The 72089-nt window shown below is 39.4% G+C and overlaps 2 protein-coding genes across 2 annotated transcripts; both read left to right on the top strand.

Annotated features, from left to right (window-relative positions):
* Positions 1–18185: 18185 nt before the first annotated feature.
* On the top strand, positions 18186–25860 carry LOC140117491 (gap junction beta-2 protein-like). Its single transcript, XM_072134272.1, has 2 exons — positions 18186–18344; positions 23468–25860. The coding sequence occupies exon 2, from the start codon at positions 23486–23488 to the stop codon at positions 24230–24232; it is 747 nt and encodes a 248-aa protein (XP_071990373.1). The 5' UTR covers positions 18186–18344; positions 23468–23485; the 3' UTR covers positions 24233–25860.
* Positions 25861–29015: 3155 nt separating this feature from the next.
* On the top strand, positions 29016–53879 carry GJA3 (gap junction protein alpha 3). Its single transcript, XM_072134270.1, has 3 exons — positions 29016–29260; positions 47117–47165; positions 48959–53879. The coding sequence occupies exon 3, from the start codon at positions 48976–48978 to the stop codon at positions 50239–50241; it is 1266 nt and encodes a 421-aa protein (XP_071990371.1). The 5' UTR covers positions 29016–29260; positions 47117–47165; positions 48959–48975; the 3' UTR covers positions 50242–53879.
* The last annotated feature ends 18210 nt before the right edge of the window (positions 53880–72089 follow it).

Here is a 72089-nt window from a genome sequence, read left to right as displayed (position 1 = left end):
TTATGAATAGTCACCACATTTCACTGTCCTCGTGCAGGCAGAATAGGTGGCAGACACTCCTTGTCCGGGCTATACCCTCATTGTAACGGAGCAAGGTGCAGGGGAACAGCAGCAGTATAAGGATTTTTAAACGGACCATTTGGTTACAGACCTAACACCACTCCAGTGATGCAAGTCCAAGCATCATCCGTACCTAGATGATGCAAGGAGTCCCTACATAATTGCAGGATCAACATACTACCCTATAATCATGTTGTTCCACAGGTATGTAGGGAATCTTGTGTTATATAAAACCTCAGAGAAGTTTATTGGGCCATGTGTGCTTACCTCAGACAGACAGAACTATTTTGTTCCGACTGACATAATAATAATTCCTTTATATAGCGTTTATATAGAGCCTCAATAGACCCCTTTGCTTTGAACTCACGTGGCAGCATTCAAAATTCAGAAACTAAAAAAGTCTCCTGTTCTAATATATACCCTAGTTCAGTGATGGCGAACCTTTTAGAGACTGAGTGCCCAAACTACAACCGAAAGCCACATATTTTTCACAAAGTGCCAAATGCCAATTTAAAGTAACTTATTGCTCCCTGCTGTGTCACAGATCCGAACGTATTGGAGCCCTGATGACACTAATACAGTAGAATGATGGAGAAATTCGGATTATTCTTGTAGCTTCCCTATAAGGTCCCCTTAACAGGATGAATCGCAGGCCCTGAGAAGGGGCTTCAATGATAATCCAGCTCTACCCAAACCTCCTTGCTCCTCCCTTACTCTTCAAGTCACTTTAAAATAGTGCTGAACATGGCACGTTCTGGGCTGCCTGTGCCTGCAGGAGGAGGAGTCCTGAATGGTGACCTTTGTGCTGGTTGATGGCTTGAGTGCCCACAGAGAGGGCTCCGAGTGCCACCTCTGGCACCCGTGCCATAGGTTCGCCATCACTGCCCTAGTTTATCAGACCAAACAGCTCCCTCGTGGTTATTTTACACACAGCCCCCTCATTATTATTTTATAGAAGCCTCCCTCATACCCTATGGATTGATCAGATATAGCCCCCTCTCCCCCATGGATTCCTTATGTACAGCCTTATGTGGGCCCCCCCAGGCAGCTCTGGGCCCTGGCACTTGCCCAGGAATGCCTAGTGCTGGTGCCGGCCCTGAGGGAAACTATGAGGGACTTTGAAATCCATAATCCTGATGATGATTTTTGGTCTTCCCAATACTTTTTGAACCAGATTCAATGACATTTGCAAATATGTATTCATGTGTGTATCAAGAATGTGTATCTGCATAGTATTTAGTACGGTGTGTAAATGAAATTGGGCCTACTCATTGCATCATTCACTTGGACATCTAGTTACTCATTGCATCATTCATCATTCTCCAGGACGAGTAGCTACTAAATGCATCATTACTACATTGTGTGACGCAGACAATAGATTGGGCTGTACCAGAATGATAAACCCGATCCATTGAAGGCACGTAGAATAAGGAGAGAGGTGTGTCCAAGTCACCAAGCCAAGCTGAAGAAAGAAATGGGATAGAATTAATTCATGTTTGCATGGAGATGACTCAAGATGTCATCCAGTGCACGGCCTGCTATTCCCTGCCCTTTGTCTTCAGTGCACACATGTGCTGCCAAAAAACAGGCATTGCATAGTATAGTATTACAGCAAAAATTATATAAACCAAGTGAAAAGATTTGATGCTTCTGATGTTTATAGCTATAGTGTATATGAGCTCCGTGTCTTATTATAGGAAATTATTACACCCATGGGTCAGTTAGAATCATTTTTTTAGCTTGTCTTTTTTTTTTAATTACTTGAGGAGCTTTTTTTCTCATTAGAAAACATCTCGCTGCTTGGAAAAGAACTACACAACTGTTCCAGGCACTTGTTTTCATTGATTAAATTGACCCCCGCCATAAGGGGCTATGCTGTCTACCTCAACTGTTTATATGGCCAGAGTGGACCAAATAATACATAATAAGATAACTTACAACTAGATGGGTTCTCCAGAATAAAAGAAAGTGTAGATCTTTGTCCAACTTGTATGTCTTATTAGTACATCTGCTCCAGCTTATTTCGGTCCATGCATTGTATATAAACTCATTAATATGAATGGATGCTGTTGCCTGCAATGTCCTCACACTAGGCACTCAAGGCACTACCTTTTCTATACAGTGTGCTGTTGAGCCTACCCTTGCATACACACATAGACTACTGTTGAGGCTACCCTTACATATACTGACTAATGTTAAACCTACCCTTACATATACAGACTACTGTCAAGTCTACCCTAGGGCTACATTCACACGAACGTATGGGGGACGTATATACGGCCGACGTATATACGGCCGATATACGTCCCCCATACACTCCTATGGGCGCACGGCACCCTACGGGAGCGGTACGGTGCAGCACACGTGCGGCACCGTACCGTTCCGTACCCGGGAAAAAGATAGGACCTGTCCTATCTTTTCCCGTAATACGGGGCCGTGCGCCATAGGTTGCTATGGAGAGGGGCGGGGGTGAGCTGCGCTCACCTCCTCCTCCTCTCCCTGTACACTGCCGTTGCCCGCTACGGTACGGTACGGGCGGGCAACGGCAGTGTGAATATAGCCTTACATATACTAACTACTGTTGAGCCTACCCTTACATATACAGACTACTGTCAAGTCTACCCTTACATATACAGGCTACTGTTGAGGCCACCCGTGCATATACAAGGGACTACTTTTCAACCCACCTTTAATGGAAATCAACCACTGAAAACAACAAAAAAAACCCTACAAATACTGACTTCTGCTCCTCTTCATCTTGATCCTGGCGCTCACCGTCACTCGTCTTTACATGCTGGGATGACCTAGAAAAGAAACTTATAATTAGCGCCACGGAGCGCGGGGGCAGGATGTCCGGTGCTCCGGTCTGCTAATTATGCACGCCCCTACACCTCCCTCACCACACCTCTTCCATGATGTCACCTTGTTCTCCCATGCTCCCCGTATGGGAGAGGGAGGTGTGGGGGTGTGCATAATTAGCAGCCGGACATCTTGTCCTCCCGCTCTGTGCTTCTCATTATTTCTTTTCTAGATGGTCAAGGCGAGTGACAGACAGTTCCGGGATCAAGTTAAAGTGGAACGGAGGTGAGTAATTGTAGATTTATTTTCTTATTTTCAGTGCTTGATTTCCTTTAAGATACTGGACAGTTACACAGACAACTTTAGAGCCAGAGGTTTTTTTTTTTTCCTGACAATAAAAATCAAAAACACAACCTGAAACATATCTGAAACATATCAGGGTTTTCAATTCCAGTGCTCAGTGTAACCAGTGATGTTATATATGAAAACCAGGTTGATACAATGTAATATTTGCAAAGAAATTCAACTCACAGGAAAATAATCCCTTTGTCAACTTTATAACCATAACCTTGATGCACATTATGTTCAGCTGTTATACAAATAATCCTCCTTCTATAGTCACATTCACCAGACGGAGGCAGCCAACACTTGTAAAATCAGCATGAGGATATATAGCCCATGTGGCTGAACTTTATGTCTGCTTTCTTTGCTTTTCTTTCTAATTTTAGCACAATTGTGGGGTTTGGAATATTTGAACCAATTATAGTCAAGAACATAGGAATTCTTCATTCTTTTCTTGGTGTATAATTTTTAATTGTGGCGGGTGGGTTGGTAGGACTGGTAGTGGCTAGGTAAGGTAGTACTTCTGTAATACAAACCAAAAAAAGCAACAGTGGTGAACCCTGTACCTGCAGGGCATAATCCTGGTGTACACATGGACACTAAATAGTCTCCCTGTGTTATCTGGATAGATACAGGTCCACATGGAATAGCAAAACCAGTATATTAACTAAAACAGACAAGACAGAAGAATTCAAGATTCTTTTGTCCTTTTTAAAAACCTTTTTGAACTTCAAAACTGTAATATTTTTATATGCTTAAGACTAATAAAACCACCACTGGGAGCATATACCACTGCCACACGCCTCTGCATACAAAACAGGGGGCATTATGCAACCATCAATGATTGGGGGTGTTAATCCCATTGGGTCATTCAGTGTCGGACTGGGTTTCCTTAGGCTCTCCAGAGAAAATCAATCTGGGGGCCCACTCTTCCTTATCCCCCTGGGAAACTCAAATTGTTTTCTGATGGACCTCTGGGGTTCAGTATTGGGTTGAGCCAGGGCCCACCGGAGGAATCTCTGGTACTCTGGTGGGCCAGTCCAACAATGGGGTCATGGGAGGCAGCAATTACTATGTCAGCTGGGTCTCTAGAGATATCTGAAGTAGACCACTTTGGAGGTAGTAAAATCAGTTTTAACACCTTGGGGGCCTAAAAGATAAAAAATAAACAAAATAAAAAGTAAAAAAAATGCCAAAATTATCCCACTTTCCCTGTAACTAAAATAGAAATAAACAACATTTTACATAAACCTTTTTTATATCCTCGCGTCCCAAAATGGTGATCTATAAAAAGTTATAAGATAGTTTTCCCTGTGGTAAACCCTGTAAAAAAAACAAAAAGCCAGATGTGCGTATCCTAACCCACTCTTTTGCCATTTCACCTCGCATAACAATTTTTTTTTTAAAAAGTGATCAAAACATTGTACAGTCCCCAAAATGGTGTCAATGAAAATGTTAGCTCAACCGGCAAAAAATTACACCTTACACAGCTCCATACATAGAAGTATGAAAAAGTTATGGCCATAAAGTTATGGAGGAGTATTTTGAAAAAAAATTTAAAAAAAATTGTACAAAACATTTACATTTTTATAAATATATTAAAGCATAATAAACCTAAATACATTTTTATATCTCTGTTATTGTACTGACCCAAAGATAAAAGAGGAGGTGTCATTTAGACCGTACAGTGAAAGTTGTAAAAACAGAGTCCACAAGAAATTACGTACTTCATCGTATTTGGTTTGAAACCCAACTACGTCACTGGTATGGAGGGGAAGATTTTGGGAGATGATGCATGGTACAGACATATCCCATTGTATGCTTATATAGTTGGACATGACAAATGATGCCACTCCATCCCTCCACTCTCATTGTGGGTGGAGGATTGAATGTTGGCATCAGCCAGTGATTGGCTGCTGTGGATATTTGGGGTGTCACTGTCCTTATACCACTAGTGAACCTCCCCTGCAGTTCTACTGCATCCAGCCCTTAGACTTCAATGGCCTCTGCTGAGCCTACATGTTGCTCACCTGGAGACAGGTTTTTCCTCGATGGAAAATCATAGCTTGCACAGTATAAGGCTACACAATGGGCACACGGCAGTGCCGGGGAGAGAAGGAGGGGGCGCTGTATTCCAGAGAAAGATAGACATGTCCTATCTTTCTATGGGGTATAGATAGGTACGGTGCCGCACGCGTGCAGCACCGTAACGCTCCCGTTGGGCGCCGTGAGTCCATTGCGATGTATGGTGGACGTATATCGGCCGTATATATCTCCTCCATATGTTCATGTGCATATAGCCTAAGATGTAGGCTAAGCATATACGTATACGAGTTTTACTGGCATATACATAAAACATGGTGTGAACCTAGCAGTAGTGGATTATAATACAGGTGGTGTGGGCTGGGCACAAGCCTTCTAAATGGCCCATGACCACCCAAACCACCCACCATATTTTATACTGAGAAGGACCCTCACCTATGAAGTAATCTTACATCTGTTCCTGCTCTCAATATACATTTACGCAAGAGTTATTGGACCTAAGGTCCTGAATTGAAAGCAGGGAGAAGGGACACATCCTCCGTTCCCCAAGAAGCTGATTCTAGTATCAGATGTAGGAAGTGATTCCAGAGTTGTAGGGGCTATAATATTCATACAGCCCAGGGCCCATCGCAGCCTTAATTCTCTCCTGGAATCTAGCCTTATATTACAAGACCATCAACAACTTCCTGAAAGTCAGGTATTGATGTAGAGAGGGCTGGCTTATTTAAGATTGCAGTTTACTGTAGTATCAGCAGAAAAACAAGAAATCCAATATCCTGCAGTATATCTCACACTCCGCTATCAGTACCAGGCAGTGATAAGCACCTATTTTATTGACTATTCAGTCTTTGTCCTGACGACAAGGAGCGTAATATACATACAACTCGCTCACACCCAAATCACAGATCATGTCACTTTCTCCTGGAAACTGAGAGTTTTTAAAATATTTTTATTTTGTTTTCTGCATTAACGAACACTTGACAACATATTTGGCTCGCAGGTCCATTACATACAATACACATACACAGAGATTGACTGAGCGCCTATAATCATGAAGCTGGAAAACAAGTAGTGATCCTGAGTAAAGGTCGATATCAGGAATGTAACACATCCCTAGATATTTCACTGGAGAACTAAAACGCCATCCTCTTCCTCCTTTCCTCACTTCAGATGAAAGTAGAACAAGACCAATCCCTCTCCCTTTCTCTCTGTATTCCACTCCCCATCCCGATAGGGTGGTATTTAATTGTTCCAGCAAATACCATTAGGTAAGAGTAAATGGCTGCATGAAGGCCTCTCACTTCTCCTAAATGGCGTACAAAAAAAGCATGTCCATTTCTGGAACAACTTAGCTGTAAGTGAAGACTTCCTGAATTCTGCATCAAGCCTTTCTAATTGGAACAGGTTTTTAATTTGTGCCAATATCGAGTGCGGTGTTGGTATGCAGGGCTCCAGCCAGTGGCTCAGGAGACACAGCTTGGCTACCAGACATAGGGCATGAAACAGTTTTGGGAGCCCCCGGTTTGCCGACTCCTCCTCCTTATCTCATAAAGGAAAACCAGAGTTTAATGGTTTTCTATATTATTTTGTTATTGGTCCAAACCATTACAGAGTTAAATTCAGAGGCTTAGGTAGCACTTGTGTAGTAAACCTTGACATTCTGTACATCTATTTCTGCCGACTTCTTACATGGCAGCCTTAATTGGCAGTCTCCGTATGGAGAACTTTTACTTCCCAACCCTAGTCACAAGTCTTTCACTCAGCCAAACCAGTTCCATACGCTGTACTGAGAAAACCCAATCAGATTGAAACATTGTACAGCGCTGTCTACAGTTCGGAGTCTGTTCCTTTTGGAATAGATATACTGGTTTGGTCTTAATCCCACATCATGTCACAAGGCTTCTAGTAGGTCATGCTTGATGTCAAGGGAGCTGCCTTACAAGGTAGCTAAGAGGCATGGTTTTCCTTATTCCATCCTGGAAAACTTTGCATATTTTCCCAGTCTCCCTTACACACATGCATTCCTGGCTCAGCTTAGAAGTTCATAAATTGGGACTGAGCCATCGCAGGCATCTCTCACATAACTAAAGGATTGGATGTTGAATTCAAATGTAGAACTACTCTTGACACATGTTGTCATTAGATGATCAACCAATCAAACAACAAGCTATTTTTTTCTCTATCCTACATGTATCTTATTTTTTCATTCTCTTGTCTATATGTATCATGATTTGAAAATAAAAAAAATTTAAAAAAACTATAAAAAAAAACCAAATCGACCAAAGTGGCAGATTCCGCCATTATAAATGTATACATCCATTGTTATATCTAAACAAAACTAAAGATGGAAAAATGGAAAACCCCTGGGCTCCCTCCCAGAGCCCCCTAAAGAGATTCTGTTCATTTTATTTTCATTTTTCAAGAGATTTTGAAGAAAGGTTCATATTACTCTATTGAGAACCTAAACATTTGCTTCTTTTTTTTAAATCCAGCATAAATTAATAAAAAAACATCAGGACCAGTATAGTATATATATAACCATATAAAGTATATAGTATATACTATAACCATGGGACCAGTGTTAATTACCATCACATTGTCACTTACTCATTTACACCCTATTGTATCGTCATTTAACTTCTGTCTACTAATTGTAGGGATCAATGGCCAAATGACAAACGTGACCAAGGTTATATGCACCTTGCAATTCAACCCCACGAATTTCTGACAAATCAAGTGTTATTGTGTTTTTACTGTTGACTTCTATTGTCTCTCACTAATCCTCGCATACAGAAGTCTCTTAGATCTCTGGATTCTCTATATCTGATTTGTTGGCCTGCTTACCTAGCAATGCATGTAAATAGCTGAAACCCAATTTCCTGAATATGTATAGAAAAAAGCTATTGTGGAAGAGACGTTATCACTATTTGTAGATATTTGATAACCAAGATCCTTTAAGATACTCTTCTAACTGCAAATCATCACTTGAGACACCACAACAACCTGTAAATAGTATGAAAAGTATGAAATGCACCTTAGAGGATTTAAAAACGGTATTGTGTAGGACAGTTATACAGTTTTTAAGACGCGTGTTTCTCAGTAATTCGTTTATTTTAATAGGGGATGTCTATCATTGTGTAAATGTGTGTGGTCATTTCTGTTGTGAGGACTATATAATACTTAGGAGCACAGTGTGGTCAATATTGTTATCCTGGTTACACTATACTGTAAGTGACTGTGGTATCTTTAGTGTGGAGCTGCTGCACGGGGCTGAAGACCTCTTTCGTTCAATAGAGCAGCGATAAGTTATGGTCAGGAGTAACCAAGATGTTTCATACTCAAATGTCACCTGCAAGTTTCTAGATGCTTGTGTCTGATCAGCCCTGTAGTCAATGACTACACCTCTTGTATGTGATACAACCTTCAGCAGTTTATTGTCACAGAATTTTAGTGAGTATATCTTCCAAGTGCGGGCCGGCCACAATGTTGTCAGTATTTATTGATCAGGATATGGACGTGTTTTATAGATTTTCCTGGTTCATGATAAAGCAGTGGAATCAGGGCTAGGCCATATATTTATGTATGTAGCACTGAGAACCAGAACCATCATGTGTACATTTGTATTTAGAGCAGCGACATGTATGAGGTTTATTTGGCTGAAGGTCCTTCTCAGTATAAAATTTGGTGGGTGGGGCCCCCTAGAAGTCTTGGGCCCTGGGCAACTGCCCGTACCGCATATATTTTATCCACTACTACAATCTATATTCAGTCCTGGGCTCATGGTAGCCTTAAACTGCCAACGCCTGGTTGTCAGTCACCCTGTTCTGTTTGTCTGGCATGGGTGCATTTTATTTGTTATTGAGCCAATATGTGCCTAGTATTATACAAAAAAAACATAGCAAGCCCACAAAAAACAGGCCTGTAGAACCACAAATGGTCAGGTGCTCATGGCTGATGATCCCACAGCACTGATCCAATAGTAAAGTAAAAAGCAGGAGCCCTCCTCAATATGTGAAGAAAAACTCTTAGGTTCTTTATTCACTTAGCATCATAGCAACATTTCAACTCTAGTTGATTCTCACACTTGGCAAAGGCTCTACCATAGTGGAAACATTTCTATGATGCTGAGTGAATGAAGAACCAAGGAGTTTTTCTTCTCTTATTCAGGAGTGCTACTGCTACTTTCTTTACTAATGTGACTATCATGTGCGGTAGGTCACACTAAACCAAAAAGCTTTTAAAGCCTTACATTAACAAAACCACTAATATTTACACCTCTCCAATATTAGATGGACCGAGCCAAGCCCTGTGTTCCAGCTTAGGACCACCCATCTAACAGTACAAGAGACTAATCAGCATAGAGTTATGTTAGATCAGTAATAGGCTCTCGATTGTCTGATGGCTGGTCCTTGGTTGGAGCGGACATAATGGCTCCTCCCATCTGACATTAGAGGTCAAAATATAATTACATTAATGACTCAGAATGGATGAATGGAATGGATGGGTCTACAGAGAAAATTCCAACGCATGAATAAACAATTTTTGTAGATATCAGCAGGCCACTGTGTGTACATGAGGAGTAACGCTGCCTCTGGTCATTACATGACTGGTAGTCTTCATTTTCGTTTGCTCAACTACTGTGAGCAAAACTACCCCCTCCTCTCGATTCACACTATGCATGTTCACCCATAGAGAAGCAATCAATCGGCGCCGTAACATAGCGAAATACCGGAGATATCAATAGGCTTCAATAGGGACCGATTTCCATCTACAAATGGTGCAGCCTGACATCGGTCCACATTACGGCCATGTGAATGAGCCCTAAAGCGTCTATGTCATCTGACACCTCAGCAAGCTCAAGTCTCATTGCTTCCATGAATGACATCAATGGCTTCCACGGACGTGAAAAACAACGGCAATGTGAAAGAGCCCTAATACTGGTCTATGCCTTTTTATTTATATAGCGCACATAGATTATGCAGCGCTGCACAGAGTTTGCCAAATCAGTCCCTGTGTCAAATGGGGCTCACAATCTAATCAACCTACCAGTATGTTTTGGAGTGTGGGAGGAAACCAGAGGAAACCCACGCAAACACGGAGAGAACATACGGTGGTTACCTCTCTGCTGTTTGGCATCAATCATGTCATCATATCTGAATGTTCAAGTACATCCAGCTGCTACTCATGCAATTAATGAATTACCACTAATTATTACTTTTACTGGTAAATATGCTAGCACATAATTGTAGTTGCACATGCCATGACATTGGCACAATGTTCTGGGATAAAATATGAATGAAAGCCAAGATACATAAGTGAACAAGCCTAAACTGAGTTATAAATGTGGCAAATGTGTCTTTTTTGGGTCCCATTTGGTTTGACTGCTTCTTCTGTAGTTCCTATAACTACGCCGCTAGGACTCCCTGTCTATCACTAGATGTTGACTGTAAATCTGCAGCACAGAGGAACTCTAGGAACCGTCCCAGTAGCCTTTCGAGCTCATTAGCATAATTTTAAATGTTGATTTTAGAAGGAAGAAGGTCATGGATAAGAAATATAAGCAGATTACCACAGTCACAGTGTCTGGATCTATGAGTAAGTGTCCCTGGTTTTTCATGATGGATTTCCTTTAAAGTCACCAGATTTTACCATATTAATCTACTGGCTCTCTCAGGTGGGATATGCAGTGTCCTTTGCAATTTCATCTTTTAAGTGAAATCCCATTCATTTACCTAAAATAAAAATCTCTAATGTTGTACAAATTAGGTATTTTTCCTGAGATGAGTCAAGCGTAGAGGCTACAGGGTACAGGGTAGTGTCACTTCATAGGCCCCTCTCTTTGGTTTTATAGCACTTACAAACTTGGTGTCAGGCTAAAGATAGGAATCTATCAGATCGGATTAGACTTGTGATTTAGTGACTAACAGTACCAGGCAGTTAAAAAAAATCAGACAGGATATGAATTTTTATCTGCAGCTTACATTTCCAGCTATGTCTGGTTCTGTAGCCCGCATGACCACAAACATGAAATATGAGATTCTTATCTTTAATATGGCAAAAAAAAAACATTTCTCCAAATATAGGGGCCTTTGAATTGACATTTCATCTATAGTCATGAAACTTGACTCAGTTAAGGCAAAATATGACTCTTCTCATCTCATTGTCACATGACTTTTGAGATTTTTTTTACAGGTGTAACAGATGAGGTTTTAGATAAAAGAGTGAATTCTAGATAGGTCATTGTATACCCTACCTGAGGGGGCTATTAGTTTAACGGGGTAAAATCTGGCGGCAGGTTCATTTTAAGAGGTCGGATCACATACCAATTTGTAGTGGTTGTGGCTGATGTTTTTGTTACAGAAGTAGTTCTAGGAAATTTTGTCTGCATAGGGTTTTACCCAACTCAAGTCAATGGAAAGAAACCACAGCCAAACCACAACAGATAGGGTGCGCTGCTATTTTACAAAAACATAGCTAGTTCTAAGAATGTTAAAGGGAATCTGTCAGCAGTTTTGAGCATACAAAAATGCAGCCAATGTTATGGTACAGCCGTGGAGATCTGTGGAATCATAATAATAATAATAATAATAATCTTTATATATAAAATGTATATACCATCAAATTCCATAGCACATTACAGATTCTGCAGAACATATACAAATAAAATAATAACAGTCATATGAAAGAATAAAAATGGGGTCCCTACTCACAAGAGCTTACAATCTATGAATCATACTTTTGTGTATGTTGTTAGTGCTGACGGGACTATAAAAAGTGAAATTATAATCTAGCTCGGCAGCTCTTGCTAGTCAGGTCTATGAACCTGAAGAGCTTCCTGCTGTCTGTACTGTTCTATTCCACAGCCCCTTCCCTCTGCTACAAATAGGAGCTGTATCAGGATTTTTGTTGGATACTGACAGCAGTCACTCAGAGAAGAGGGAAGGGGCTGTGGAACAGTTCATTATAAAGAGCAGAAAGCTCTTCAGGCTTAAAGACCTACCCAGAGCACTTGCAGGAGACCTTCACTTCACATCCCTACTGCTACTTATTACACACAAAGATATGGTTACACAGCTCTTTTTGGCTTATAATATGGTCAAAACTAATGAGAGAATGAGACTTTTAGTTTAAATGGCTAAAGTAACCTTTATAGAGGAACCATGGAGGTATTTTGTATTCTAGATGCTGTTCTGTGCAGTGACATTTCATCCTCATAACAGCTAGTCAATATCCGTGTCATGAAAACTCCTTGGCGCGTAGAATTAAAAAAGAACGGCAAAGCGGAACAGATGGTCTTTGTGTCCAATACTGTGGAAAGAGTAGATAATTGTGAGCGCTCACTGATTCTGGCTCGGGTATAATAACCTGGAAGCCCAGGAAGAGACATTTGATCACCGGCTCTGAAAACAGATGACTGAGATTCCCTGCAGCAAAGACAAATGGTGGATTGAATTGATGGATACAGTGTGGAAAGTCCTTCACTATTGTTATACATCTTCAAATCACGGCATCCCAGGCCTTCTTGGCATAAACACCTCATACAAGACGGTCACATCTTCATACGTGCAACTCAATCCATTCATTAAATCGGGGCATAAAGTTACAGCTTTAGTCTTAATCTGGAAAACATGGCAATAGACAGGAGCTTAACTACAGTGGTAGCAGCTGCTATGGGGCCCTTATTGTCAAGGGGCCCCGTTATCCAACCTGACACTAAAGAATGGAGGATGTGCACCATTATATACATATTGGGGCACATTTACTTACCTGGTCCCTCGGAGTTCCTGAAAGTGCATTGTCCAACGATAATGCACTGTGCCGCGATTCACTAAGATCGTGCACCCTATATCCTGCATGTGTCGCTTCCCCGATCAGGTCCGCCGGAGTTCACTATCTTCTGCCCAGTGTATATAAGTACATTGGATGTGACACAAATTGAATGTTTAATCCCGCACTTAGTCCGAATCAGTCAGATCGTCCAACGACCACCCCCGATTTCTGTCGCATGAAAGCCGGCGCAGCTGTGCCAAAATCCGATCGCATGCGACACAATCCCCTGCTAAATCCCTGTTACAGCGCCGCAAATACCGAAAATGTCGGGAAGTCCGACGGAAGTGCGATCCGCGGACCCTTAGTAAATAAGCCCCATTATTCTGCACATTGTTCAGCATAATATGTATATAACATATATATGATGTATGTATGCTGTATAGATCTGTGTATCTGTGATGTTTCTATGCTGTATGTGTATATGGTGTATGGTGTGTATATATACTTTACGTCTGTATATGGCACTGTGTGTGTATATGCTTTATTTGTGTGCATATGTGTGTATAAATGTGTGTGTGTTTATGTCTATAGGTATATGAGTATGTGAGTATATATGATTGTAATTTTTTAATGGGTACGGGGGCCTCACCCTGAAGTCTGCTTTGGGGCCCTGCCTCTCCTAGTTACGCCCCTGGCAATAGGTGAGATAAACAGATTATTTTGCTATAGTTCCAAATATGGCGGTGAACTGCAATACAAGACACAACCTCTGGACGAGTCAGTAACACGTGTAATATGTGTTGCTTCTTTATATCTCCGCGTGAAGTTCTGCACGTAGTGTACGAAATATCAACGTGACAATATCAACTTGACTACTTAAATTCCAAATAATTTTCCCTGATTATCTGGAGTTTATAAGATGCTGTTGAACACTACATGAGATTTCTTGTATATATCCATCATCTATTTACTAATGAGAATATTTCATCCCTATAGTCTCCAAACATATCTCTTCTCTGGGCCTAAGGCTAAATAATGAGGAATATGTGTGTGTATGTGATAATTCTATTGCTTTAATGACTGTAATATCACCAAGAAGTTATAATATAATAGATGACGTGACGGGTCCTGAAAGATGCATCATTCCTGCAGATAAATGCGCTTGTTGTGTCTCAGATTAGGACAATAAAACATTCAGTCATTACAGTAATCCTCATTATATGTGCTGGGTGTTGTATTGTACGTGCAGTTTGCCTCACTATCGTGCATCCGGGACACGGTCTTCAGGAATCTGGTGCACCCTGCGGGTGCTCAAACCACATGGAGTGCACCAGTGCACCAGTGTGTGCAACAAAATTGGGGCACATTTACTTACCCGGTCCTATCGCGATCCCCAATCTGGACGGTCCGATGAAGATGAAGTCCAGCGCGATGAGGTGCTGAGGTCCGCTGGAGTTCACCTTCTTCCCGGTGTATGTGAGTGCTGATCTTGCGACACAATTTACAATGTTAAATCCTGCGCGTTGTCCGAATCCGTCGGATCGTCCGGTGGCCCGCCCCCTGATTTGTGTCATGTGAAAACTGGCGGCGATGCGGCAAAATCTGATCAGGTGTGGTAAAAAACCCTGTTAAATGCAGCGCTTATAGGAAATCGTCGGGAAACCCAACAAAAATGCGCTCCGCGGACCCTTAGTAAACGAGCCCCGTTATGTCAGAATTCAGACATAAATGTGGTGCAGAGTGCCAATGCACACCGGAACACCACTTTATGTGCACAGGATTGTGTTGAGGCGGAGACAGTGCAGGCGCAACACAGTGCTGGCATAAACACTTCATAAATACATGTGTAAACAGTTACATATTAATTGTGGACCATTGTCTCCTGCGCACGCTTGGTCCTGTCAGTCTTGCACTGCACACAGGTCTCTGGTTGCGTTCACAGGTACATTGTAATGGTCAGATACCAGAACTGATATCTCAAAAACCATGGGGGCTAGAAAAAAAATTCTGCGTACATAGAAGCTTTATGCTGATAGGAAGGTGAGCGGTGAGTCCCCACCCAGCAGCTTTGAGACAACAGTAACATTACATACAGACACAGCAGAGACCTCTTATGAAATAAAGATTACAATTCCAATAATGACCACAAATAGGGTAAGTTCTAAGGTGTAATTTGAATGTGTTTTCACTCAGCCGTAGAAGACTATGAAAATTGTTTCTGGCAGTATTGCCTATTGTACCTATCTCATTATATCTTACCTTTCGCTCTTAATAATAGCTGTGATGTGTTTTATTCCACAGAAGCTCCTAATTGTGCATTTCCCTGTTCCTCGTAAATGGAGACCACGCAACACTTGCTAATCGGGATGTCATTTGCATATCAGTACATCGCCTCTGGCCAGGGGAAGCAGCAATTTCAAACGAAATTTCCAAAATCTATTTATGCAGATCAGTCACTGTATTGTGTTAGTCACATCAATCTGTTTCATCAGCTCACAGCTGGTAAGTATTGGGCATAGAGTTGTTTGTATTTGTGGAAGTAGTACACGTCACTCAATGTTGGTGGTACGGGTGCACAAGTAGGCTGCAACACCTCTCAATAAATCTTGAAAAGAAAAAAAAAACATTCCGTTTCATTGTGCCTGTACACTTGGATCCTCTTTTTTTATCTTCTAATATAGTTCTCACCATCATCTATCTAGACCTCATTAGTGGCCGTGTCTTCACACCTGGATGGTTATGTCCATTGCAGCATCCACGATACCCATCGAGGCCCCCATCACATTTGGCTTACACTCATCATGATCCTTTTATTGTCATTTTTGTTAATTATACCTATTATTTTGCTTATTACTGAGATGTATGTATTTATTTTGTTTATATATTTCATTTTCTGTACAGTGCCTGAAGAAGGTCTGATGTTATAAGACCGAAACGTTGCATTCATTTTGGATTGCCGATTCACTACAATAAAATATGCAAATCAAGTATCACTGGAGTGCCAAGTTATTTTTTTTCAAGATTTCTAGAGTTGTTTGTATGGCCCGGAGAAAAATTACATTGAAATTCTGTAGTCTTTTTTGGCTGATAAAAAATAAATCTGGTGCATCTTTATGCATCTTTACACTGTCTAGTCTTTATATATACAGGCAGTCCCCGGGTTACATACAAGATAGGGTCTGTAGGTTTGTTCTTAAGTTGAGTTTGTATGTAAGTCGGAACTGTATATATTATCATTGTAATCCCAGCCAGAACTTTTTTGGTCTCTGTGACAATTGGATTTTAAAAATGGTGGGTTGTCATAAGAATCCATATTAACACTAAAGCTTCATTACAGAAACCTTTGATAACTGTTACAGCTGTTTATTGTAGCCTAGGACTAAAGTACAATAAATTACCAATATCCAGAGGTCCGTTTGTAACTAGGGGTCGTATGTAAGTCGAGTGTTCTTAAGTAGGGGACCGCCTGTATTTAGTATTTATGCAATTAGCAATGCACAAAATTTTACAGTCACCAAAATAGACTTTCGACTCCAGTATGTTAATGCATTGGACACTGTTGCTCTGTTGTTCTGTTCTCACCGTCTCCCTTAGTCCCCACTGCCAAAACCGACAGCAAATACAATATAAAATTGTGGACACTGTCCCTCCGAGACCCGGGACACAGCTCTGTAGCACCTGTGCAAGAATGACTGTACTTGAGCACATGGCCAAGTTAACACTGACTCAGCACTCAGAAGAGCAGGAGGACATAACCGATGAGGGCAGCATTGAGTCGGACATGGGGTTCTTACAGGGGCAATAAGATTCAAGATTCAAGTCATCTACAAGCTCCTTACGAAGGACTTGGCACAAAAATTGTCCCCAAAATTCAGGAGGCTCATTATAGAGATTATTCCTTGGACACTCTGCATTCCCTGGGGAATGCAGAGCAGAGGATTTCAGCACTGGAGGATGACCTTGGAGCGAGTGATAATTCCAAACTTCATAACAATATTGACCCCCTAATCCTTTGAAGTATAAGTATTTTATCTGATGGGGTACATTTTTTGTATGGTTATCATTCGCCGTGCTAACAGGTAAAATTGATGCATTCATAAAATAAGTTTAAAATTTTTTATTTACATAGCTCCATCATATTAAAAATCTAGGGGTACATATAAACTTCTCAAGTATGATAAAAATCACAATTAAAAAATGATTAAAAGTGGTTAAACGCTTTCACTATCACTGACTGTAAGTATCAGAAAGAGGTTGTCAGTCGGGTCAGATCTAGGAATCTTGCTGTAATACTGCCCCCTGTTAGTAAATTCATGTATTTACAAAATTAAAAGACTAACAGGGTGCTGGGATCTATGTCTATCACCTAAGAAGTATCAACAATGTAATATACAAACAGAATGAATACAGAACAAAGACAGATGTAAAAAAGTTCTCATCTACATAGGAGACTGGGGGTCTGAAAGATGCACAGGAAACTCAATCCCTTATTCTGGACCTGTCTACAAAAGAAAGGAGATGTGATTTTTGCACAAGACACATTTGGCAGTTTAATAAAGAGTATGGGCCTTCTACTTAACGGAGACTCCTTATCAATGGACTTTAATTTATGGTCCCATTAACTAAATACATTAATGTTTAACTATGTCTTTTCTAGTCGCTTACTCTGGGCCCTGCATGACCCTCCTGGTACAACTTATTTTGGACCTGTTAGTTTATAGACCTATATATATATATACCCTTTAGTATATAGATGCCTATGGAGAAATTTTGGTGGCTCAGTACAAAGTATGGACCTTCTACTCATCGGTGGACTTACGGTCACATCAACCCTGTCCATTTGTGTTTTCCTATGTTCTTGTCACTTATCCTGCGAGATCCTTCTTTTCTATAGAAAATGTAAGTTGAAAAAAAAGATGCAAAAGGAGGACTTCGTTTTTTTTTCCCTTAAAAAGGGGTTCGTATTAATCACATCTTCACCTACCATTCCTTCATACATACTGTAAATATATTCATGCTAGTGGTAACCAACCTAGTGCCAGCCATTGTCCTATATGCCTAACCTCTGCCCTACAATACATAATAATCAGCAAGGACCTTTTCACATAGTGTAGACAATGCTGAGTGTGGCTTTGGGAGGAGCTGTGGAGGCAGCATAAATACTACCTGTCCTCCAGCACAGTCTCGTATTTGAGAGTGGAGGTGTGACGTCTTACCTGAGCCTCTGAAGCAGGCGCTCACTCTGGATTGATACTAGACCTGACGTGTGGATTAACCCTATCAGTTGCCAGTCAACATATTGGATACATTAGGCACCCATCTGCGAACAGGTGAGTCCTTCAGTCCCTCTTCCTCATTCCACCTTCGCTTGTCATTAGAAACATGTTTTGTACAATGTTTTCATGGACATTCCATTTGCTAAAGACACAATCTAGGCAGTCGACTAGAAGTAAATAACCCGCCTGCTTTACATAATTATGTTCTGATTCAGTCCTCTGAACGTGGGTAACGAGAATAAAAATATGTTATAATCATACAAAACAAATGAAGCATCCCCGATAGAACATTCTGATGAATAAATCAGCTGAAGCGTCTCATTATTACTTGAAAAGACACCTCAAGTCAGAGGAAGGACTCCTACTATGAGGAGGTAGCTGCTAACATAGGGTCAGGGACCACTTCAATCTTCCCGGCATGGAAACCAAGCAGGTACTGATGGTAGAGCTTCCTGGTCTCAGATGTTGTGGTGATTGGATTGTAACTTTCTTGAAACTAGAGTTTCGTTTGTGTATATAATAGTAGTTTTTGAGATGTGCTTACTGTACTTATCTCATGATGGTTGAATGTCCACTGGCAAATAGATATTGTCCTCAAGCAATAGACATTGGTAGTCTTTACTTTTCTGCTTCTAGCTTGTAGAAAATGTTGATGGTTGGGCAAGACCTACATTGGTCCATGTCACGTGAGATCCATAAGTACATGTAATGGATGGACATGCTATTTTGGGAGAGGGATAATTGTCTATCGTCAGATCTAAAATAAGACCATTAACGTATTAAGGTGTTTGTAAATCTAAATTAATATTACTTCCTCCATAATTTTTATGTTAAGAGTCTGCCAAAACAAAAAGTTGTTCTATGTTTCGTTTTATGTTGGCTTGGCTATCAATTTATACACTTATATATATTATATGGTCTATGGCAGTATTGGGGAACCTATTGGATTGGTGCCACTCAAAGCCCTCTCTCTCTGGTTACCCAGGCATTTGCCCCAGCACAGAGTTTACCAGACAGGACTCTAAGCATTCTCCATCAGTCCAGGGCAGCCCCGGACACGTTATTTTAGAGTGACACATTTGTTGCCTGAGATTTCAGGAAGAAATAGTACGTGAACAGGGCTGGATTATGATTTGAGCTCCTGCTTTGGGCCCCGCAACTCTTCATGTTGAGGTGGACTCTGGAGGAATGCTACCATAATAATTCGCCTTCCTTCATTTAATGGTATTGGTGTCCTTAAGATGCCAATATGATTGTAAACTATGGCAGAACAATTAAAAAGTTACTGCTTAAATTGCTATAATTGTGGTTTTAGTTTTGGTTTAGATACTCGGCCCCCTAAAAGTTCCCCATCACTCAGCTATTGTGTATGTGGTTTCACCATCTTTAGTCCGAGCTTATTTTAACCTAATTTGGTAAGGAATTTTTTTTATCAGTGTTTGTCATTTGCCAAATGCTGTAGTTGGAAATCATCTTTTCATAGTAACTTGCAGGTTCTCAGTTTTGGTTGAGCAAATACTGATGAAAAGCACTAATGAAAATACACACGTGTGAAAGGTGCCCTAGGCACAGAGTTTATTAGCACGTCCCGGTTCCAGCCGGTGATCATGATCTGTATTATATTATCTGTGATGTCTTGGAAGTGCTTCATCCCTACTGCATGTTTCGACAGCGTTCAGTTACTGATTACAAAACCCTGTACTCATTAGGGTGTATGTTGACACACCTGGATTAATATATATAAGTACCTGCCTATTGAGGTCACATGGAATAACCCATCCCAGATTAGCAAGGTTTTTAATATTTGAGAAATCAGCACACAACTTTCTTTGGAAAGAAGATTTCAGGTGTGTACACGTCTGGAATAGTAGTTGTAGTTGTTGGGAGGGCAAAGTCTGGGACCAGAAGGGGCGTTCATCATTGCAGTGGGAGGGAGGTCTGTTCCTTGTACCTGTCGATTGAGTGACATCAACTGTAGGCGATTTCTATTTTTCTACTAGTAGTCGCGATACAACATCCAGGAGTAGGAGGGTCTCAATGCGACTTCCGTTTTAGACTCCTCTTTGATATAATCTTATCTGTCATTTTATAGGATTCTATACTATTCTATAGGGGTTAGATGCTACTTGTGATGAGTATAAAGACTGCACTTTAATAAGATGAATATTGTGGCTCTTCACTACAAATGCTTCTGATCATAACAAAAATCGGTGAAGCTAAATGTGTGCATTGTCTTAGAAGGGAATTTCCTCATCTAACGCAATAGTAATGATCAATAAAGACAGTCAACATATTTGCAATGTTTAACAAGACTTTTTGTAGGTGCAGATCTATTGGTTATATAAGCTGCATGGTTTTGCCTTCATAACTCAGTGTGTATGTGATGCTTAAAGGGGTTGTCCGCTGTACCATCATTATACCCTAGATGTACAGAACGGCAAGTCATGCTCTGTAGAGGGCTAACGTTTATCACTGGACATCCCCCTTAAGTACTACACTTTTAACCCTTTAATACAGCCTTTTCTTAAAAGTATAGAATAAGGCTTTAAACTATTTAAACGCCTCTCATAAAACAACAAGGCCCCATAAAGCGGTAGTAATTCATCAACCTGCCTAGATAAACTGTGTATAGGACTCCTCACCACCGCACCCCCCATAAATATGTCTCCCTCTATTCCTTATATATGTATTCTATATTCTATTTGTTGTCTAGTAATTACACATTCAATAAGGGAGAAGCCGGTTCTCCGCCTTTAGCTGTCAGCTGGCTGCATCCAGTTATTGCTCTTACTCACATTTAGTCACCCAAATTATATATGTAACATGTTTGGAAATGCCGTGTAATGTATATTACTAATTATTTTTTCTCTGTATCATCTGTAACATTGTATCCTATGGGTGGATTACTCCTGTGTACACACATTGTTTAAGGATGAGGGACAGTGGGAAAAGTAACTTTTGGGATGCAAAACCTATTACTCATAAGTTACATTTTACTACAGAGAATTGAAATTAATTTATCCATGTATATTGTATGGAATGGTTTTCCGAAATGGAACTGTTTTTAGTTACCAAGTCAGTTAGATGAAAGTTTACATAAAGTCACATAAATGGTGGGTGTAGAACTCTTGCTAAATATCGACCGTCACCAAGTTTATCTTTGTTGAGTCATTTATAGATCTACCTGTATGTAGGATGTCTGATCCATGTTGACATTCCTATGCATACAAAAAATACTGGGGTGTGATGTATCGCCACCTAGTGGTCAATAGATCAGCACTGTCACATGCAACTTGTACATAGAACACAATGTACACAACTGGCTGAAACATTAATCCAGAGGATTTGCTCTACTGGATTACAGGCAATCATTGAGTATGTTGAAATACAATACTGCTGCCATCTACTATGTAGATACTAAATCATGGAAAGTTATAGAATTTTCAAGTATTCTGCTTGTTTCAATTGTTCATGGTTTTCAAAATTCTGTCTCATCTGCTGTGTCTTCAGCACAATAGCCACTACTTGTGGCCAAAATAAATATTAAATAAATAATATTACCACTGTACAAGGCATTGGAATATCCTTTCCAGTTCTGGGCTCCGGTCCATAAAAAGGGTACAACGTAGAGCCACAAAAATGATAAGGGGTATGGATGGTCTTAGTTATGAGGAAAGATTAAAAAAGAGTTATTTAGTCATAAAAAGAGACAACTACGAGGGGACGTGATTAATTTATATAAATATTTGAATGGTCCATACAAAAAATATGGTGGAAAGTTGTTTCAGATTAAATCAAATCAAAAGACGAGGGGGCACTGTCTCCGTCTGGAGATAACAAGGTTTAATTACCAGAGGCGACAGGGCTTTTTTACTATGAGAACTGTCAATCTGTGGAATAGCCTGCCTCAGGCGCTGGTCACAGCAGGGACAGCAGAGAGAAGGGTCTAGATGCCTTTTTATACCTAAATAACATTGATGGTTATGTTATATAGAATTGTTTCCCCTAAATCCCTTCCTCATGCAATCCTTTCCCTTCCTTGGTTGAACTTGATTGACATGTGTCTTTTTTCAACCGTAAACTATTATACTATGATACTATGAATATTACATGAATAAAAAATAATTTTTATTCAATAATGTGATTTCAATCTGACCTGATATCACTGTTTGTGACCTGATAAAATCTACAGGACAGTTTAAGAGTCAGACTCTCACTTCCTGTTTGGCTTGTTCCACTAGAGAACCAGTTTTTAAGGGAAACCTACCATGAGGAATCTACTATCAGAAGTAGATCTGATGGTAGATTCATTCTGCCTGGCTTTGCCTTAATCTGTAATTTAATATTCCTGGAATCTAAACTAACTTGTAAAAAACTTTATTTTAATAATATGTGAATTAACTGCGGAGGCTACTTGGGCGTGTACTAGCCTGACCGGTCACTGGAAGCTAAGACTACTCCACGCCCCCTGTAGCCTCTGAAGTTAATTTACATATTACTGAAGTTAAAGTTTTTAGTTTTTCTGTAAAGTTTTTAAAGTTAAAATGTTCCAGGATTATTAAATTACAGATTAGGGAGAGGCAGATGGAATCTACAATCAGATCTACTCCTGATGGTATATTACTCATGTTAGGTTTCCTTTAATAGCCAGTATTTTGTATATATAGTAATGGACTTAAGACTACCAATACTGTATTAGAAGTCAGACCAGTTAGGATCCAGCAGCAATGATTAACTAATGCCATGAAAAATCTGATTCTCATTGAGAGAGTAGGCTACACATAAATATTTCCTCTCCAAAAGGTATTGAGGAAATGAAGAGCTTCAAGTGAGAGCAAATGTGGAACGTTCATAGTAGAGTTAAGAGTTGCTATTGATGACCTTTCCATAGTGTGGGCCATCAATTTTAGAACTATTCGGACTCACTAGTTGGCACTGCCATGGGCTAACAGATCACAAATGCCTCTAGTACTCAACTCCCTCCAGAACATTTCAGCTTTAGACCAGGTCCCACTTGCTTTGACAGCAGTTGAGGTCCTACCTGCCAGAATCTTGTCAACTGGAATTTTTGATAGGTCATAAAAGTATTCTGCGTGTCTTGTTCTTATTACCACCAAATATTGTGTAGATGTCTGACAATCCTCATTCATCTAATATGCTTTCTGTTTATCTTCCAGAAACGGTCCTCAAACAACATGGATTGGGGGACTCTTCATGAGTTCATTGGAGGAGTCAACAAACATTCCACCGCCATCGGCAAAATCTGGCTTTCTGTACTCTTTATATTCCGGATTATGATCCTGGTGGTGGCTGCAGAGAGTGTTTGGGGAGATGAACAGTCAGACTTTACCTGCAACACCTTACAGCCCGGATGTAAGAATGTTTGCTATGATCATCACTTCCCTGTGTCTCACATCAGGCTCTGGTGCCTTCAGCTCATCTTTGTGGCCACCCCAGCGCTCCTCGTAGCTATGCACGTGGCCTACTTAAAACATGAAGAGAAGAAACAACTAAAGAAGAAGGGTGAATGTAACGAACAAAATTTGGAAGCACTGAAGCAACGTAAACTCAGGATTGTAGGCACCTTGTGGTGGACATATACCACCAGCATTGTGTTCAGAATTATATTTGAAGCCGCTTTCATGTACCTCTTCTACTTCCTCTACACTGGCTTCCATATGCAACGTCTAGTGAGATGTTCAGATTGGCCTTGTCCAAATGTCGTAGACTGTTTCATTTCTCGTCCTACTGAAAAGACAATATTTACCTTCTTCATGATCATAGTATCAGGCATTTGTATGGTCCTCAATGTGGCAGAGCTGTGCTTGCTCATCATCCAAGCATCAATGAGAAGAGCCAGGAGACATGCCAAGAAACACATGAACCACCTTAGTGGCAAAGAAGAGAAGCAGAACATGTTAAATGAACAAAAGGAACAATAAAGGAGGTGTTGTTTATGTTTGGTTTTGCACCCAGCCTGCCATTACGTCCAAAGGTTCTTGTAGTAGCTCTGAGAACATAGGAGTCACATGACTTAACGTTAAAGTTGTGGATCCAGAATAAGAACCTGTAGATTAATCAGTGATTATGACAACCAATAGTATTTCTGCTTTTTATATTTTTTATGGGTTTTATTTTTACTATTTATGTTACGCATGTTACTTGAGGTAGTAACATATAATTTTTGTAAGTTTGGTGATTGTATTTTAATGTAAACACTGCCACTTTCCTTGGGTAAATATGAGGCGCATGCAATGAGATGGTGAGGTTAGGCTAGACTGAAATTCTGTGTACATAGCCTTTCCCATATTATGTCATGTTCTCATCTTAGTAAAGTGCGTGCACTAACATATACCTGAGACCACAAGGATCGCCCTGATCCTTCCTAGAACTTTGCTGCCTTTGTTACAATTTGCTGCTGAGAAGGACCTTAGCAGGGAAGAAGTTAGAAGCTTCTTTACTCAAGGTAGAACTTGAAGCTTTGCATTTGATGTAAAGTATTTATGTATTATTTTACTTTTCAAAAAGAACAAAAAGGGGTTGTCCGAGTTTATTAAAAAAATCTAGAGTGGCCTTAGGGGGGCTGTAAGAAAAAATAAACTTGTACTTACCTTTTTCGGCACTCCTAGTGTCCCACCTTTACATGGCCCCTCAACTCCGACAACTTCCGCCGTCTCGCAAGTCCACCCATCCCCTGTCCCAGTGTATGATACACATCGAAACTAATTCTGATACACATCGACAGGGGTCAAGTGGGCGTATGAGGTGGGCGGAAGGTATCAGAACCTAGCATGCCTGCTCCTGTAAACTAATAGAGACAAAGCACCAACAAACAAGAGCGTGGGCAGGGGCGTAACTACAGTGATAGCAGCCATAGCAGCTGCTATGGGGCCCACAGTGTCAGGGGGCCCCAGAATCTGGAGTAATGGGTGTGTATATGGCATATGTGTGTGTGTGTGTGTGGTGTGTATATATACTGTATGTGTGTGTATATGCTGTATGTCTGTATATAGTATTATACGTATGTATATATTTTCTGAATGTGTGTGTATATGTGATGTGTATATGCTGTATGTCAGCTTATATGATGCTTGAGTGTATATGGTACTGTATGTATGTGTGTATATGCTGTTTGTATGTATACATTCTGTGTGTGATTGTAACTCACATGTGTGAGTATATAAATATGAAAACATTTTTTAAGGGGGGCCCCTTTCAGAAATCTGCTATGAGGCCCTGCCTCTACTAGTTACGCCTCTGAGCGTGGGACACCGGGAGCACCGGAGAAGGTAAGTACAAGTTTATTTTTTTAACAGCCCACCCCGGGCCTAGGTTTTTTAATAAACTCGGACAACCCCTTTAATAAACTTTTTTTTGCTACCTGCTAATATGACTGCACATCCCATGTATATGTTGTGTATTTTTTCTGTCTGACGGGTTGTGTATGCTTTAATTATGGATTTACAGAAAAAAACTGTTTCATCATCTGCAAAAAAAAAAAATCTCCAGAAAAATGTGATTACTTATGTAACAATTGAATAGCCATATATGGACTGTAATTTGTAACTTTTGGGGTTGTTCATAGCTGCATTTCCAGTAGTAGGTCATTAGAGGAAAAAATGTATGAATGTCAGACTGTAACAAATGTTTTTTTTTTATTAATGTGTCATATGTTTTAGTTTTAATAAAAAATGTTACTATTATCTTTTTGTCAGTTTTTCCTGAACAGAGAAGATGTTTGTTGGCAGGCCCTTAGAGGAAATCTACCATCATGAATCAATCATGATAAACCAGGGACATTACTCGTAGATCCAGGCACAGTGATTGTGGTAATCTTCTTATATTTGCTATCCATGGCCTCTATCCTAATCCTCTGTATTGTAGGGTCACACGCTGTTACACTGTCTCCCTGTCTACTTCTGCTCCCTCAGCACTTCCCTAATCATTCTGCCCTGATGTAATCTCACTTCAGAACAGGAAGTTTAAGCACACAGTTTGAGGGGAAAGTGCTCCTTGCACACTGTAACAGCCTGTGAAGCTACAGCATGGAAGTGCTCTGGCAACGCCCCCCAGGAGCCCTTCAGTGTAATTTGCATACTTTTAGAAGTACGGAGGCCATGGAAAGCAAATATAAGAAGATTCCAACAGTCACGGTGCCTGGGTCTATGAGGAAGTGCCCCTGGTTTATAATGCTTGCTGGTGGTAGGTTTCAAAGGTTTCTACCACCAAGATCAAGGATTGTAAACCAAGTGCACAAACATACTGATGTGTGCCCCCTCTGGCAGGACCTGTACTTCTTTTAGCTTATGCATTGTTTTTTTTCTAAAATTATGCAAATAAGCCTTAGAGGCTCTGGGTTCCATAAATGCTAATAGACCCTGGAGCCCCTCAGACCTATTTGCATAATTTTTAAGCCTTTTTTTCTTAAAAACCAGGGCATAAGAAACTTAAAGAAGAGCAGGTCCTGCCAGAGGAGGCACACACCAGTATGTCACTGTTATTGGTTTACAATCCTTCATCCTGGTGGTAGATGTCCTTTAAAGGGAGATATTTATTACTGTTAACTTATGTTAAGGCAGCCTGCTGGGGGCAGGTAACAGAATAATATGTACTTACGGCTCTGAAGTTTTGATAGCATCAGCCCCTGCTGTAGTCTACTTCCTGTGTCTCCAGACAACAGGAAATAGTAGAGGAGACTTATTAGCCAATCAGTGATTGTGACCCGCATCAGGCTGAGCAGTCTCACCTTGCATTTCCAGAACGTTAGGAGTAGGGCGCTTATTGCCCACCAGCTGACTGCTTTTCAGAAAAACCCCTTATAATAGTTATCCACTCAAAGAGTTATATGCACCACATCCGCACATACATACTCTCTACAAACCAGAATTCATGTAGAAATTGCATTAAGTGGATTGTCCAATCTTGAAGATATGGAATTCCAAGCAACAATGGATAACATACTCCAAACCTAGAATTATCCAAACCTAGAATTGCTTGGGTAGGATGAATATGGATGTTGAATATGTTCTAATATAGGAGTCAGGTGATGTTGCATATACAGGCAGTCCCCGGGTTATGTACAAGATCTTAAGATCTGCAATTTTGTTCTTAAGTTGAATTTGTATGTAAGTTGAAACTGTATACTTTATAATTATAACCACAGGCAAAACATTTTTTTGGTCTCTATAACTATTGGGTTTTAAAAATGTTGGGTTTTTTCATAACAACCAGGATTAACAATAAATCTTCATTGCAGACACCTGTGATAACTGTTATAGCTGTTTATTGTAGCCTGGGACTAAAGTACAGGAAATTACCAAAATCCAGAAGTACATTTGTAACTAGGGGTCGTCTGTAAGTCTGGCGTTCTAAAGTAGGGGACTGTCTGTATATAACTCTAAACTTGGTGTCTTCTCTTGAGTAAAGCTACAGTAACTTTTTTAAAGTAAAACCTGGGTAAAAGAACTTTAGAGCAAAATGTAAGTATCTTTTAATGTTTTATATTATACAGTGGTCCCCTACTTAAGGACACCCGACTTACAGACAACCCATAGTTACAGACAGACGCCTCTGACCTCTGGTGAAGCTTTCTGAATGCTTTACTAAAGTCCCAGATTGCAATGATCAGCTGTAAGGTGTCTGTAATGAAGCTTTATTTATAATCCTTGGTCCCATTACAGCAAAAAATGTTTAAACTCCAATTGTCACTTGGTCCAAAATTTTTTTGGTCTGGATCTACTATTATTAAATAAACAGTTTTGACTTACAAATTCAACTTAAGAACAAACCTCCGGACCCTATCTTTTACGTAACCCGGGGACTGCCTGTACATTCATTTGCATTGTGGTGCCCCATGACACATATGACAAGTGTAATAGACAGGATATGACTTACCGCTGAAGACGTAGCAGTAATTGTGTTTGTCAGCCAGTACAGGTCATTGTCCTCACTTACGTAGGATATTTCAATAGAATAAATTGAGTGACTAAAAATACACACATCACAGTACACTGCATTATCACTTTAGGTATACACAGGCAAATGCCTTATCAGATAATAGATTGATTATGTATTTGCCTTTATATAGAGCCAAGGTTTATCGGTGTGGAAAATATAGCCATATACAGGAAGTTACGTACAAGATAGGGTCCATATGATTGTTCTTAAGTTGAATTTGTATGTAAGTCGAAACTGTATATTTTATGATTGTAGTTCTAGTAGTTTTTTTTTGCCCCAGTGACAATTGGAATTTCAATTTTTTTTTTGTAATGGGACCAAGGTTTATCAATAAAGCCTCATTACAGACACCTTACAGCTGATCATTGCAATATAGGACTATTGTAAAGCATCCAGAAAGCTTCATCAGATGTCATAGGGGGCAGAGAAGTCCGTCTTTAACTACGGGTCGTCTGTAAGTCAAGTGTCTTTAAGTAGGGGACCGTAAAAATACAAAGAGTGCTCAATATTTAAAACCATAAATTCACAAAATTTCCACGACTGATACTGATACTGTACTATGGGGGTCACGAAAACTGTAAAATGACTTTTTTTGATGCCATAAGATTCTACTAAATTAAACTTCTAAAGGTCAACAATCATGTAACACCCTGACCTTTTTAGAGTAATCCGGGTCCCTCCCAATTTCTATGATGAAAAGTGAAGAGCAGGGCTGTGGGCTATCAGGGCGGCTTCCCCCCACCAGTGACAGGGACCACGGTTTAGGAGAGGTATGAAGGGCGTGGTCTAGCCCAGCCTAATGCTAACTTGTTGGGTTCAGCCATGCATGCTCACAGAATGTGACAGCAGAGATGGATGAAGAGGAGACCCTGGACTCTTTGGAACATTAAGACGCCCCTGTCACCTGCAAAAATAACTTTTCTACCGTTTGATTTTTCAACCTCGGCTGTTACCAAATGCCCAGAAAAGGAAATCTATGAGTAGAGCCGGCTGGTGGCGGTCAGGACTGTTTGGTAAGCTGCAGATGTGGTGTGCTGGGTGTTGGATAAGTGGGAGGAGGGCTGGATTTTTAAGATGACCTGAGAATCACACCACTGTGCCATACACACTTGTTCCCACATCACTAACACTCAGCTATATAGTAGTATATAGAATCCAAACTATACAAACCCCATCCTGTATCCTTCACACATTGCAAAAGGCTTGATGATCAATCTCATGCACTTTGATGCTGCTATCTATAAAGGTTGTATGACTGTGGACTGTGCAGGTCTGCGGCATGTGATGTAATTGTGCACTGGACTAGATTTCCAGCCTGTTCCATGGTCACATATCATTCTCTGCTGAATACATAGGAGGGGGCTGTGTACTGCTGCCAAAAGAGACAGGTTTTATTTTTTGTACAAGTTTGAAATAAACCCAGGTATTGAGCGTAGTAAACTATGTACACACTATGTATGCATTGTGCATGTATAATGTGTGGATGTATGAATGTTTAGTATGTTACTATGGATGTACATGAATTTTATTAGAGCCCAACACACATTCACATTCTGTTTACAATAATATATAGATATAATATAATATATCTAATATCTATCAAATAATCTTTTTAATATCTATCCATCTATTTATCTATCAAATAATCTATCTCATATTTATTTCATATCTCTATCTTCTATATACTTTTCTATCTATTTATCTATCTGCCTTATATATATCACATGTCCGTCTCATATCTCTAAATTCTATCTATCTATCATCTATATATCAGCATCGATCAACCAACTATCTTATATCTCTTTGATCTATGTGTCTATCTATCTATCTAATATCTATCTATCTAATATCTATCATCTATCTATCTATCTATCTATCTATCTATCTATCAATCTTCTATCTATCTATCTATCTATCTATCTGCTATCTCATATCTATCTATCTATCTCATATCTATCTATCTATCTATCTATCTATCTATCTATCTATCTATCTATCTAGCAGCTATGTTAGTTCTATCTGCCAATAATTCTATATCATATCCATCAATTTAACCATCAATATAAAATCTATTTATCCTATTTATCTATCAATACATCTTCTTCTCTCATATTATTATACGATATATTGATTGTAATTCTATCTAGTTAAAGTCAATTTAGTTATCTATTATATTATATATTATAATTTACATCTTTCTATCTATCTCATATCTATCTATCATATATCAATCTATCTTCTATCTATCTATCTATCTATCTATCTATCTCATACTCATGTAGCTCATATCTATCTCTCACTCTCTTCTATCTATGTATCTATCTCATCTCTGTCCGTCTTTCATCTATGTCTTTCACCTATCTATCTCATATCTATCATATTTGTAGGACATGGTGGCCTATTTGTCTGTTTTACAAAACGTAGTGGTTCCAATAAAAATCCTTGTGTTATGAGGTAAACAGTGAGTTGTTCAAATCCCTTCCTTCCCTAGAACACAAATAAAATGAAATAAACATCTGCAGGATTTAGCAGGTTACTGTTCACACCCTCCGACAATAGATTGCAATTATTTGGTTACTGATATTCTTGTAAGCCCCAACTTTGTGAGGTCATTATTTAATACACCGACAACCACTATCCCTGGGGGACACCCAAGTTACCTATAGATCTGGTAGAAATATATTACTTCATACTGAAGGGTTCATTAAAAAAAACTGCAAGAATTGACAGTCCAGATGAGTAATTCTGCTGCTATGTCTGATTTTGCCCCCCGCTGGCTGTAGGCATCCGTTGACCTGGCAGTATTTCCCCTGGTTCAGCACATCTAGACTTGCTGAGATAAGCATGTCCCAGGGTGGCACACAGACATGTAAAGCAGGGGGGATTTGCTACATACATTTGTTGTTGATGTAACGGCATTCATATACTTCATGGCCTCCTGTTGAATAGGAGACTTAACACGCCTGATTATTTATGTATTGCTGGGGGACAATAAGTTACAAACCTTTACTACTCGCCAGCTTGTTCACAATTGCGCGCTGGGTGCACGCTTACAGGATAATAATAATCTGTATTTATATGGCACCAACATATTCCGCCGCACATTACACATTATAGGGAGTATTTCAGACCAGATTAGACAAATGACAGTGGTCACTAAATCGAAATATCTATGAGAAGGAAAGGGGGACGCCAGAAGCCAAAACAATAATAATCTATATTTAGCACCATCAATTTCCATAGCGCTTGACAAAAATTATATCTCCTATGTGTAACTAATCCAGAGACAAAGATAAATATGTATAGAACTTGCAAGTATTTAAGTGTTATATAAGTGATGTAATAATAAACCATCAAAATTGTATAATATAAACATAGATGAATATTTGGATAAATATAATAATATTAGGTATGAACACTATAGCTATAAATGTAACACGTAAGCCCTAAATTCAATTAAAATGTGATTGGATGAAAAGAAAATTTATACTAATAAAGAACACATTCACTAAGGGTCGTGCGCCAGTTTTCTGTTGGGTTTTGCACGTTCTTTTAGGTGCAAACTGCTTGCACAGGTATTTAAGAAGTGTCCGCGCCACATTTGTGTCCCATATGACCATTTTGTGGGGCGGCTGCACTATGCTCCACACAACACAAATTTGGGGTTCTTCCGGTGCTCAGTCGGACCACGCACCAGATTTAACATGCAAAGTCTGACAGAAATGTGTTGCCCACCCCATGTTAAAGGTGCCCCAAAAAATGGTGTAGTGCACTCTGTCAGGGCAGTGCAGGGGGCGCCAGATTCATGAAGACCATGTGCCAGAAATCCTGAATCTGGCGCCCCCTGCACACTACACAGGAGAAGTGCATTTAGTGCAGTTTGCACTTTTGTTAGTAAATGTGCCCCGTTATAGTACTCACATGGTAATAGTGTGGTTAGATAACAATAGATATAAAATAAAACTAAAAGCTAAAAATGTATTTGCAGCGTGAGATTAAAATTATTAAGTGATTATTATTATTAAGTGATATTGTATATACTGTATTATACAGGACATATAATAATAATTATTGATGCGGGGATTAAATGACTTAAAATTAGCCATAGCTATAAATGTCGCATGTAAGCCCCAAATTCAATTAAAATGTGATTGAATGAAAAGAACATTTATAGCAATATAGGATACATTAGAGTAGTCATACGGTAATAGTGTGATAAAGAAAGCTAACAATTCAATTGCAGTGTGAGAGTAAAATAATTATTATTTTTAATATTCTTCTTATTATGTGATTTTGTATATACAGTATTATATTATTTTATAAATTATTGAGGTAGGAATTAACGGAATGGCTAAAAAAGCAGCTCAAAAATATATTATAATCTAAATATATCATGAAGTGTAAAGTCAATTCAGACCATTAAAGGTGTTTTACTTCGATAATTTGAATCTTTGTGAAAATGTTCAGCGTATTTCAAACCAGGACGGGATTCTTCACCAGGCCATAGATGTTTATATATATATATAAGTTGAGGAAAAGGCAGCACTCCGTGGTTGGTGTCAAATAAAGTGGGTGTCTTTATTCCATGTGTATATCACACAGCTCTGATTACTCTCTGTGATATAACGAGCCGTGCACCTGTGTGACCATGGTCAGATTTCTGTCTGCTGGATGTAGACGCAGAAGCTTCTATAGAAGGACAGCAAGCAGAGATCCAGAAAACCATAAGGCTACATTCACACTGCCGTATGGAGGACGTATATACGGCCGTCGTATATATGCACAGCGCCCAACGGGAGTGTATGGCACCGTACCGCTCCGTACCCCGGAAAAAGATAGGACATGTCCTATCTTTGTCCGTAGTACGGCTCCGTGCACCATATGTTCCTATGGAGAGAGCTGCGCTCACCTCCTCCTCCTCTCCCTGTGCGCTGCGGTTGCAGCAACTGCAGTGTGAATGTAGCCTAAGGAATTGATACAGAAAGTATATTGTAAAATTGTATAACTTTTTATCATAAAAACAATAACATTCATTTGCAGACCGCTTTAAGACTATGGTTCCAATACAGCGCCTCCAACTTGGACCTCAGGCTGTAGCATAGGGAACATCTAAAAAACAAATATGATTTACACATGAAGCACCTCCCTAGGTCATTTTTTCTACGTATACTCTGTATTATGTTTTATATTTTTAGTTACATTCATTCTGACTAGAATCTTTTTCCTGATAATAGCTACTAGTGTTTGTCTTCTCAGCCGCCATCACTTGTGCTATCATAACATCCTTAGTAAAACATAAAATGATGTGTCTCCCCTCCCTGATGTTTTTATGGTACATGGTGGGAATGGGGCAGCTGCCCACCCATGTTATGTATGCTTCACTTACCTCTACAGTAAAGGGACTCCAAGAGTCCACAGTATCTCTTTATTTCATCTTGTCATTGGCATATTGCTTAGAGACATCCCATAGGTAAGTCATGTATTTTATTATGTTAGACCCACTGTCTCTTAAAGGGAACCTATCACCAGGTTTTACCCCAGTAAACTACTAGCCCACTCGGGTAGGATATGAAATGCCTTTTCTAGAATTCCCTCTAGTATGTGAAATATCATTCATTTACCTTTAAAAAAAAATGCCCCAAAGTCGGGCAAATATGACACTTCTCTCATGATTTGCACAAGGGATGAGTCAAATTTCGTGGATGTAGGGGGAGTGTCAGTTCAGTAGCCCCTATCTTTTGTTCAATGGTACCTAGAAACAAGCTGCTGGTGTCATACTAAAGATAAAAGTTTTATCTTTCAGATCTCAGGCTTGTGGTTCTGTGAATTACAGTACCAAATATATAGAGACCGCAAAAGACATAGAAATACAAGCTGCAGATAGAGATCCAGTTCCCAGCTATATTTTAACTGCCTGTATGTCCAATTCTGTAGCTCACCGAACCGCAAACCTGTTGAGATCGGAAAGAGGATTCTTATCTTTTATATGACACCAGTAGCATGTTTCTAGGTGCATGTTAAAAGTAAAGATAGGGGCACTCTGGACACTGCCTACCACCACTAAACTTGACTCATCTCATGTGCAAATGAGGTGAGAAGAGTCATATTTGCCTGACTTTGGATGAGATTTTTTTTATAGGTAAAAAGAGGGGATTCTAGAAAGGATATTTCATCCCCTACCTGGAGGAAGGGGTGGTGGTAGTAGTTCAATGCGGTAGAACCTGGTGACAAATTTCCTTTTAAGTCAAAAAGGGATGATAAGGTGATAAAATTGTATGTTGTATAAAATTGTTTTCTATCTATCATGAATCTCTTTTATCTATCATATATCTTTCTCATATCTGTCTATTATCTATCTATTCATCCTTTTTCCTATCTAAATTCTTGGTTTATTTATCTAGCAGTTTATCTATAGTTATTTTTCTATCCATTGATCTTTGTTGATGGGCTGATCAGGTGCAATGGTGGAAAATATACATTACAGCGTAACTGAGCTGAAAAGGACCCATTTCTTACAATATGTACAATATGGTTATGTTGGCAGGCTGTGAGGCTATAAGGAAGATGAATATATATGGTAGTGGTATATTAATGTACTGTAGTGATAACACTGCTTAGAGAACTTTTTCAGACACCCATCATCTTATTCTTAACATAAAGTACATGCGTTGCTTGTCAGAACATGTTTGTTATGTTCTCTCCGTGTTTGAGTAGGTTTCCTCCCGGTCCTCCGGTTTCTTCCCACACTCCAAAACATACTGGTAGGTTGCTTAGATTGTGAGCCTCATGGGGACAGGGAGTGATTTGGCAAACTCTGTGCCGCACTGTGTACTCTCTGTACACTATATATATATAAAGAATTATTATTATTGTTGATATTTCTATTGAAAGGGAAATACTGTGATGGAAAACATAGTCAGTCCCTTTTAGATAATGAATAATAGGATCTACCATCAGATTGTTACAAACTTGGCAGATGAAATTGGAAATCTGATGTCTCTGACCAATTTATGATTTCCTAGTGTTGTGATGAAGGATGGTCTATGTGCTGCAACAACTTTTCCAGAATTAGTTGACCTGGTTCGTTCTACCCAAAGTTTCCTATATTCTGAATATGGAGCATTTGACTGATTATCCTGTACTCATCATGAAAGATCTGGCATAAAAACTAGGAAGACCTGGGCAGATGCCAGGATCTAGGCTGGTGGATGTATGGTAATGTCAGAGAGCATGCTCTACTATTATGCTATTGAACATTGGGAAGATGCAGGGCAAACTTTAACTTGAGATGTCACTGGCCTACAAAGTATTATACAGTGAGTCCAGGCTTTGCTGCTCATCACTGTGTCAGAAGCTGAAGTTAATTATTCCCATTTTGGCAAATTCATGTTATTGTTTGTATGATGAAAAAATTTTTAGAATTTTTTTAAAAATGTCTTCGTTTCGTTGTATTCCTATGCCAATAACGTTTTCATTCTTCGCCATACAGACGTTTGTGAGGTGAAATTCATTGCGGGTTGAGCTGAACCTTTCATTGCTAAAATCATGGCGAATTAATGACCTATTGATCACTTTTTATTCAAATTTTTAGGCATTGTGAAATTGCGAGTTTCGATTCAAACAATAGGTCGTTACAGGGTTCACTAGCAGCAGCTACTTTGATAGCCTGGACATAATGGGATGGGGTGATACCTAACATTTTTATAATTATGTTTGTTTATGTATTTTTATTTGCAATTTATTAACTTTATTTGTACTCTACTTGCTCCACTGCTGGTGTATTAGATGTTTCATCGGCTTATTCTATTTGATTTATTTTCTGCATTGGTTAGCTTATATATTTACATATGTCTTCTACGCATATTGACACTTGCCCGGCTTTTAATTTATTCAGGACACCCTCCCCACCCCACCCCAGGTGCAAGCTGCTGCTGGCTGGGCAAACGTAGATAGAGCACATGCCCCGCTCTCTCCAAGCATTGGCCCTCTGATGTCATTCTCCGGCCCGGAGCAGGGGGTGGTGTGAATAAATTAAAAGCTGGGGAAGCCGAGAGGCGCTTGGGTACCGTCGGCCTGATAGACTCCGGCTGTTTTACAAAGTTCCCATTTTATTAATAAAGATGCCCGAAAACTTGCTAAAATCGTTTCCCCCCTATCCACCAGACTGAACGAGCAGTCTAATTAGGACACTTTAGATGTGGAAGATGTCCTTTAACAGGCTTTCTCTGTCACTTCAGAAAACCTGTTAAATCATGCCTGAAAACCATGCCTGTCTTTTTCTGAAAAAAAGATAAGTTAGATGAAAGTTTACCTTTCTGTATGCAGAGCTGAGTCCCTAGTCCCGTGGGAGTGGCCAGTGAGGACTTATGGGGCAGACATGAGGTCCTGAAGGGTAAAGGGCAAGCGACTTTGGGGGGGGCGGGTTATATGGGGGACATGGGAGGTTTTGTTTTAATTTAAAATTGATGCATGACGGAGCGGTTTCCCCAAGGGTGGGGGGAAACCTCTCCTCACTGGCCACTCCCAGGGGACTAGCGACCCAGCTCTGTATACAGAAAGGTAAACTTTCATCTAACTTATATTTTTTTCAGAAAAAGACAGTTTTACTATGAAATCTCTTTTGCAATGTGCACGCTATTCTTAATGTAGGAGCCAGAAAAAGGGCTCCTGATGACAGTTTCCCTTTAAAAGGTATCATAATCTCACAAAGATTACTTTATTTGACCTGTCAAAAGCAACAGGAATTTCTTTAAACTCGCTAACATAGTACAAAACTTACATTGTCAGTAGTGATGTAATGATGGGTCAGTGTTATCAATATAGAGGTCATTGTACAGGGAGGGGAGGAGATAAGCTGTGACATCATCTATTGTCAGTAGTGATGTAATGATGGGTCAGTGTTATCAATATAGAGGTCATTGTACAGGGAGGGGAGGAGATAAGCTGTGACATCATCTATTGTCAGTGGTGATGTAATGATGGGTCAGTGTTATCTATATAGACGTCATTGTACAGGGGGGGGGGATACGCCGTGACATCATCTATTGTCAGTAGTGATGTAATGATGGGTCAGTGTTATATATATAAAGGTCATTGTACAGGGTGGGGGAGGAGATACGCAGTGACATCATCTATTGTCAGTAGTGATGTAATGATGGGTCAGTGTTATATATATACAGGTCATTGTACAGGAAGGGGAAGGAGATAAGCTGTGACATCATCTATTGTTAGTAGTGATGTAATGATGGGTCAATATTATCTATACAAAGGTCATTGTACAGGGTGGGAAAGGAGATAAGCTGTGACATCATCTATTGTCAGTAGTGATGTAATGATGGGTCAGTGTTATCTATATAGAGGTCATTGTACAGGAAGGAGGAAGAGATGAGCTGTGACATCATCTATTGTCAGTAGTGATGTAATGATGGGTCAATTTTATATATATAGAGGTCATTGTACAGGAAGGGGGAGGATATAAGCTGTGACATCATCTATTGTTAGTAGTGATGTAACGATGGGTCAATGTTATCTATATAGAGGTCATTGTACAGGAAGAAGGAAGAGATGAACTGTGATATCATCTATAGTCAGTAGTGATGTAATGATGGGTCAGTGTTATCTATATAGAGGTCATTGTACAGGAAGGAGGAAGAGATGAGCTGTGACATCATCTATTGTCAGTAGTGATGTAATGATGGGTCAATTTTATATATATAGAGGTCATTGTACAGGAAGGGGGAGGATATAAGCTGTGACATCATCTATTGTTAGTAGTGATGTAACGATGGGTCAATGTTATCTATATAGAGGTCATTGTACAGGAAGAAGGAAGAGATGAGCTGTGATATCATCTATAGTCAGTAGTAATGTAATGATGGGTCAGTGTTATCTATATAGAGGTCATTGTACAGGGAGGGAGAGGAAATAAGCTGTGACATCATCTATTGTCAGTAGTGATGTAATGATGGGTCAGTGTTATCTATATAGAGGTCATTGTACAGGAAAGAGGAAGAGATGAGCTGTGACATCATCTATTGTCAGTAGTGATGTAATGATGGGTCAGTTTTATATATATAGAGGTCATTGTACAGGAAGGGGGAGGATATAAGCTGTGACATCATCTATTGTTAGTAGTGATGTAACGATGGGTCAATGTTATCTATATAGAGGTCATTGTACAGGAAGAAGGAAGAGATGAGCTGTGATATCATTTATAGTCAGTAGTGATGTAATGATGGGTCAGTGTTATCTATATAGAGGTCATTGTACAGGAAGGAGGAGGAGATAAGCTGTGACATCATCTATAGTCAGTAGTGATGTAATGATGGGTCAGTGTTATCTATATAGAGGTCATTGTACAGGGAGGGAGAGGAAATAAGCTGTGACATCATCTATTGTCAGTAGTGATGTAATGATGGGTCAGTGTTATCTATATAGAGGTCATTGTACAGGAAAGAGGAAGAGATGAGCTGTGACATCATCTATTGTCAGTAGTGATGTAATGATGGGTCAGTTTTATATATATAGAGGTCATTGTACAGGAAGGGGGAGGATATAAGCTGTGACAGCATCTATTGTCAGTAGTGATGTAATGATGGGTCAGTGTTAACTACATAGAGGTCATTGTACAGGAAGGAGGAGGAGATAAGCTGTGACATCATCTATTGTCAGTAGTAATGTAATGATGGGTCAATGTTATCTATATAGAGGTCATTGTACAGGGAGGGAGAGGAAATAAGCTGTGACATCATCTATTGTCAGTAGTGATGTAATGATGGGTCACTGTTATCTATATAGAGGTCATTGTACAAGGAGGGGGAGGAGATAAGCTGTGACATCATCTATTGTCAGTAGTGATGTAATGATGGGTCAGTGTTATCTATATAGAAGTCATTGTACAGGGGGAGGAGATAAGCTGTGACATCATCTATAGTCAATAGTGATGTAATGATAGGTCAGTGTTATCTATTTAGAGGTCATTGTACATGGGGAGGAGATAAGCTGTGACATCATCTATTGTCAGTAGTGATGTAATGATGGGTCAGTGTTAACTATATCGAGGTTATTGTACAGGAAGGAGGAGGAGATAAGCTGTGACATCATCTATTGTCAGAAGTGATGTAATGATGGGTTAGTGTTATTTATATAGAGGTCATTGTGCAGGGAGGGGGAGGAGATAAGCTGTGACATCATGTTTTGGTAGGAGCGATATAATGATGGGTCAGTGTTATCTATATAGAGGTCATTGTACAAGAAGGAGGAGGAGATAAGCTGTGACATCATCTATTGTCAGAAGTGATGTAATGATGGGTTAGTGTTATTTATATAGAGGTCATTGTACAGAGGGGGGAGATAAGCTGTAACATCATCTACTGTCAGTAGTAATGTAATGATGGGTCAGTGTTATCTATATAGAGGTCATTGTACAGGGAGGGGGAGGAGATAAGCTGTGATATCATCTATTGTCAGTAGTGATGTAATGTTGGGTCAGTGTTATCTATATAGAGGTCATTGTACAGGGGGAGGAGATAAGCTGTGACATCATCTATTGTCAGTAGTGATGTAATGATGGGTCAGTGTTATCCATATAGATGTCATTGTACAGGGGGAGGAGATAGGCTGTGATATCATCTATTGTCAGTAGTGATGTAATGATGGCTCAGTGTTATCTTTATAGAGGTCATTGTACAGGGAGGGGGAGGAGATAAGCTGTGACATCATCTATTGTTAGTAGTGATGTAATGATGGGTCAATATTATCTATACAAAGGTCATTGTACAGGGTGGGAAAGGAGATAAGCTGTGACATCATCTATTGTCAGTAGTGATGTAATGATGGGTCAGTGTTATCTATATAGAGGTCATTGTACAGGAAGGAGGAAGAGATGAGCTGTGACATCATCTATTGTCAGTAGTGATGTAATGATGGGTCAATTTTATATATATAGAGGTCATTGTACAGGAAGGGGGAGGATATAAGCTGTGACATCATCTATTGTTAGTAGTGATGTAACGATGGGTCAATGTTATCTATATAGAGGTCATTGTACAGGAAGAAGGAAGAGATGAACTGTGATATCATCTATAGTCAGTAGTGATGTAATGATGGGTCAGTGTTATCTATATAGAGGTCATTGTACAGGAAGGAGGAAGAGATGAGCTGTGACATCATCTATTGTCAGTAGTGATGTAATGATGGGTCAATTTTATATATATAGAGGTCATTGTACAGGAAGGGGGAGGATATAAGCTGTGACATCATCTATTGTTAGTAGTGATGTAACGATGGGTCAATGTTATCTATATAGAGGTCATTGTACAGGAAGAAGGAAGAGATGAGCTGTGATATCATCTATAGTCAGTAGTAATGTAATGATGGGTCAGTGTTATCTATATAGAGGTCATTGTACAGGGAGGGAGAGGAAATAAGCTGTGACATCATCTATTGTCAGTAGTGATGTAATGATGGGTCAGTGTTATCTATATAGAGGTCATTGTACAGGAAAGAGGAAGAGATGAGCTGTGACATCATCTATTGTCAGTAGTGATGTAATGATGGGTCAGTTTTATATATATAGAGGTCATTGTACAGGAAGGGGGAGGATATAAGCTGTGACATCATCTATTGTTAGTAGTGATGTAACGATGGGTCAATGTTATCTATATAGAGGTCATTGTACAGGAAGAAGGAAGAGATGAGCTGTGATATCATTTATAGTCAGTAGTGATGTAATGATGGGTCAGTGTTATCTATATAGAGGTCATTGTACAGGAAGGAGGAGGAGATAAGCTGTGACATCATCTATAGTCAGTAGTGATGTAATGATGGGTCAGTGTTATCTATATAGAGGTCATTGTACAGGGAGGGAGAGGAAATAAGCTGTGACATCATCTATTGTCAGTAGTGATGTAATGATGGGTCAGTGTTATCTATATAGAGGTCATTGTACAGGAAAGAGGAAGAGATGAGCTGTGACATCATCTATTGTCAGTAGTGATGTAATGATGGGTCAGTTTTATATATATAGAGGTCATTGTACAGGAAGGGGGAGGATATAAGCTGTGACAGCATCTATTGTCAGTAGTGATGTAATGATGGGTCAGTGTTAACTACATAGAGGTCATTGTACAGGAAGGAGGAGGAGATAAGCTGTGACATCATCTATTGTCAGTAGTAATGTAATGATGGGTCAATGTTATCTATATAGAGGTCATTGTACAGGGAGGGAGAGGAAATAAGCTGTGACATCATCTATTGTCAGTAGTGATGTAATGATGGGTCACTGTTATCTATATAGAGGTCATTGTACAAGGAGGGGGAGGAGATAAGCTGTGACATCATCTATTGTCAGTAGTGATGTAATGATGGGTCAGTGTTATCTATATAGAAGTCATTGTACAGGGGGAGGAGATAAGCTGTGACATCATCTATAGTCAATAGTGATGTAATGATAGGTCAGTGTTATCTATTTAGAGGTCATTGTACATGGGGAGGAGATAAGCTGTGACATCATCTATTGTCAGTAGTGATGTAATGATGGGTCAGTGTTAACTATATCGAGGTTATTGTACAGGAAGGAGGAGGAGATAAGCTGTGACATCATCTATTGTCAGAAGTGATGTAATGATGGGTTAGTGTTATTTATATAGAGGTCATTGTGCAGGGAGGGGGAGGAGATAAGCTGTGACATCATGTTTTGGTAGGAGCGATATAATGATGGGTCAGTGTTATCTATATAGAGGTCATTGTACAAGAAGGAGGAGGAGATAAGCTGTGACATCATCTATTGTCAGAAGTGATGTAATGATGGGTTAGTGTTATTTATATAGAGGTCATTGTACAGAGGGGGGAGATAAGCTGTAACATCATCTACTGTCAGTAGTAATGTAATGATGGGTCAGTGTTATCTATATAGAGGTCATTGTACAGGGAGGGGGAGGAGATAAGCTGTGATATCATCTATTGTCAGTAGTGATGTAATGTTGGGTCAGTGTTATCTATATAGAGGTCATTGTACAGGGGGAGGAGATAAGCTGTGACATCATCTATTGTCAGTAGTGATGTAATGATGGGTCAGTGTTATCCATATAGATGTCATTGTACAGGGGGAGGAGATAGGCTGTGATATCATCTATTGTCAGTAGTGATGTAATGATGGCTCAGTGTTATCTTTATAGAGGTCATTGTACAGGGAGGGGGAGGAGATAAGCTGTGACATCATCTATTGTCAGTAGTGATGTAATGATGGGTCAGTGTTATGTATATAGTGGTCATTGTACAGGAAGGGAGAGGAGATTAGCTGTGACATCATCTATAGTCTGTAGTGATGTAATGATGGGTCAGTGATATCTATATAGAGGTCATTGTACAGGGAGGGGGAGGAGATAAGCTGTGACATCATCTATTGTCAGTAGTGATGTAATGATAAGTCAGTGTTATCAATTTAGAGGTCATTGTACAGGGAGGGGGAGGAGATAAGCTGTGACATCATCTATTGTCAGTAGTGATGTAATGATGGGTCAGTGTTATCTATATAGAGGTCATTGTACAGGGAGGGGGAGGAGATAAGCTGTGACATCATCTATTGTCAGTAGTGATGTAATGATGGGTCAGTGTTATCTATATAGAGGTCATTGTACAGGGAGGGGGAGGAGATAAGCTGTGACATCATCTATTGTCAGTAGTGATGTAATGATGGGTCAGTGTTATCTATATAGAGGTCATTGTACAGGGAGGAGATAAGCTGTGACATCATCTATTGTCAGTAGTGATGTAATGATGGGTCAGTGCTATCTATATAGAGGTCATTGTACATGGAGGGGGAGGATATAAGCTGTGACATCATCTATTGTCAGTAGTGATGTAATGATGGGTCAGTGTTATCTATATAGAGGTCATTGTACAGGAGGGGGAGGAGATAAGCTGTGACATCATCTATTGTCAGGAGTGATGTAATGATGGGTCAGTGTTATCTATATAGAGGTCATTGTACAGGGAGGAGGAGATAAGCTGTGACATCATCTATTGTCAGCAGTGATGTAATGATGGGTCATTGATATCTATACAGAGGTCTTTGTAAGGTGGTTGAATGTTATCTATATAGAGGTCATTGTACAAGGAGGGTGGGTCAGTGTTATTTATTTAAAGGTTATTGTACAGGGGGATGTGATAAGCTGTGACATCATCTATTGTCAGTAGTGATGTAATGGTGGGTCAGTATATAGAGGTCATTGTACATTGTACTCCATATAGAGATCATTGTACATGGAGGGGGAGGAGATAAGCTATCTGTTGTGAACCATATAATGGAAGAATATGTCCAAATGTTGAAATTGGCATGTTTTTTGCCATTATACCAATCATAAAGATTTGAATTAAAAGTGCTAAAAAAATTCAAACAGTTCCCAAAATTTTGGCAATGAAAATGGTAGCTTGTGCCACAGAAAGTTATGATTTGTTATCTATGTGATCGTACTGACACAAAGAATAAAGGTGATGTGTCATTTGGAGAGCACATTGAAAACTATAGACACAAACCCAGTAAAAAAACTAAGTAACGTGTTGTCAATTGTATAGAAAATGTTTTCATTTTTTCGATGGAATTGCATGGAATATTAACAACATGCAACATAACTCTAAGTCATGGTGCCGTTAAGGATGTATGAAGAGGGCTCACAAGTCAGCTTCATTCATACCAGGTATCTGCAGCAATATGGAGCATACACCCACAGTTCGTGCTGGGACCAATCGCAGGTGTTAAACAATTAAATGTCATTGTCATTCGGCAATATCTGTAACGATCTTCCAGTGACAGGCCAATGCAGAACTGCAGCAAAGAACCCTAGATGGTTTAAAAATACAGTAAACATATTTTTTAAAGTTTTCAAAAAATTTAAATAAAAAAAGCAACAAATTTTACTCACCTCATCTTCTCTAGATCAGAAATAAGAATAAACAAATGAAATCATAAACATGTTAGATATATCTGCATCCCAAAATACCCTGTCTTTTAATATTTAGTGGATACGGAAATTATTTTGGCCCCTTCAAGTTTGTTGTTTTATTGCAGCCAATTGGTAATTGCTTAATGTACACTCTGCACCCCATCTTGACCGAACAAAACAGAAATGTTGATATTTTTGCTCATTTAACAAGAAAAACTGAAATATTACACGGTCATAGATATTCAGACCCTTTGCTGTGACACTCATGTTTAACTCACATGCTGTCCATTTCCTTCTTATCCTCCTTGAGATAGTTCTATTTCTTCATTGAAGTCCAGCTTTGTTTAATTAAACTGATTGGACTTGATTCGGAAAGGCACACACCTGTCTATATAAGACCTCTCAGTTCACATTGCATCTTAGAGTACATGACAATCATGAGGTCTAAGGAACTGCCCAAGAAGCTCAGAGACAGAATTGTGGCAAGCCACAGATCTGGCAAAGGTTACAAAAGGATTTTTGCAGTGCTTAAAGTTACATAAAGCACAGTGGCCTAATAATTAAATGAAAGAAGTTTGGAATGACCACAACTGTTTCTTGACCTGGATGTCCAGCCAAACTAAGAAATTGTAGGAGAAGAGCCTTGGTAATGAAGAGGTAATGAAGAACCCCAAGATCACTGTTGCTGACATCCAAAGATGCAGTAGGGAGATGGAAGAAAGTTCTACAATCACTGCAGCCTCCAGCAGTCAGAGTTTTATGGCAGAGTGTGCCGACAGAAGCCTCTCCTCAGTGCAAGACATAGGAAAGCCGCATCCCATTTGTAAAGAAACACCTGAAGGACTCCCAGACTATGCGAAATAAGATTCTCTGGTCTGATGAGACAAAGATTGAACTTTTTGGTGTTAATTCTAACAGGTATGTGTGGAGAAAACCAAGCACTCCTCATCACCTGCCAAATACAATCCCAACAGTGACACAAGGTGGTGGCAGCATCATGCTGTGGGGGGAGGGACAGGACGACTGGTTGCAATTGAAGAAAAGATGAATGTGGCCAAGTACAGAGATATACTGGATGACACCTCTTCCAGAGCTCTGGACCTCAGACTGGGCCGAAGGTTCACCTTCCAACAAGACAATGGCCCTAAGCACACAGCTAAAATAACAAAGCAGAGGCTTCAGAACATCTCTGTGACCATTCCTGACTGACTCAGCCAGACCTAAACCCAATAAGTATATATAAGTTGTTTTAAACACAGGTAGTAGAGTGACAAATAAAAGGATTGTGGAACCGAGTACAGTATATGACTTAATATCTAATACATGTGGTCAAATAATAATTCCCTCATAGGTGCTTGTGCCTTATTATGGAAAATAAATTTGAGAGATTCTCTCTACCATTACCAAAACTTGTTTGAAAGAAACCACTTGAAAGGGTTTTACATTAGTTGTCCATGTGCCTTAATAATTGCTAAATTATTCAACTATTCAGTGATTTAGCAGTTCTGCTACTTACTTTAGTGCTTTCTGAAAATTCTCTATGGATATTTGTTTACATGTCTGAGCACTGTTGAATAGGAGGAGCTGCAGCAGGAGATGATGACTCATCCAGCTCTCCACCCTCCCCTCTCCTTGGGTCTGTAAGTGAGACGGACTGTGAGAGAAAGGGGCACAATGGGTGACACCAATATAACGGACTGAAGGAGTGAGAAACAGGAGGTTGTGCATACATGCAAAGGACAGCATGGTGACAGCAGGGAAAGGATGACGCTGTAAAAGGAGGCAATTACACAGGTATATATACTTGCAGAGACATGTCTAATGGAAGACATTTATTGAAAAGTGCCCAACACCTTTAAGAAACCCCCTATAACAGTGGTGGCGAACCTATGGCACAGGTGCCAGAGGCGGCACTCGGAGCCCTTTCTGTGGGCATCCAGGCCATCGCCCCAGCACAGAATTCACCAGACAGGACTCAAAGGATCTTGCTGCAGTTCCAAGCAACTTAAAAGATGCTGCTCTCAGTCACTTTGATACTTCCTTCGCTACTTGGGACTGTAGGAAGAGCGAGAATGAGTAGACAGGGACAAATTATCTATAGAGAACCCCCTGCTGGCCCCACGATTCTCTGTGTACAGAGGGACACTAGAAAGAAGCTAAAATGATGCAAATTTTCCATCTTTCTACTGTGTTGCTGTCCTCAGGAGGCCAATATGATTGAAAGTTGTTGAAGAACAGGGAGCAATTACTGCTTTAATTTTTGGTTGGCAATTACCGATAAATAAGGGGGGTTTTGGGCACTCGGCCGCTAAAAGGTTCGCCATCACTGCCCTATAACATAACCCATACACCTACCCCTCAGTCTTTTATCAATTATGGAAGAAATTAAAGAAGTCACAGACACATGAAATGGCATCACAAATTAATGAATGATCCCTTCAATTTTTCCTATTCCAGTTAGCTATGAAAATTAGGATCCAGTGAGAAATACATTTTAGTTTTTAATAATCTTTCTTTAATTTCAAACAAAAAAGTTCTTCTCTAAAAGGAATACATCCCATAATTATCAGTTCATTAGAATTTGAAGATTGTTTCTTAGGTAAAATTGTGTAGATGTGATTTAAAAATGCTTATTCAAAAAGTCATTTAATTAAAAAGATTGTAAAAGTTTATTTCACAATTTTCAAAACTATGAAAAATAAGTTAAAATCACTTTGATTAGCTTTAAGGGATAAACCAAAAGTCATGTGTTTATTTCCTGATCTTTTTGTGTTTGATGTAGTTTGTAGAATACGGATGAATTTTATAGATTTTGAACAGTTACAATTTATTATACTTATTGTATATTAAAAGCAAAGCTAACCTCAGATTTGGGTATTTTGTACCTTTGCCTACTACAACAACACTTTCTTGTTTCTTACCCAGGAGCAGAAATCTATTAGGTGGTTGGCCTCCATGCCTCATGCATGACAAGGTATGTGCATTGTTGTATACTTCTAGCACTGCCTCGTAGCTATTTTACTGTAGGTTGTCCAATACTATGAGTGTTAATATAAGGGTGCACATGTTTGTATAAATCCATTTCAATCCACTCTTTGTTATGAAAAGACAAGACAGGGGCACGTTATGGTGTTTGTTGTATGACCTTGTTCGATTATTGAGGGTATACTTAAGAGAACATACTCACCTGGTAGAGGTGGGGGATGCACATTGAAGAATAACATGATTCCTGCAGTGTCCATCCCAGGGCTGGTGGAAAGATAGGATTACGATAAGGTATTAGTTGAGTAAAAACCCGGGTTGTACTAGGGGAGAGGGAGGTAAAGATGAGTCGTGGGCTGTGGCTTCCTCTATTTATTTCTTCAATGTACTTACACAAATGGATGCAACAGATGTTTATACAAGTTGTGGCATCATCAACAGTGTATCTTGCTGGAGATGTTATATTTAGTACAGACCTCTGTTGTATCTGTCTTATTGACCTGACAAAGACCCTGACCCAGCATCGAAATATATTGCCTTAAGAACTTTGAAAAAGCAAAGACCCCCACCACCACCACATTCCCCATTACCAGTGTGACTCATCGGTAACTTCCTCTCTGGAGGCACTACTTGCACAACTGTGCTTTTTACTCAACTAATACCTCATGTCAATCCACTAATATTTTATTCTAGTGGTTGATTAATTAAACAGGGGAAATATTTAATAGGGTATAGATTTATTTTTGGCATCTTTGTGAACCCAATAATCTTCATTTATAGATATAAATCTGATATGTCATTTACTAGGTATCAAATGATAAGTGGTGATAAAATTACCCATTTCGCTAAATAGGTGATTTTATCATATGTTTACCTTTGCCATAATCAGGAAAGAAATAAATACCAATATAGTATAGAGTTAGGGGATATGGGCAGCAAAGGCAATGTACATAGGCTTATCCCCACTCAAGATACCATATAACACATATTTAGTAACATGAATAAATTGAAAAAGAATATGAACTATATGAAACAATATAGTCTTTATTAGTACATATACAAAGATATAAAAGTGGCACAACAATGGAATATATTAAAAACAAGGAAGCCATGCATGTAAACATGGAATAGATAGTGTAAGACAAGTGTAAATCAGAGGTAGAAAGGTAATAGAGACATCGGCTGACAGACAAGTATTAGTAAATAGCACAGACTACTCGTGCAACAACGCAGAATTCAAGTCTAAGCCATAGTTACCATACCACGAATATGAACATGCACTGCCCGACCCCGACAGATGTTTCGCATAAGGCATAAGGCAAAACCAAGAGAACAATACAGTACAGAGGTACAATTTAAGAGGCTAGTAAGAACAGTAGCCTTATAAAATATCAGAATTCCAGTCCAAAATGTGATTGAACTGGTTCCCTGATATGCATATTTTAACAGGGGAGAAATGGGAGAAATAGGAGTCCCTTTTAGCTAGTTAACCCTCTTCAGTCTAGTACATAGTCAAGAAGAGACATACGGGTTAGGTGGAAATCAATTAAGAAGCCAAGAGTGGAATAAGGCAGAGATCAGACTAGTGTATGACAGAATGCAAGTACAAAATAACAGTCAGCAGCTCATCTTTTGCCATACTTTATGGGCAGAGGATGATGCTGAAAACAGAACATCATATATGTTACAGTAGTAGACCTCCATAGAAAATGTTTTTGATTCATTAATATACCTTTACTTCATTCACCTTTCTAAAAGTTTTCCTCCTAAATGTTTATTTTACAGGTTAGAAATCAGAAACAATGGGTGACTGGAGTTTCCTGGGAAGACTATTAGAAAATGCGCAAGAACACTCTACTGTCATTGGAAAGGTCTGGTTGACTGTGTTGTTTATCTTCCGGATCCTCGTACTGGGAGCAGCAGCAGAAGAAGTGTGGGGGGATGAGCAGTCTGATTTTACTTGTAACACCCAGCAACCAGGTTGTGAGAATGTCTGCTATGACAAAGCCTTTCCAATTTCCCATATTAGATTCTGGGTGCTCCAAATTATCTTTGTGTCCACCCCTACACTCATTTACCTGGGCCATGTCTTGCACATTGTGCGGATGGAAGAAAAGAAAAAAGAAAAAGAAGAGGAGCTAAAGAAGTGCATTAAAGGTATTGATGAGAGAGAACGTCTCCTCAGGAAGGGAGTTGAGAAGAAGGTAAAACCTCCTATTAGAGATGAAAGGGGAAAAATCAGAATAGGAGGGGCCCTTCTCCGCACCTATGTCTTTAATATTATTTTCAAGACTTTGTTTGAGATTGGCTTTATTGTAGGACAGTACTTCCTGTATGGTTTTGAGCTAAAGCCTCTTTATCGTTGCAATCGGTGGCCTTGCCCCAACACTGTGGACTGCTTCATTTCTAGGCCAACAGAAAAGACCATTTTCATCATATTTATGCTTGTAGTGGCTTGCGTGTCTCTTTTGCTGAACATGTTAGAGATATATCACTTGGGGTGGAAGAAACTCAAGCAAGGTATGACTAACCGATATGTTCCTGACCCTGCTTGCAATAAAGCAGATCTTCCTAGTCCACTCTCACGAACTGCCCCTTCAAGTATGGCTTTCCCACCATATTACACCAATGCAGCTGCTGCGCCTCCTACTGTGCAACATGTTTATGCTAGATCTCCACTTTCTGATTTCAAAATGGCGTCACTTGCAGAAGAAGCTATCGACCCATCATTTTTCAGTGGCAACCTTGACCACCATACGTTAGCCACTGAGGAGAACTGGGCCAACCTGACAGTGGAACAGGAAAGGAAACATGGATCAAGCAGCACCAGTGCATGCAGCGCAACTACTTCTGCTCCAAGCAGTGTAAGAAATGACGGAGGTAGTGATGAGGTTGTGGCTCCAATGGTTGAAGGAAGTATAAGTAATGCCAGGTCAGAAGGAGATGATAGACCAGCCACTACCACTGTAGAGATGCACCAGCCTCCAGTTTTGATAGACACGAGAAGGCTCAGTAGGGCTAGCAAGTCCAGCAGTAGCAGAGCTAGGTCAGATGATTTAGCAGTGTAGAAATAAAATTAGAAACAAGCAAAGAGCCTATGATATCAGCAACAGAATATGCTGGGTAAATATTCAAAAAGAAAAAAAAGCTATCTTTTATTTGTTAATCTCTTTAGTGGTAGTGGTGTCTGCTGTAGTCACATCTGTCACTGAATGAGAATTAACAAATCCGAACATAAATAAAATGAAGGAAACTTTTTACACCAAACTGCAAGTTTACTGTTATTGCACACTGTGAGTTGTAGATAGCACTTTGTCATTTGTGGATGAAATATTTGTTTAAAGCTTCAAAAAATACAATAAACCAAGTTCAAAAATATTTAGGCTTTCAAAAACTTAAGTACTAAAGGTGGATAACTGGTGACTAAATCCTAAAATTGATTTGTACTACAGGGGATCCGATTAGGTCCTTTGTTGTTCCATTATTATATACTACTTTTATACTTATTTTTATTTAATTTTGGTATTTTAACATCATAACTGGAGTATTCTGTAATTTTACTGCAATGTATGTGCACACAAGACAGTGGCCAACATATTGGTAAAGCTTCTAACACATTAGATTGAGACATTATGGGATCCACAAGAATTATTTAAAGGGCAGCTTTCAAATTTAGTAATTCAAAAAGAATGCTAAGTCCAGATTGGCTGCAAAGTTAAAGGAAATCTACCATTTGTTTTCATGCATTGTGAACTAAATGTACCTTGAGAATGCTGTAGCTACACCTATGAAGAAACATATCTTGTTTAATCCCTGCGCTGATTTGTTTTGCTGAAAAAACAATTATAAAATTGTGATAATGAGGCTCTGTCGCTCCTGTGGCTGCCTCAGTGCTTCTCCTCTTACCCTAATTTTGCACTGCACCAGAGAATGATGTAATCATTGTGTTGTTCCTGACAGGTAGAAGTAATCAATCGCTGCACCGTCCCCCAGCAGCTGTATATGAGTCACCCAGCTCAGGTTGATTAGTCCTGTCTGGACAGTTCAGGAATCTTTGTGTAATGTGTTTATGAATGGCAGTCAGTATGCTACAGCATTCTCAAGGTATGTTTGTTTGCATGCATAGTAGATTTCCTTTAATAACAGTTAGATACAGCAAAAGTTACAATGGTGAGGTAACCTCTTCAGCATGGCCCTACATATGATCCTAAAATATAAAAATGATATATGAGGCAGTTACAGATTGCCAAATATGAAAGTAGAAATCAACAACCAATTACTACCAAACCAGAACCAGTAACTTGCAATATTTTAAATGAGGAAGTTTCATCTGCAACCCTATTGAACGTTATCAACCCACACAACAACATCATATCACATTGTTTCATTGTCTCTCTGCTCTTACAATATAGAATCCTAAACTGTGATATTGGTGAAACCTTGTCTTAAAACCAGATTTGTCCTTCTTAATCCTACCGATGTGCAATCTTGGGCCAGAAACAATGGACCTGTGATCCATTGTTTGTGGCTTGTTTGTCATCTGCGTTTCAGGACCACTGACCAGGCCTCAAACTTGGGCTGTGTGTCATCCATTGAATCAATGACCAGCACACAGTCAAATTCAATGTTTGTCCATTCATACAGATTTCACTTTTACAGATTATTAATAAGTGGGGTTTAAGGTTCTGCAAAAAAATCTGGAACTGCAACAACAAGATGTTTTCTGCTAAAACCAATATGTGTCTTGCTCAACCAAATTGATCAAATATCTGGAAATGATTTAGTATACTATTTAATCGGTTAAATGAAGCCTAATTTAATGTACAAGATTGCAAAATAAAAATGATATATTTTTGTAAGCACAGTTTAGAGTATATATTATTCAGTTATGTACTGTATTTTTATGGTTTTTTTTGGAAAGCAGCACAACATGTCACATTTCAGGGAGATTCTCTTAGAACTGGAGTATCGTTACATATCAGTTGAATTTGTAATTTCTTTTACCACCTTATGTCTAAGGCTTTGCCCTCGATATTGCTAGTGGTAAAACAGCAGACAGTGCTCAGTTTTTCAATAAGAGATCACGGACTGATCATTTTGCCAGAGCCGGGACTCCAAGCATCATATTTATAGACAATACAAGGAGTCTCTACTCCCCTGCAGAACACTAGCTCCGTACTAAAAACATGATTGCATTGCGGCGCTTTTGGTTTTGCGGCAGCACCTTGAAGCATATATAACTATGATGTTGGAGTCCTGTCTCTGGCACTGCTTGGTACATTAAATCGTGTGTTCCGACCCTTAGCTTGGATTGTGTCTTATGTTGCATACAATATTAGGGTCCAAAAATAATTTTCTCAAAAACAAACTGCAGGAACTTCACATTTATGGTATTACTCTTATAGTGATATGTACAATGGAGCATTATAAATACAGTTTATGCAATGGTGGACTAACCCTAGAAAATCAATTTTATAGACAACTTAGAACATTTCCATTAATATTGAAAATTGTTTGTCTTATGTACACCACTGTGTTATGTTTCTAAACCTGAATTGCACAGAACATTAATATGGCCTAGACGTGTTTATATATAACCGAAATAAAAACTTTCTTCATGACATATAAACATTTTTGGAAACATCCTTAGCCTGGAAATCTGAGCGAAAATTAAATTACTTATATTTTTAACACTAACTTTTTTAATTATAGAAAAACCACTGGAAATTTGAAAATCTACCCATGTGTTCTATTTTAGTGTCATTGTTGTCAGATTGAATGTATGCAGCCAGATCAATGTTCAAAGACAACATGTTTACATACAAGATATGCACATCCTAAAATGTTTTATTTTATCTTTTGTTTTATTTTTAAGATTTGTTATTGCTCACTGTATACAAAAGTATACATTTAATCTGTATGGACAATTTGTTTTCCTGTTTCGTTGATAATTTATTACTATTACCATTATCTTTCACATACCCCTCCAAATTGATGCTTTTCAGAAGGGGGTGCAATGGTTTACATTTAAGAAGTTAAAAGGTCAAAATAAATTAAAAAAATAATTTTCATTATTGTATGTTCAATTATGTTAATTAAGAAAGAAAACCTAATCCAAATTATAGTGTTGTCACATCACAAAATATAGTCCATCTGCTGGGGGTCCAACACGTATGATGTGTAACAAATATCTCCAGCTCATTGAATCCCCTGCTAGACAATATCTTGAGCCTTTTGAGCAAGGGCTTCCCTGCTGCAATGCTGCAAGAGTAGAACAATGCACTGCCAAAAATCGTGGTCCATCTCCAGATATACAATAAAAAGCCTTTATTAAAAAATCACCAAGATCCAAAGTCACAATAGTGATTGGTTACCAAAGGTCAATGTGTTTACGGCATAGTATGTGCCCTAAGTCATAATTAAGGGTACAAAGTGTGCCTGAAAGGCATCAAACTTTGGTAACCATTATGCTGTGACTTTGGACCTTGGTCATTTTATCACTAGGGGCTTTTTACCGTATATTTGGTGCTGGACCAAAGTTTTTGCCAACCCCTGAGAATCTCTTGAATGCATTGGTAGCAGTATTCATTCATCTTTGGTTAAATGTTACATGACCTACTGCATGTTCTTACTACTCAGCTTTACAGGAGGTTGCAGGATTGGCCTTTCAAGTCAATGGCCAACAAGAAGGCCTCACCTATTAAGCACATTGGGTATATCAAGAAACTCTGGCTTCTTGATCAATCCAGCACAACCCAACCAGGCAACCAGGAGATTATATGCCTCGTCTTGCTTGATGTACAATTGTTCTACAACTTGCACCATTTTTGGAGCTGGACAAAGCTAGTGCATGGCCCCCTTCATACCAAGTTGGGAAATACTCGCAATTCTCGAACATGATATTTTCCATATTTCCATTTGTGATGAGAAAAAAGGTCTTCAAATGTACAGATGAATGCACTGCACAAACTATATTAATTGTATGTAAGTCAATCCACTGTGTTATTTATCAGTCTGTCATATGACTATAAAGTAAAATCTACAACTCACAGTTTGCATGTTATCAATTTTGTTTGATACAGTAACAACAAAGTGATCTAAGGTATGAAACTATTTGAAATTAAGCAATTCAATCCATGTAGTCTCCATCAAAATCATGGTTTATATCCGTAAATTTTCTGCCACAGAAGACCTTCCAGCTCCAGTAGGTAGGTCTTAGCTCAGCTAATCCAACGAAAGGAAGATGGGTAGTTGTTGTGGCAAAATACTACCGAGAATATCATCACCAATGGTACTTGGAAGATGAAGTAGGAGACTTTTTAGTAACCAGTAGCAATTGGTTGAAAGTAAAATATATATAAAGATATATATACGTTACTATCCTAAAAAAAAGATATGTCTTCTATCTGAACAAACAGTGTTATAATATACCGGAAATATTTTTTCAAAATAGATTGTTGCCATTGGATAGAAATTCATGTCATGTTTTCAGGTCAAGTGTCTTTAATACACAATGGTAGCTGAAGTTACTTTTAGGTAAGGATCATGGAATTTTAAGAAATATTCTACGGATTGTGTGAACAGGTGGGCTGTTTGAAGATTTCTACCTACTTAGATCGAACGCTGAATTAAGTTAAACTTCAGTATAGAAAGAGTTGCACTTTGATAATGATAAGTTATGGAGTATGTTTACGTTCCCGGGCAATTTATAGTTCATGACGAATCATAAATGACCTTTTTTATTACATTTTTTTTTTGTGATTTGATTTTCTCATGAAATCAAAATATTTTTTGAAGAAATGCCAAAGATGTGACTGCTTTCAACTGCTATAATTGCCTATGTAGCAGGTCTCACGTGGAATTATGTAAGAGGAATGTTAGAGATAAATAAAAATCCTTTAAAAAGCATATAAAGTCTATACAATTTATAAAAATTTTATTTGATGTTAAATTCCACTAAATTTCCACTTTAGGGCTATAAATCATGCTTTTTTGCACCAGTTTTTTTTTTGAGAAATGTATGCGATATTTTTGTAATTTTTGGTTTCTGAAAGTGTTAAAGTTATCTATTTGATTTATTATTTGGACAAAATACAGATATTGAAGTTGACACTAGTATAATTATAAATTTGACAATATTTTCATAAAATGTGTTGTTAAAAAAAACAGGAGCTCTTCAGATTTAAGACAAATTAGGTACATTTTAAGGAATATTCCTATCTTTACTATTTATGATATATCCACAAGATATGTTATGAATAGTTAGGTTGTCAATATGCCTTTAAGGCATATCCAAATCCAGAAGAATATGTGTCGAACCATTTTTTATTTAAGCTAATGCTTTTGTGACATGTAATCATCTTTGATATATGTTCATGTATCTTATGACTAAAGTAAGATTAATTAGATAACAAATAAAATTAACCAACTTAAAAAAAATCTATACTTTATGATTTATATTTTGAGGACTGTACATTCAAATTATAATTTTATCTGATCAATTTCAAAATTATTCTAATTTTAAGCGAATGTTCACATTTCATGGCACCTTCTTTTAAAGGACATCTACCATCAGGATGAAGGATTGTACATCAAGCACACTGACATACTGGTGTGTGCCTTCTCTGGCAGGATCCACTCATCTTTTACAGTCTTATGCCTTTGTTTTTATGAAAAAAGGCTTTACAAATTATGAAAATGAGCCTGCAGTGCTCTGGCCTGCATAGCTGTTAATGAAGCTTGGAGCCCCTAAGGTCCTTTTGCATAATTTTTAACGCCTTTTTTTTTAAAAAACAGGACATAAGATGATTAAGGAAGAGTAGATCCTGCCAGAGAGGACACACACCAGCATGTCAGTGTGCTTAGTTTACATCCTTGATCCAGGTGGTAGATGTCCTTTAACAATATTTTTGTATTTTTGTCAAATTATTTCTTAATATATTTTTATAGTAGTCAAATCACCATTTTTGTTATACAGAGTTCCTCTATATTGAAATACAATAAGATCATTAAAGAGGTTGCCTGAAGGTTGAAAAACAGTCTTCCAAACACAGCGCCACACCTGACCTTGGTTTTTGTCGGTATTGTGGCTCTTCTGTATAGAGATGAATGGAGTTTAGTTGCAATACAACACACTATCCATGGTTAGGATATAAGAGAGGAGCTGTTTTTGAAAGAAATCAGCCATGTTTTTCGACCTTAGGGCAATCTTTTTAAAGGGGTTTTCCCACTAAACAAGATAGGCCCTATTCACATGATACAACCTAACTTGCTGATCGGGGGGTGTCTCGATGATGAGACCCCCACAGATCACCAGAACATTGGGGTTGGATGGGGTCCAAGGTACCTGGACCCCTTTTTGCTTCACGAGATGAGCAGAGCAGCAGGTCACGCATGGCCGACTGCTCCATTCATCTCTATGGTGCTGACGGAGATTGCCGAGTACAGCATTTGTCGAACTCCGTCAACTTCATAGAGATGAATGGGGCAGCCCGACCATAACTCAGACTCCCCAGTTCTTGTGATCTGTGGGAGTCTCCACCGATATGCAAGTTAGGCCCTATCCTTGTGGTTTCATGGGAAATCCCCTTTAGACTCCCAAGTTCCCTCTAGGCACTGAAAATAAAAACATAATAAAGCTATCGAAAAAAAATCATAATCATGATCAAGAAATGATCAGGTTAGAATTTTAGTCCAATTTTAATTTTTTTAAAAATCTAAAAATCATAGTCCTCAAATTGTAATACTACAAATGCATTACGTATTTCATTTTACTAGAGTCTTCAGTTTTGTTTTGCTTATTTGCACCTTGATAACAACAGTTCCCTAAAAGATTATGTTATATTTTAATTAGACAGTAGGTTCTATGACAAACGTAGCTTTTATTTAGAAATTACAGATATATTGTGGCTTTTGTAGATGCTAAAATACAGATTTACTTTAAAACTGTTTCATTTATATTAGCAAAAAAAAATTGAGGGCATTGTTTTCCATAATTAATTTTATTGTTAAGAGGCATTCTGTATGTAATGTGCAAAAAGGATGTGTCCACATGTTCTCAGGTTGTTCTAGTAGTGTGGCCCAATCCTGTGAAATTTACAATTGAAGCTCAAAGAATTAGAGGCAAGCCAAGATGATTACATAACCTACAATATGTCTGAGAGTTACCTGTAGTTAAAGGGGTTGGCCAATTTATGTTTTTTGTAATGTGTTTGGGGACGGCAGAATATTAGGTAATTTACCAATACACATCTATTAATAATTCTGTATCACTTTGTTGAAATGTAAAGTAAAGCCTTTGTTTTAGAAATATATTTGACCTCCTCAGCTGCCATTCCGGTCCATAAAATGGCAGGAGAAAGAGGGTCATGTGATCATATGTTTCCATGATCAATCTACATTCCAGGACCTTATGACAGTATTCATGAATACAAGTTTAAGGTCCTGGAAGGTAGATAACTCATAGACAGTTAGAGATCACATGACCCTCCATCTCCGGCCATTTTTTAGACAGGACTGGCAGCTGATTAGGTAAAAGACATTTCCGGACATTTCAAGAAAGTGGTGCAAAACTTTAAAAAGATGTATACAGGCGGTCCCCTACTTAAGGACACCCGACTTACAGACAACCCATAGTTACAGACAGACCCCTCTGACCTCTGGTGAAGCTCTCTGGATGCTTTACTATAGTCCCAGACTGCAATGATCAGCTGTAAGGTGTCTGTAATGAAGATTTATTGATAATCCTTGGTCCCATTACAGCAAAAAATGTTTAAACTCCAATTGTCACTGGGACCATATTTTTTTGTCTGGATCTACAATTATAAAATATACAGTTTCGACTTACATACAAATTCAACTTAAGAACAAACCTCCGGACCCTATCTTGTACGTAACACGGGGACTGCCTGTATTGATAAATTACCTAGTATCCTATCCCCCACAGATTACCAAAAAAACATACACTTAATCACCCAAGCCCTTTAAAACGTATTGTTTTAAGAAATAAATTCTAACCCTTTATGACAAACTGTTTTGTGATACACAGTGTACAGGGGGAGATTTATCAAGTTTCTGAGGTAAAACTGTTTTAGTTGCCCATGGAAACCAATCAGAGCTCAGCTTTCATTTTATAAACAGCTGTAGGAAAATGAAAGCTGAGCTCTGATTGGTTTCCATGGGCAAGTAGAACAGTTCTGTTCTAATATACTTATGATAAATCTCCCCATAAATGTTTTTTAGTTTCTTGATTTAAGCAGGTTTTCTGGGAAAAGGTTGTGGAACAAAATGTGGGACATCTCATTAGCAATGTGAAGGGCATAAAAGTTTTTCCTTTTGTATTGCTGTGCCTGATACGGCAATATTATTAGCCAAGAAAACAATGGGCCTCTTTTTACGGCTGATAGAAGGGTCCCCATGGATCAGACCTCCCAATAGACCATCCAACATGGATGGTCTATTCTTTGTATATGTCCCTAATATTTTCACTTAAAACCACTTTAAATTGGGAATATACAGTCGATATTAAACGTATGGAAGTAATACTCCAGTCTAAGAATGGTATATCATTTCTGCATCGTCAGCCCATCTGCAACATTTAAACAAATATTGTAATTTGGGAACATACACTGATTTACAAATAAAGGTTTGTATTGTATGGCTTTATAGGAGGTTTAATGTTACCTAAAACGTTTTTTATTTTTTAAATTTCATTACAAAACCTCATAATAAAAGGAACTTTAATAGGGACTTGTAATATCAAAGAAAGCAGCGAGATTGTTTAAAGTGCCTTGTGTATTAAATTCTGTAAGGACAAGTTGATGTAAATGTTAATTTACCTCAAATGTTTACAAACCTGTTACTAAATAAACTTTTTGTACCAACGTGTCGACTAAATTCAATTATTTTTCCTCATTTGCCATCACCTATAAAGTCACTGGGGCAAATTTACTAATACTAACTGAAAGTTAGATAATGTTAGGCCAGACTGGTCATCAACCTCTGTGACACATGTAAGGTAGTTTTACCCCATGGTCAGGCCATTAACCCCTTAAGGATGCAGCCACTTTGTAGCTTAAGGCTCAGCCCGATTTTTTGGATTCTGACCTGCGTCGCTTTATATGGTTATAACTTTTTAACACTGTTACTTATCAAAGTGATTCTGAGATTGTTTTTTCCCCACATGTTGTACTTCATTTTAATGGTAAATTTTGGCTGATAAGTTTTGCGTTTATTTACAACAACAAAAAGAAAAAATTATGAATTTTTGGAAAAATTTGCCATTTTTGAAAATTCAAAATCATTGCGTTTTCAGGCAGATAGATTTACCACCTAAATAAATTGCTGAATAACATTTCCCATATGTCTACTTTACATTTTCATAATTTTTGAAATTTCTGGATAATTTATTTTGATGTCACGTGGCTTACAAATCGAATATCGGATTTCCGGATTTTCAGAATTGACTATTTTGGGGAAAAATACAGTTTTGAATGAAATTTTACATATTTAGCATCAAAACCCCCCTATATAACCAACTCATTTTCAAATCTGCACCCCTCAAGCTATCAGAAACATTTTTTAGGAAGATTGTTAACCCCTTGAGATCTTCATTGTAATTGAATCAAAATGGAGGTGAAATTTAGAATGGTCAAATTGTTTTGGTTATACATTCATTTAGCCCTAAAATTTACACATTTCCAAAAGATAAAAAGAGAAAACCCACCATACAATTTGTTCTATAATTTCTCCTGAGTACAAAGACCCCCCACATGTGGCTGTTACTTGTTTTATGGGCGCACAGCGAGGCGCAGAAGGGAAGGAGGGACCTGCAGCTGCCAGGATTTTAGTTTCCTCATTGGCCCTTTTGTAGGCTATAAAATTTTAGCTTTTGCTTTATTGGGGCCATGTGACGGCATTTTTTTGCGGGCTAAAATGCTTTTTACAGTTTTACCATTTTGGGGTTGCTATCACCTATTGTTGAAAATTTAGGAACTTTTTTTGAGGGCAGGAGTAGAAAAGCATTAATTCTGTATTGGATTTTTTACTTTTTTTTTTTTTGGTGTTCACCGTATAGCCTAATAATCATGTTATCTTTATTCTATGGGTCGATATGATTACAGGGATACCAGGCATGAATATTTTTTGTTACGTTTTACAAAATTTGTCAAATAAAACCCTAGTGTGGGAAAAATCTACCATTTTTGCATTGCCATCTTCCAAGTGGCATAACATTGTTACTTTTTTGGCTATGGAGCTGGTTGATGGCTTGTTTTTTGCGGGACATGTTGTACCTTGCAACAGTATCATTCTGGAGTACATATGTTTTTTTTACCACTTTTTATAGCATTTTTTGTGGGACTGAATAGGTAAAAATCATAATTTTTGGAGGGTTTATAACAGTTTTTTTTACGGCGTTTATCGTGCGGGTTCAATAATTATTTACTGTTATTTTACGGGTTATTACGGACGCGGTGATACTATATATGTGGGGTTTGTGTTATGATTTCGACTTTTTTTGCGTTATATGTCTCTTTATATGTTTTGGGGCTTTTGGGCATTTTAATTGATTTCTTTCTTTATTTTTTATTGAATAACTTTTTGCTTGTTCATGATAATAGTCTGCAATACTCATGTATTGCAGAGTATTAGCAGTGTCAGCCTACGCATATGCATAGGCTGACACTCTGCCTGTAAGATGACGTCATAGACAGTTTTTACAGTGATGCCACAGCAACGATCGGCGCCCTCAGAAAATGGTTCAGGGGAACCAATCGTGGTCGCGTGGTATGTGAGGACCTGGTCAATGACCTGAATCGATCTGGGACCACAGTATCAAAGATTACCATTAGTAAAACACTACAACATCATGGATTAAAATCCTATGCGGTCCCCCGCTCACACTAGCACATGTTCAGGCTCACTTGAAGTTCCTTGGTTGGTTGGGCTTTCCAGCATGACAATGACCCAAACTCACAGCCACAGACACGTGAAAGGCATTTCAAGGTCCTAAAGTGGGAGCCAGTCTGCAGACCCGAACTATAAAAAGTCTTCAGAAGAAGCTGAAACACTTTGTTGCTCAGAAATTTGAAAGACCTGGAGAAGATCTGTATGGAGAAGTGGTCCATTTGAAATCTGTAATTCTAAACAAAGGTTTCTGTACCAAATAGAAAGTTCTCTTTTTCTACTACATTAAATACTTTTTTCAAACAATAAAATTAATTATCTTTAATGATCTATCTATTTATATATATAAACAAATCAGCACCTTGAAAATAGGAAACAGATCAACAAAAAACAGAATATAAACAGTTCACTCCTACTAATATGGACAAACAAAGGTTGGGAATCAGAAATTTATTGAAATCTCAGTTGTTACACTATTTGGAAGGAAGACTAAAGTTAGATCATGGACTTAGCAAGAGCAATGGGGAGATTTCTGGTATCATTGGCGAGACCTGGAGGTGTTAAAAGCCCTATCTGACCTTCTAGAGCACATTCCTGGCTCGGCCTGGTGCTTCTTCCTGGTGCTTAGGTACCAGACCATGTCAGAAAGGGCTCCAGGAGGTTGGATAGGGCTTCCACAACCTTCCAGTCCTACCGCATAGCCCAATCTTGTCTCTTGCCAAGTTCTGGGTCCTTTCCATCCCAGACTTCCTGGAAGAGCACTAAAGCTATGAGGGATCGTCACCTCAATAATTTGGTGTGTCCCTACAATGGTAACTTTGGTCACTTTCTGTGCAACTGCACCACCAAATCCAATTCATCACCAAAATAACTTCAGTAGCTGATTGGCAGTCAAGAAAACAGTCAGGCAATCAGCTATGTTCTATGTTTCAAGGTTCTATTATTGGTTTCCTTGTATGTTGAAGATTAATCTGTGTCTGGATCAGGCCTGATAGATTTCGGGTCTGATGCTAATTTAATTGATTTTGTATCTCGGTTTTAGGCCTTTGTTGAAACTTCCTCTGCTGAACTAAGATTAAATCAGGCAGAGGGAGGGGGGTAGTGCTGAGGGAGCAAGGGGGAGGGGAAGACAGTTAGCCTATGAAGTCAGAGCACAGATGGGCTCTAGTAATACCCCCAGAGCCCTTTAGGCTCATTAGTATAATTTTAAAAGTTGACTTTTAAAGGAAGGAGGCAATGGATGACAAATATAAGAATATTACCACAGTCGGGTGCTTGGATCGATGAGTAAGTGTTCTTGGTTTACAATGATGAACTTTGATGGTAGATTTCCTTTGAAGTGGGAATTTATTGCAAGAATCCACAGGTATCCATGCAAGTGAGCCCAATTCATACAAAGCTTGTAGTGTTTATTTTGTCGTGAATATTGTGTTTTTTAGCGTTATTTTGGGTTATGGTTAGGAATGCGTAATTCTGTATTTGATTGGCATACTGTTGACTTAGTTAAATGGGGCCCATTTAACCCTCTCATCATCCCTCTGCACTTCTTTGCTTGTATCTGATTGTCAGATATAGGAGAATAACTGGCTTGTGTACATTTAAGATTTTTTCGAAAAAAAAAAATCTGGTGAGACTTTATGCCCTTTAGGACTTACGGCTGTGGGACTGATCTCCTCCCAAAGGGAGGATATTCCATTTATGTTCCCTAGAACATAAGGCTATAGGAGAATACATTTGGGACAGCCTTTAGAAGGGTCGCATCTACCTGTCTATCTTGGTTATGTGGGCAGGTTTCTTCAGTGTTGGCCAAAAAGATGTTGGGCTAAGACCATACATTAACCACTGTAAACTTAATAACATAACAGTACAGGTGGTCCCCTACTTAAGAACACTCGACTTACATACGACCCCTAGTTACAAACGGACCTCTGGACATTGGTAATTTATTGTACTTTAGTCCTAGGCTACAATGATCAGCTGTAACAGTTATCACAGGTGTCTGTAATGAAACTTTAGTGTTAATCCTGATTCTTATGACAACACAACATTTTTAAAATCCAATTGTCACAGAGACCATAAAAGTTCTGGCTCGAGCTACAATGATAAAATATACAGTTCCGACTTACATACAAATTCAACTTAAGAACAAACCTACAGACCCTATCTTGTATGTAACCTGGGGACTGCCTGTATATTAATATCCTCTACCATTTATACTAGATAAGGACCCAGCTTATTTTCACCATAAAGGGGTATTTCCACGAAGACAAGATTCTTAAAGGGGTTGTCCACTTTCAGCAAATATTTGATATGGTTTGTGTAAGGAAAAGTGTCAGGCTTCGGGGGTGGTGAACCCCCCTGGACCACCGCGGACGATGACACAAGCCACCACCTGGGAGCAGAATCTAAGTGGCACCTGGTCTTCACCAGAGCCCACCGCAAAACTGGTTGGACTTGTTATGGCGTGGTACCACCATGTCGTTCCACAGGTGCGACTTTGTCTGCAGTGTCAGCCAAGGAGAGGTACAGAGTCACAAGGCAAGTTCGTTGTCGGGGACAGGCAGTAGGTCAAGACAGGCGGCAAAGGTCCAGAGTCAGTGGCTAAGCAAAAGGTCAGGGCTGGCAGCGGAGGAGCGTAAACGGGAACAGGTCAGGGTTCACAACGGGAGGTCAATACACAGGATTAACACGAAGCATGAAGATCCGCCGGGGAATGCTGGGAGAGGCCGGCTTTTATCAGAATCCGGAAAGCGGCCAGCATCAATCAGCGCACTGGCCCCTTTAAATTTACTAGCACCGATGCACACGCGCCCTAGGAGACTGGTACGCGCGCACTGGGAAGCCGGGACGGGAGCTGGAGCATGGAGAGGCTGGGGAGAGCGGTTGCCACAAAGAGGGGCACAGGTGTGCCTGCGACCCGGGATGTGGGTCGCAGGAGCACTTGTGACAAAAAGTTATCAAATTTCCCAATATACTTTCTGTATCAATTCCTCACAGGTTTCTAGATCCTCTGCTTGCTGCCATGCTATAGAAAACATTTTTATAATTACTCCAGTGGACAGAAATCTGTCCATAGTGATGTGATGGACAGGCAGGTGCACAAGCCGTTATTATCACAGGGAGTATTAAAGGGGTATTCCAGGAATCAGCATAATTCATATACAAATGGGTCCTTAAAATATAAGCTTATATGTAATTAGAAGAATTAAAATGTCACTGGTCCTTCAGTCAGTCCGCTGGTTTCCTCCGCGCGGAGAAGACACTGGACACAAGATGGCCGCTGGTCACATATCCACATCACATGTCCTGCACCTGCCTGGGCAGGTCATGTGATCCCCACCTTAGTTTGGCTGTAGTCGGTTGGTTGAAGTGCATCCAGTATGGCCAGTGTTGTGGTGATGGCAGTTACACATCATTACCATGGTAACAGAGCAAGAAAACCTTTTAGATCATCACTGGGAGCAGAGCATAAGAGGGAGGAGGAGTTACTGAGAACTAAAGCATCTTGGGACTTGTGGTTTCTATTGGCGGCCATCTTGGTGATGACTCAAACGCATACTTTAGAGAGGCCATAAAATTTTGTGAATCATAAAATCAAACTATTTAAGCTCCATTTTGTGACTAATGACATTTTTGTTACATTCATTTATTTATAGCATCATGTGTTTTTGTATCAGACGTTCATATTCCCGGAAAACTCCTTTAAGTGCCGTGTGCCGTGTGATAACGTGCCATGCACACGCCTATCCATCACATCACCATAGACAGATTTCTATGCAGTGGAAGTAAACGTAGAAGCTGCCTATCGCAGGACAGCAAGCAGAGATCTAGAAACCCATGAGGATACAGAAGTATATTTAAAAACTGGATAACTTTTCCTTGCACAAATCATATCAATTATTTGCTGAAGGTGAACAACCCCTTTAAATACACTTAGGATAACAAAATAACACATTCTCCAAGTCACTGTTATTATCAAAAATACAGCATTTCACAGCTAAAATTCTAAACTCTCTCTTTTTATCAACCCTCGTGTATACAATTTTGGTTGCCCCGCCATCTGACCGTAAATCCGAAGCTGAGGGTCGGGTATGCCCAGGGCCGATTCTAGCATATTTGCTGCCTGAGGCGAATATTAAAATGCTGCCCCCCCCCCTAGCTGTTCAGAAAATGCTGAAAACTTTACTAACAATTAACATCCCCACAGGCAGCTCCCTGACACTGTGTGACTGACTACAGGTTCTGGGAGTCATTAGTGGCATCTAGTACCTTAGAGATGACAATTTCTTTCATCAGGAGGACTTTATTCCGGGTTCTCCAATCCATGACGTATCACTGCTGAATTCACGGCCGGATATCTTCAGCTCCGTGCAGCATCTCCCCCCGGCGTCCTTAAAAATACCACAGTCACTTACAGTATGAAGTCTCCTGGATAACAACACTGCGCTCCTAAATAACCCTCACAACACAAGTGACCGCACGCTACCCCACATATAACACATCCCTTCATTATATATAAATATTCTACTGGAATTATAGCATGCACAGCACCAATCAATATACAACACCCCTAATTTATTAATACAGACCCCCCCCCAATATTTGGTTTACATGATGCAAAGTAATCTATTGTATCTTATGAATAATATATCCCACCCAGTTATTATGTTACATGTGAATTTATATAGAGTACTACCCTGATTGATGTAAATATATAGCACCTCCTAATGAATATATATATATTTTATTTTTATAGGCCCCCCCCCCAGTATAAACAGTATCCGGCCCCATATAAATATATACAGCCCCCCCAGAATAAACAGAATCTGGCCCCATATAAATATATACCCCCCCCCAGAATAAACAGAATCTGGTCCCATATAAATATATACAGCCCCCCAGAATAAACAGAGTATGGCCCCCGATATAAATATATACAGCCCCCCAGAATAAACAGAATCTGTCCCCCCATATAAATATATACAGCCCCCCAGAATAAACAGAATCTGGCCCCCCCATATAAATATATACAGCCCCCCCCCCCCAGTGTAATAAGAATTTGGCCCCCCATATAAATATATACAGCCCCCTCCCAGTGTAATAAGAATTTGGCCCCCCATATAAATATATACAGCCCCCCCCCAGTGTAATAAGAATTTGGCCCCCCATATAAATATATACAGCCCCCCCCAGTGTAATAAGAATTTGGCCCCCCATATAAATATATACAGCCCCCCCCCAGTGTAATAAGAATTTGGCCCCTCATATAAATATATACAACCCCCCCCCCCCCCCAGGAAAAATGGGATCTGGCCCCTTATAACTATACACAGCCTCCCTAGTAAAAAAGTATATATAGAAGACCCCCCCCCCCCCGTTACAGCAGTAATCGCCCCCTAATATATATATTTAATTAATAATTGGACAATAAAAATAATAAAACTTGTACTTACCTCACGGCAGGGTGCTCCCACGGCGCGCGGCTCCCATATTCACGCGGCTCTTCTGGCAGCCACGGCTCCGCTGAGTGACACAGGCGCGTGACGTCATCAGCCGCCGCCTGTGTCACTGCACTGTACGGAGCGACGCCAGCAGCTGTAAAGGCGCTGCGCCGCTCCGCATGTAAATCGCACCTGTTTCTTAAAGAGACAGGTGCGATTTATCTGAAGGGAGATTCGGGCGCCAGCGGGCGCCCGAATCGCCCAGATTGGAGCTGCAAAATGCCGCTTCTAAAGAGGGCCGCATTCTACCGCCTGAGGCGAGATTTTCATCTCGCCTCATGGCAGATGCGGCCCTGGGTATGCCAGATGTCTTCAGCTCCCGGCACCACATCTCCGCAATAAAGTACCACAGTCACTTACAGTATAAAGTTATCTTAAAGTTACCTATATAACAGTGCTCCTAAATCATATATACCTCTAATGACACAACGGACCACTCTGCCCCCCCTCCACACACACACACACACACTGGGGCAGATTTATGAAGCTGTCTGAAAGTCAGAATATTTCTCACAGCTCAGCTTTCATTTTACCAGTGCTCATGAATATTTTAAAGGGGAGCTGGTGCCGGAGCTCATTTTTCTTAGTGTTTTAAACCGCGGTATCGCGGTTTAAAACACTTTTTAAACTTTATAGCCGGCGCAGGGAGGTACGCGCTCGGAGCTTACCATGCGCGCGGCTACATAGGAAGTGAAGGAGAGCCGCGCGCATGGTAAGCGCCGAGCGCGTACCTCGCTGCGCCGGTTATAAAGTTTTAAAAGTGTTTTAAACCGCGATACTGCGGTTTAAAACACTAACAAAAATAAGCTCCGGCACCAGCTCACCCTGAGCTGGTGCCCGGTATTTCCATCAGAAACCTGCCACTTCAAGTGGTAGGTTTCCTTTAAATTATTTAAAGCTCCCATAGCTTAATTTAAAATCCAACTCCTATATCGATTCTCCAGATCATGCCCCTATATACAGCCCCTACTCACTTAAATTACATACAGTACCCCTCCCTTATTTATATTATTTACACCCCCCTACCATACAAAAAACCTTTGCTGTTTCCTCTCTTTCAACAAGCAAGCATTGCAAAAAACAAAATTGACAACAGGAATATATAAAGTATAATTTACCAATCTTCATATTACCAATACACAGTGCAAGTTACTTTTCCCTGGAGATTTTTTTTGCAGTTTATGATGGTATTTTCCAGCAAATGTAAAAATCACAGAGGTTTAGCTGCGCGAAAATGTGGATGTCATAGACGAGCTTCTACCTATACTATAAGCCAGAGCTGCTCTGAGAAACACAACACTTGGCTGTAATGCTTAAATGCCTTTTATAATCTAACCAATCATGGATTTCTATGTAAAACATGTTTTTTTTAGTTTCTCCTTATTCTTACCATAAAAAAAATGTATACACCCAACTCTTACTTCTGCTATCACTTTTGCCTCTTCATAGTATCATAGTTTATACTGCTGAAAAAAGACACACGTCCATCAAGTTAAACCAAGGAAGGGAAGGGATTGGATGAGGAAGGGATTTAGGGGAAACAATTCTATATAACATAACCATCAATATTATTTCCCCTATTTTTTGGACTATAAGGTGCACCGGATTATAAGGCGCGCCATTAATAAATGCCTGCTAAAACGTCTAGGTTCATATATAAGGGGCACCTGATTATAAGGATGAATGACCAGCAGGTGGCAGACCTGTGCACAGTACGAGGCAGCTGTTGTCTGTAAGTAAGGTTGGTATATAAGGCGCACTGGACTATAAGGCGCACCTTTGATTTCTGAGAAAATCAAAGGATTTTTTGTACGCTTTATAGTCCGAAAAATACATTATGTGTAAAAAGGCATCTAGACCCTTCTTGAAGCTCTCTGCTGCCCCTGCTGTGACCAGTGCCTGAGGCAGGCTATTACACAGATTGACAGTTCTCTTGAACGATTAAAAAAAGAAACCCCTTTAAATAAATACTAGATCTGCTTTCAAATAAATTGAATTAGTTCTCAATTACATAAGGCTGTGCTAAATAGAGGAAACAATGTATTAAAATCGGCTTCATATACTTCATCATTTCACATGAACACTTGCTGTTTTTTTTTACACCGGCCGCACTGTAGTCTCTTCAACAAAACATTTAAAAATGCAGCGGTCATCCATTCTGCTCCTCCTGTAGCCGTACACTTTGTTGTTTTATAATAAACGGTGACATTAGTTCATATCATGTGATTAGAAAGGATTCATCTCACATTAGAGCCCATAATCACACCCTATAGTCTCATTTTCAGTTTCTCACTGGCATATCCTACTTGACCCTGCTGACTGCAGCACTTTTATTATCTGCTCTAAAAGGACAAAGGGATTGAACAGAAACAAAAAAATGCAGGGGTGAAATTTTGCTTTCACACTCGCAGCTATGGGCTGGGTACTGTTGTATCTCCCGAACAGAAAAAGTCTGGAGTTTATCCAGAACCCTTCTATACATAGGTGTCTACACCAGTGATGGCGAACCTTTTAGAGATCAAGTGCCCAAAATAAGACCCAAAACACACTAGCTTTTCCCAAAGTGCCAACACGGAAATGAAGGCAGTAGCAAAATTATTGCTACCAGAATCTTTGAGCTCCAATCCGACCCTCTCCACACCTTCTCACACTTTGTACAGGACCAGAAAGCACAGGATGGGTCACTTTAAAATATCAGGGCACTATTGGACTGCAGGCATGTCTGGTAAACTCTGTGCCCGGGAGACAGCCCGTGTGCCCACAGAGAGGTCTCCGAGTGCCATCTCTGGCACCATTGCCATAGGTTCGCCACCACTGGTCTACACCTTCCAACTTTGTGTAAGATATACCATAAATATTTGTGTATAAGTCGCCGTTTTGCTAAATTTTTATGCTTAAAAAGACCCCCCCCCCGGGTACTTGGAACGCACCATATCCTTGTCAGATGCGCCCGCTCTTCTCTCTCTTTATATGCCTCATTGAAGTGTAAAACACGCAAATGAAGTTTCACAGTATCAAACACATTGGTGCACATTTACTTACCCGGTCCGAGGAGTTTACCGAAAGTGCATTGTCCGACGATAATGCACTGTGACACGATATCCTGCATGTGTCGCCTCCCCGCTCAGGTCTGACAGAGTTCACCTTCTTCTTCCTGGTGTCACAGATAGTCACAGGGACCCCAAAGTAGCAACTATATTCAGATAGAGCCCCACAGCGACCATGGGACCCAATTGTAGCCAAAATAATCACAGTGCCCCCATAATGGCAGGGCCCAGTAGCAAATATAATAATGGTTGTACTACAGAAGCCAATAAAGTAATGGTACTTCCATAGTTTCCCCACAGCAGTCAATATAATCACATTCCCCCGACAGTCTCCACAGTAAACAATATAGCCAAAGGGTCCACACACTAGCTAATATAGTAATGGTGTCAAAGTAGCACCGTACCCATATAGTAACATATAGTCACAGTGCCCCTCCTTAACCATAAAATCCAGGGATCCACACTGCAGATGAAATATTAAAAGTGCCACTAGGGAAATAAAAGATAATACTAAATTTTTCTTGCAGCTGCTGTCAGCTACATACCAGATGTCAAAACACTGTGAAATCTCTCCTTTGATAGCAGTCCATCTGAGTCCAAGTTGATTTTCCCACCAGGAACCTCTCAGATGCCACATTTGCCAATGACCATAGCATCAAAGTATCATGAAATATTCCAAAAAATTATGGCCACTTAATTGTAAAAACAAAATGCAGGTTGATGAAAGAAAGGACTCACTGTGCATATGGATGGGTTCAAATGGAACATGAATGTTGCACACATTCTGCTGGAGAGGCGGAGGGATGAGTGGTGTTCACCCCTCACCTCTCCAAACGGAAGCCTGGTACTTGACTGTACTTACAGTATGCTCTTTTTTTTCCAGTGACGGTATGGTGACACACATCGATGCTCGCGGTACCACAGCTGGGTGCCAGAGGTGTCAATCGGGCCGGATAATCACCCCCAAAACGTTTGTGTGCAAGGGACCTAACTATAAGGCATTTATGAATAATTATGAGTATTGATTGTAACAATATTGCATACTATGGTAAGTAGATCACTGGAATTGTTTTGTTGATTCCAGGATTTATTCTAATTTCACATGATTTAAATTTCACATAATTGAAACATTTGTTTATTGGGAATTGATTTTTTTTCCCCTAAGTAAAAAAGGAAAATGAGTTTTTTCCTTCATCTTCAACATGGCATGATAACAGAGTCTCATGTTTCAAATTATTAAAAAAAAAACATCAGCTTTGAATAGGCTCCCATGTTTCACACAAAACATCTCAAAAAGACGAGCAGGTCATCTACTGGTCCCGTAGATTATCTACACTGGAATGTGTAAGGGATTAAGATTTTGGACTTTATTTATGTAGCTGATGCCCTGGATGAAAAGACAAGGCTGGTGCGCATGCAGCCTCTCATGTGTCTTGATGAAACATGCTGAGTCAACAATTTAAGGATGAATTCATGCTTAAGACCTCTCCTATTATTCTTTCTTCATACAGCACCAACATATCACAGTCAGGGATTACTAAGCACATACAAATGACAGACATTGTAGACAATTTATGCTTTACATCTACTACATCTGTGTGAATGCTTCTGGGAACCTCATCTTTTGGTAGGATGAGCATCCTCCTTACCCCTCGGTTCAACAATCTAGGGAAAAAAAGAAGCAAGATGGCAGAGCACGTACAGCAATAAGCTATGGGGCATCATTTTAGTCCCACAGTAGGGAAATTCAGGCAGGTGTGGAAGAAATGCTGCAAAGTAAAAATGTTTTCCAACTTTACCACTTTACGTCTTGTTTTGAGTGATGTGTGTGTAGGTGTGGGGGGGCAGGATATAAGGTAATTTACCAATATACATCTATTAATAGTTCTGTCCGCTTTATTGATATGTAAAGTGAAGCCTCCTGTATTTTACCTCATCAGCCAGATATTCCTGTACATAAAATGGCCACATGTGCTCTCTAACTGGAGATTGTTTATAGAAAGTTAGAGATCACATGACCCTCCATCTGCGGCCATTTTATTGTCAGGAATTTCTGGCTGATGAGGTAAAAGACAGGAGGCTTCATGGCCACACACTCAGTCAACCTGCTTCTCCATTTACAATACAATACAATACAATACAATAAAACTTTAGTGATCCCAGTCGTGAAATTGTTCTGTACACACTGCTGAGCCAGGGAATTTTAAAAAAGTGGTGAAGAACATTTAATATATTTGTTACTTACCTAGAAAACTTCAATCTAATTTATTTACCGGTAATGTGTGATGCTTTCACATCATGGATGAATACATTTCACTGATGTTTTCTAGGGCTCCTGCTTCCTTTTTGTTGTTGATTCTTCTATTGACCAGCGAGTTGGGTATGTTTGAAGCGTGCACCAGGTTTGGATTTTCATCCGTATTTTAGCAGTGTTGCACTATACATTCTTTTCTTTTTGCTTGG

This window comes from Engystomops pustulosus, chromosome 2, assembly GCF_040894005.1.
Source record: "Engystomops pustulosus chromosome 2, aEngPut4.maternal, whole genome shotgun sequence".
Classification (NCBI taxonomy): domain Eukaryota; kingdom Metazoa; phylum Chordata; class Amphibia; order Anura; family Leptodactylidae; genus Engystomops; species Engystomops pustulosus.
This window is presented reverse-complemented; position numbering and strand designations above follow the sequence as displayed.

Excerpts from the sequence above, each read along its gene's own strand:
- LOC140117491 (XM_072134272.1), top strand. The coding sequence starts at position 23,486 with ATGGATTGGGGGACTCTTCATGAGTTCATTGGAGGAGTCAACAAACAT.
- GJA3 (XM_072134270.1), top strand. The coding sequence starts at position 48,976 with ATGGGTGACTGGAGTTTCCTGGGAAGACTATTAGAAAATGCGCAAGAA.